This window comes from Arachis ipaensis, chromosome B5 (assembly GCF_059453495.1).
Source record: "Arachis ipaensis isolate K30076 ecotype BB chromosome B5, ASM5945349v1, whole genome shotgun sequence".
In the NCBI taxonomy this organism is placed as follows: domain Eukaryota; kingdom Viridiplantae; phylum Streptophyta; class Magnoliopsida; order Fabales; family Fabaceae; genus Arachis; species Arachis ipaensis.
The window spans coordinates 34,712,764-34,784,852 of record NC_142440.1 but is presented as its reverse complement, the minus strand read 5'-3'; the positions used below and the strand labels follow the sequence as shown (position 1 = coordinate 34,784,852).

The window sequence follows — 72,089 nt, the reverse complement described above, 5'->3', positions numbered from 1 at the left end:
CTCCTTTCAGGATATGGGCGCAGAAGTTACGAAGAGTTTATTTATTTGTTGTTGAGATGCTCTGTATTATTTTAGTTATGGTTTATTGTACCCTCACCATTATCTTGATATATTCTGTAAGAGGGATAGGAATTGTATTGGATAATGATTGTAATATTATTTATGTATATATATATATATATACATGTATGTACGCTTTATGAGTTGTTGTAAGTGTATTGTATGTATGGATGTACGTTGTATAGCAAAAGTATTTGTGGGAGCGGTTTTGCGGTTTAAAGTTTTAAACAGACTCATATTTTAGTATTAAATAGTATAAAAGTCGTCGTAATGTCTGAACTATCAGAGTGGCGCAGCCGGAAGCGTGAACTTTGGTAGTTAGGGTGTTACAGTTGGCAGTTGAACCGACGATGTGATAACACAGTCAAATAGGACAGACATTCATCATGTGCATATTCTATATGTTTGCTTGCTTTGCTGACTTGCATTGTTTGCCTAATTGTATAACATGCTTAATTGTTTCTTGAATTACTTGATATACATGATTATACTTGTGTTTTACTTGTATTGCTATTACTTGTGTTTTCTATTGGGATTGAGGAGGATCGGAAAGCGGTGGCGATGGAAACGCATGGCGGTTAGGCTGGTGAAGGCTGTGGGACAGCAGTGTATCTGTTAGTTTAGAAATCACTTAAGATAGAATACCCTATTTCATTATGGTTTTAAGTGATGGTTTTGAAATTACTTATGTTTTAAGCTTGAATATTATGATTGATATGAAGTTCTAGGATTGCCTCTGGCATCCCGGAATCTTATATCTTACATTACTGGGCACTGTTATCATACTGAGAACCTCCAGTTCTCATTCCATACTTTGTTGTTATTTTTCAGATGAAGGTCGCAACCCACCTCAGTGAGTTGTGGGATGGTGACAGAGTGGAGGATCTTGAGTTTCTTTTGGATATTTTGTTTAGTACTCTCACATTTTGTATTTATATTTGCCTTAGAGGCTTACCTTGAGAGAGATATGTTGTATTCTGTTTTAACCTTCAAAACTCTGTATGTCTATATATAACTAGTCGGCCTAAACTCTGCGGGCTGAGGCTAGTGTTTTATGACTATTATACTCTTATATCTACGTATGCCTTATTATCTTATATCTATATCTTGTGCCTTTATGATTTTAGCTTTGTGTGAACATTTTGTGCATTTGTAACTCTATTTTTGAGCTTATTTCTTCATCGGACTTCTAGAATTACTATTTCTTTCTATATATATATATATATATATATATATATATATATATATATATAAGCCTTAGAATTGTCGTAACCTTTAGTTATCCTTTACTTTACGGCATGAGGTAAGGCTTAGGGTAATTAGGGTGTTACAAAAGTCACCTCCTCAAATAGCCTCTGTAGCCTTAGACCCAATGCAGGGAGCTAGTTCAGCCACTGCAGCATGGTTGGCAAGCTTCATGAAGTTTGTCCCTATAACAGGATTTAAACACCCAAGAAAGAAGTGACATTTAAGCTTAGTCTCCGTAGAATTAAGGCGTCAACTTGAAAGCTAAGGATATTTTGTGAAACAACTATGATAATGCTAAGTTTCTTTTTTTTTGTTAGTGCTGATTTCTAGACTTCATCCAACTATGTTATGGTACTTGGGTATTGGGAAGCAATTTAGACAATGCTAAGCTTTTTTGTCATTTCTGCATTATGCAATACTTTAGATGAACCTGTGTTATTTTGGATTAATTAATGATGATGTTTATGTTAGTTGTTCGTATTGTTGTTTATCCATATGGGAATTGTGTATTAAATTAAATTTACGTCAATAACACCAATAAAACAAGCTATCATAGTGCAAAATCAATCCATACTAGAAAAACCAAGTTATTCCAATTACAATGTTTGTAACATGGATTACATTAACATCATGGTTCTGCATTGCAACCATCTTCTATTCAAACCTTCACCAACAACATTAATATAGACACAACGACTACCAAAACCTTAAACCCGGCACTTGGATCATCACTTTCACATTTCTGACATCTGCTTTCATTTTCCAACCCTTCATGAAAAGTTCATCTTCATTTCATCCTTCTCATTTTCTTCATCAGCTTTTATAGGCACCTCATCATGTACAGAATTTGCCCAAATAAATAACTCGCACTATTTCTTTCTATTAGTCTATAAATATGCATCCAACTTACTAAACATCTGAAATCAAATCAATAAAACTTAAAGATACAGGAGTTAGGGCACTCGAATTATAATTTGGACATCCAAAAACGAGCTTATTAGGATGCATCTCTATCCCTGACCACTTAAGAACTGGCCGACTTCCACAGTCGCACCACTCCGAAACCCACCCATGCATGCTTCACACAGTATTCCTTGTCCAATTTTCCGTCACAGATGAGCACTTCAAGCTTCTTGAAATGTGACTATCCCTTCCTATCATATGTGCAATAGCAAGAGGAGGAAGAAGAAGAACATGAAAAGCAGAGGAATGATGAGCGGATAATTTATACGCATTTTGGCATTTTTTAGGTAGTTTTTAGTATATTTTAGTTAGTTTTTACTATATTTTTATTAGTTTTTATTTAAAAATCATATTTCTGGACTTTACCATGAGTTTGTGTATTTTTCTGTGATTTTAGGTGTTTTCTGGCTGAAATTGAGGGACCTGAGTAAAAATCTGATTCAGAGGCTGAAAAAGGACTGCAGATGCTGTTGAATTCTGTCCTCCCTGCACTCGAAATGGATTTTCTGGAGCTAAAGAAACACAATTGGTGCGCTCTCAATTGCGTTGGAAAGTAGACATTCTGGGCTTTCCAGCAATATATAATAGTCCATACTTTGCCCGAGTTTTGATAACGCAAACTGGCGTTTGAACGCCCACTTTCTACCCTATTCTGGCGTTAAACGTCAGAACTGGCATAAAAGCTAGAGTTAAACGCCCAAACTGGCACCAAAGCTGGCGTTTAACTCCAAGAAGAGTCTCTACACGTGAAAGCTTCAATGCTCAGCCCAAGCACACACCAAATGGGCCCCGGAAGTGGATTTCTGCACCATCTGCACTTAGTTACTTATTTTCTGTAACCCTAGCTACTAGTTTAGTATAAAAACTACTTTTACTGATTTATTTTATATCCTTGATCAGTTTTATGCTATCTTAGATCATATTGTACACGTTTGGAGGCTGGCCTCACGGCCATGCCTAGACCTTCATCACTTATGTATTTTCAACGGTGGAGTTTCTACACCCCATAGATTAAGGTGTGGAGCTCTGCTGTTTCTCATGAATTAATACAAAGTACTATTGTTTTTCTATTCAACTCAAACCTATTTCTTCTCTAAGATATTCATTCGCACACAAGAACATGATGAATGTGATTATTATGTGACACTCATCACCATTCTCACCTATGAACGCGTGCCTGACAACCACTTCCGTTCTACATGAAAACAAGCTTGAATGCATATCTCTTGGCCTCTTGGTTCACGATGCATGGTTGCCTCTCCTAACAACAGAGCCCTCCATTCTGTGAGATCAGAGTCTTCGTGGTATAAGCTAGAATCAATTGGCAGCATTCTTGAGATCCGAAAAGTCTAAACCTTGTCTGTGGTATTCCGAGTAGGATCTGGGATGGGATGACTGTGATGAGCTTCAAACTCGCAAGTGTTAGGCGTAGTGACAGACGCAAAAGGATCAATGGATCCTATTCCAACATGAGTGAGAACCGACAGATGATTAGCCGTGCGGTGACAGTGCATTTGGACCATTTTCACTGAGAGGACGGACGGTAGCCATTGACAACAGTGATCCCCCAACATACAGCTTGCCATGGAAAGGAGTATGAATGATTGAATGAAGACAGTAGGAAAGCAGAGATTCAGAAGCAACAAGCATCTCCATACGCTTATCTGAAATCCCACCAATGAATTACATAAGTATTTCTATCTTATTTTATATTTTATTTATATTTTAATTATCAAAACCTCATAACCATTTGAATCTGCCTGACTGAGATTTACAAGATGACTATAGCTTTCTTCAAGCCAACAATCTCCGTGGGATCGACCCTTACTCACGTAAGGTATTACTTGGACGACCCAGTGCACTTGCTGGTCAGTTACACGGAATTGTGAAGAAGTCTTGAGATCGCGTTCTCCCACCCCAAATTTTTGGCGCTATAGCCAGGGAATGAATAATTACGATTTCGCGTACCAAGTTTTTGGCGCCGTTGCCGGAGATTGTTCGAGTTTGGACAACTGACGATTCTTCTTGTTGCTCAGATTAGGTAATTTTATTTTAATTTTAAACTTTTTGTTTTTATTTTTTTATTTTTGAAAAACAATATAAATAAATTATTCTATATCTTCAGAATTTTTAAGAACGAATTCTAGAGTTTTATGATGATCTTTTGAAGTCTGGCTGGCTGTGAAGCCATGTCTAATCTTTTAGACTGAGGTTTCAACTTATCATCACAAGAGATTGTTGATTTCTATCAATCTTGCTGTTGAATGTAATGATCTGCTAAAGCTTGGCTGGCCATTGGCCATGTCTAGTGTTTTGGACCGAAGCTTTCACTGAAAGCTTGGCTGGCTAGTAAGCCATGTCTAATTCCTGGACCAGAGTTTTAGACTAACATTGCATGATTCCTGGAATTCTTATTAAGAATTTTGAATTCCTTGTTTTCTTTTCCCAAATAATCTTCGAAAAATCCAAAAAAATTAATAAAATCATAAAAACCAAAAAATTTTTGTGTTTCATCTTTGAGTAGAGTGTCAAATTTTAAGTTTGGTGTCAATTGCATATTTTTTATTTTCATTAAAATTTTCGAAAACTCATGCATGTGTTCTTCATAATCTTCAAGTTGTTCTTGATGATTTTCCTTATTTGATCTTTGCATTTTCTTATTTTGTGTCTTTTCTTGTTTTTCATATGCATGTCTAAACATTGAAAATTTCTAAGTTTGGTGTCTTGCATGTGTTTCTTTTCTTAAAAATTTTCAAAAACATGTTCTTGATGTTCATCTTGACATTCAAAGTGTTCTTGCATATTTTTCTTGTTTTGATTCATAATTTTTATGTTTTGAGTCATTTTGTTATTTTTCTCTTTCTTCATTGAAAATTCAAAAATAAAAAAATATATTTCCCTTATTCTTCTCATAAATTTCGAATATTTGAGTTGACTTAGTCAAAAATTTAAAAAAAAAAACTTAGTTGTTTCTTATGAGTCAAGTCAAATTTTCAATTTAAAAATCTTATCGTTTCAAAACCTTTTCAAAAATCAAATCTTTTTCATTTTTCTTTCATTTTTTTTGAATATTTAAAAATTGATTTTTAAAATCTTTTTCTTATTTTTATCTTATATTTTCCAAAATCTTTACTAACAACTAATGTGATTGATTCAAAATTTTAAGTTATTACTTGCCTATTAAGAAAGGTTCAATGTTTAATTTTAGAATCATATCTTTTTGTTTCTTGTTAGTCAAGTAATCAACTTTAATTTCAAAAATCAAATCTTTTTAAATTTCTTTTTCAAATCTTTTTCAAAATAAATTTCAATCATATCTTTTTCAAAACTTAATTTCAAAATCTTTTCTAACTTTTTATCTTTTCAAAATTGATTTTCAAATCTTTTTCAATTAACTAATTGACTTTTTGTTTGATTTTAAAAGTTTTCCATTTCAATCATATCTTTTTCAAAACCACCTAACTACCTTTCTCTCTCCAATTTTCGAAAATCACTAACCACTTTTTCAAAAATCTTTTTAACTAAGTAATCTATTTAGTTTTCAAATTTTATTTTATTTCTCTTTTTAATTTTCGAATTCTAACTACATTTAAAACAAAAACAAAAATGTTTTCCTTTTATTTTAATTTAAATTCGAATTCTCTCCCCCTCTCACATCTCTTTCTATTTATTTATTTAATCACTAACACTCTTCTCTTCTTCTTATAATTCGAACTCTCTCTCCCTCTCTGTGTTCAAATTCTTCATCTTCTCTCCTCTTCATTCTACTCTTCTATTCTTCTACTCACATAAAGGAATCTCTATACTGTGACATAGAGGATTCCATATTTTCTTTGTTCTCTTTTCTTTCATATGAGTAGGAACAAGGATAAAGGAATTCTTGTTGAAGCTAATCCTGAACCTGAAAGGACTCTTAAGAGGAAACTAAGAGAAGCTAAAGCACAATACTTTGAAGAGGACCTAACTGAAATTTTCGAAACAGAGAAAACAGCTATGGCCAAACCCAACAATAACAATGCAAGGAAGGTGCTTGGTGATTTCACTACACCAACTTCCAATTTCTATGGAAGAAGCATCTCAATTTCCGCCATTAGAGCAAACAACTTTGAGCTTAAGCCTCAATTAGTTTCTCTAATGCAATAGAATTGCAAGTTTCATGGACTTCCATTGGAAGATCCTCATCAGTTCTTAGCTAAATTCTTGCAAATCTTTGACACTGTCAAGACCAATGGAGTTGATCCCGAGGTCTACAGGCTTATGCTTTTTCCTTTTGCTATAAGAGACAGAGCTAGAACATGGTTGGATTCACAACCTAAGGAAAGCCTGAACTCTTGGGAAAAGCTGGTCAGTGCTTTCTTGGCCAAATTCTTTCCACCTCAAAAGATGAGCAAGCTTAGAGTGGAAATCCAAACCTTCAGACAGAAGGAAGGTGAGTCCCTCTATGAATCTTGGGAAAGATATAAGTAATTGATCAAAAGGTGTCCTACTGACGTGCTTCCAGAATGGAGCATCATATGTATATTCTATGATGGTCTCTCTGAGTTGTCAAAAATGTCATTGGACCATTCTGCAGGAGGATCTCTTCATCTGAAAACCCCTGCAGAAGCTCAGGAACTCATTGAAATGGTTGCAAATAACCAGTTCATGTACACCTCTGAGAGGAGTCCTGTGAACAATGGGACTCCTCAGAAGAAGGGGGTTCTTGAAATTGATACTCTGAATGCCATATTGGCTCAGAATAAAATATTGACTCAGCAAGTCAATATGATTTCTCAGAGTCTGAATAGATTGTAAGCTGCATCCAACAGTACTAAAGAATCATCTTCTGAAGAAGAAGCTTATGATCCTGAGAACCCTGCAATGGCAGAGGTGAATTACATGGGAGAACCCTATGGAAACACCTATAATCCTTCATGGAGAAATCATCCAAATTTTTCATGGAAGGACCAACAGAAGCCTCAACAAGGCTTCAATAATAATGGTAGGAGAAATAAGTTTAGCAATAGCAAGCCTTCTCCATCATCTTCTCAACAACAAACAGAGGATTCTGAACAGAGCCATTCTGGCCTGAAAACCATAGTCTCTGATCTATCCAAGACCACACTAAGTTTCATGAATGAAACAAGGTCCTCCATTAGAAATTTGGAGGCACAGGTGGGTTAGCTGAGTAAGAAGATTACTGAAACTCCTCCCAGTACTCTCCCAAGCAATACAGAAGAAAATCCCAAGAGAGAGTGCAAGGCCATAACCATGACCAACATGGCCGAACCTGGAGAGAGTGAGGAGGACGTGAGTCCCAGTGAGAAAAGCCTCATGGGATGTCCTCTGGACAGAAAGGAGTTTCCCTTTGAGGAACCAAAGGAATCTGAGGCTCATACAGAGACCATAGAGGTTCCATTGAACTTCCTTCTGCCATTCATGAGCTTTGATGAATATTCTTCCTCTGAAGAGGATGAAGACATCACTGAAGAGCAAGTTGCTAAATATCTAGGAGCAATCATGAAGCTGAATGCCAAGTTATTTGGTACTGAGACTTGGGAGGATGAACCCCCCTTGTTCACCAATGAACTGAATGCATTAATGAGGCAGACATTACCTCAGAAGAAACCGGATCCCGAAAAATTCTTCATACCTTGTACCATAGGCACCATGACCTTTGAGAAGGCTCTATGTGACCTGGGGTCAGGGATAAACCTCATGCCACTCTCTGTAATGGAGAAACTGGGAATCTCTGAGGTACAAGCTGCAAGAATCTCACTAGAGATGGCAGACAAATCAATGAAACAGGCTTATGGACTAGTAGAGGACGTGCTAGTGAAGGTTGAAGGCCTTTTCACCCCTGCTGATTTCATAATCCTAGACACTGGGAAGGATGAGGATGAATCCATCATCCTTGGCAGACCCTTCCTAGCCACAACAAAAGCTGTGATTGATGTTGACAGAGGAGAGTTGGTCCTTAAGTTGAATGAGGACTACCTTGTATTCAAGACTCAAGGTTCTCCTTCTGTAACCATGGAGAGGAAGCATGAAAAGCTTCTCTCAATACAGAGTCAAGCAAAACCCCCACATTCAAACTCTAAGTTTGGTGTTGGGAGGCCACAACCAAACTCTAAGTTTGGTGTTGAGAGGCCACGACCAAACTCTAAGTTTGGTGTTGAGAGGCCACAACCCTGCTCTGATTATCTATGAGGCTCCATGAGAACTCACTGTCAAGCTATTGACATTAAAGAAGGGTTTATTGGGAGGCAACCCAATGTTATTTAATTATATCTATTTATTTTCCATTGTTATTTTATGTTTTCTTTAGGTTGATGATCATGTGAAGTCACAAAAACAACTGAAAAATAAAAAACAGAATGAAAAATAGCATTAAAAATAGCTCACCCTGGAGGAAGAGCTTACTCGCGTTTAAACGCCAGTAAGAGTAGCAGAATAGGCGTTAAACACCCAGTCTGGCACCATTCTGGGCGTTTAACGCCAGAAATGGGCACCAGACTGGCGTTTAACGCCAGAAATAGGCACCAGACTGGCGTTTAACGCCAGAACAGGGCACAAAGTTGGCGTTAAACGCCAAGAAAGGGAGAAAAGCTAGCGTTAAACGCCAGAAACAAGCAGCAACCTGGCGTTTAACGCCAGAATTGCACTCTAAGGGCGTTTTGCACGCCTAAATGGAGTAGGGATACTAAGTCCTTGACCCCTCAGGATCTGTGGACCCTACAGGATCCCCACCAACCTCAACTCACTCTCTCTTCTTCACACATTTTCATAACACTCTTCCCCAAATACCCTTCACCAATCACCTCATTAACTTTTCCCCAAAACACCACCTACCTTCAAATTCAAAACTCTTTTTCCCTCCCAAACCCAACCCCAAATACACGAACCTAACCCTCCCCCACTTCTATATATACCCCTCATCACTACTTCAATTTCACACATCACAAACACCTTATACCTCATTGGCCGAATTCACCCTCTCCCTCCATTTCCTCCATTTTCTTCTTCTTCTACTACTTCTTTCTTTCTTCTTTTGTTCGAGGATGAGCAAACCTTCTAAGTTTGGTGTGGTAAAAATGTTGCTTTTGTTTTTCCATAACCATTTATGGCACCTAAGGCCGGAGAAACCTCTAGAAAGAGGAAAGGAAAGGCAACTGCTTCCACCTCCAAGTCATGGGAGATGGAGAGATTCATCTCAAAGGTCTATCAAGACCACTTCTATGAAGTTGTGGCCAAGTCATCTGTATCCTATGCAATTTAGCTGGAATTGTCATAGAGGAGGACACCCTCATTGAAGAGGACAAGCCCATCACTAAGAAAAGGATGAAGCAAACAAGAGAGCCCACTCATGGACCTCAACAAGGGCATGAGGAAATTCCTCATTATGAAATCCCTGAGATGCCTCAAGGGATGCACTTCCCTCCACAAAATTATTGGGAGCAAATTAACACCTCCCTAGGAGAATTAAGTTCCAACATGGGACAACTAAGGGAAGAGCAACAAAGGCAAGGAAGAGACATTGAGGAGCTAAAGCACTCCATAAGATCTTCAAGAGGAAGAACAAGCCGCCATCACTAAGGTGGACCCGTTCTTTAATTTCCTTGCTCTTATTTTTCTGTTTTTTTGAAAATTATACTTTATGTTCTATCTATGTTTGTGTCTTTACTACATGATCATTAGTGTCTTAGTGTCTATGCCTTAAAGCTATGAATGTCCTATGAATCTATCACCTTTCTTAAATGAAAAATGTTTTTTAATTGCAAAAGAAAAAGAAGTACATGGATTTCGAATTTTAAAATAGTTTAATTATTTTGATGTGGTGGCAATACTTTTTGTTTTCTGAATGAATGCTTGAACAGTGCATATTTTTGATATTGTTGTTTATGAATGTTAAAATTGTTGGCTCTTGAAAGAATAATGAAAAAGGAGAAATATTATTGATAATCTGAAAAATCATAAAATTGATTCTTGAAGCAAGAAAAAGCAGTGAATACAAAGCTTGCGAAAAAAAATGGCGAAAAATAAAAGAAAAAGAAAGAAAAAAAGCAAGCAAAAAAAGCCAATAGCCCTTTAAACCAAAAGGCAAGGGTAAAATAAAAAGGATCCAAGGCTTTGAGCATTAATGGATAGGAGGGCCTAAAGGAATAAAATCCTATCCTAAGTGGCTAAACCAAGCTGTCCTTAACCATGTGCTTGTGGCGTGAAGGTGTCAAGTGAAAAGCTTGAGACTGAGCGGTTAAAGTCGTGGTCCAAAGAAAAAAGAGTGTGCTTAAGAGCTCTAGACACCTCTAATTAGGGACTCTAGCAAAGCTGAGTCACAATCTGAAAAGGTTCACCCAGTTTTGTGTCTGTGGCATTTATGTATCCGGTGGTAATACTAGAAAACAAAATACTTAGGGTCACGGCCAAGACTCATAAAGTAACTGTGATCAAGAATCAACATACTGAACTAGGAGAATCAATAACACTATCTGAATTCTAAGTTCCTATAGATTCCAATCATTTTGAACTTCAAAGGATAAAGTGAGATGCTAAAACTGTTCAGAAGCAAAAAGCTAATAGCCCCGCTCATCTAATTAAAACTAATCTTTATAGATGTTTTCCGAATTTATTGTATATTCTCTTTTTTTATCCTATTTTTGTTTTTAGTTGCTTGGGGACAAGCAACAATTTAAGTTTGGTGTTGTGATGAGCGGATAATTTATACGCTTTTTGGCATTATTTTTAGGTAGTTTTTAGTATGTTTTAGTTAGTTTTTACTATGTTTTTATTAGTTTTTATTTAAAAATCACATTTCTGGACTTTACTATGAGTTTGTGTGTTTTTCTGTGATTTCAGGTATTTTCTGGCTAAAATTGAGGGACCTGAGCAAAAATCTGATTCAGAGGCTGAAAAAGGACTGCAGATGCTGTTGGATTCTGACCTTCCTGCACTCGAAATGGATTTTCTGGAGCTAAAGAAACACAATTGGTGCGCTCTCAATTGCGTTGGAAATTAGACATCCTGGGCTTTCCAGCAATATATAATAGTCCATACTTTGCTCGAGTTTTGATAATGTAAACGGGCGTTTGAACGCCCACTTTCTACCCTATTCTGGCGTTAAACGCCAGAACTGGCATAAAAGCTGGAGTTAAACGCCCAAATTGGTACCAAAGCTGAAGTTTAACTCCAAGAAGAGTCTCTACACATGAAAGCTTCAATGCTCAGCCCAAGCACACACCAAGTGGGCCCCGAAAGTGGATTTCTGCACCATCTGCACTTAGTTACTTATTTTCTGTAACCCTAGCTACTAGTTTAGTATAAAAATTACTTTTAGTGATTTATTTTATATCCTTGATCAATTTTATGCTATCATAGATCATATTGTACACGTTTGGAGGCTGGCCTCACAGCCATGCTTGGACCTTCATCACTTATGTATTTTCAACGGTAGAGTTTCTACACCCCATAGATTAAGGTGTGGAGCTCTGCTGTTCCTCATGAATTAATGCAAAGTAATATTGTTTTTCTATTCAACTCAAGCCTATTTCTTCTCTAAGATATTCATTCGCACACAAGAACATGATGAATGTGATTATTATGTGACACTCATCACCATTCTCACCTATGAACGCGTGCCTGACAACCACTTCCGTTCTACATGAAAACAAGCTTGAATGCATATCTCTTGGCCTCCTGGTTCACGACGCATGGTTGCCTCTCCTGACAACAGAGCCCTCCATTCCATGAGATCAGAGTCTTCGTGGTATAAGCTAGAATCAATTGGCAGCATTCTTGAGATCCAAAAAGTCTAAACCTTGTCTGTGGTATTCTGAGTAGGATCTGGGATGGGATGACTGTGACGAGTTTCAAACTCGCAAGTGTTTGACGTAGTGACAGACGCAAAAGGATCAATGGATCCTATTCCAACATGAGTGAGAACCGACATATGATTAGCCGTGCGGTGAAGACAGTAGGAAAGCAGATATTCAGAGGCAACAAGCATCTCCATACGCTTATCTGAAATCCCACCAATGAATTACATAAGTATTTCTATCTTATTTTATATTTTATTTATATTTTAATTATCAAAACCTCATAACCATTTGAATCTTCCTGACTGAGATTTACAAGATGACCATAGCTTGCTTCAAGCCGACAATCTCTGTGGGATCGATCCTTACTCACGTAAGGTATTACTTGGACGACCCAGTGCACTTGCTGGTCAGTTACACGAAATTGTGGAGAAGTCTTGAGATCACGTTCTCCCACACCAAGCTTTTGGCGCTATAGCCAGGGAATGTATAATCACGATTTCACGTACCAAGGAACAAAATCAAAATGGAAGGAAGAAGAATTTCTTGTAGGGTTTATAATTAGGGACAAAGATTGAATTGAGGAATTTTGGAGAGTGTGCCACATTAGCTAGCCATTATAACATCTTAGCTGGAAATGGCAGTGCCAGATCAGTAATTCACTTGCTGACTCATGCCAAAAATGACCCTGAAGGACTTGTATGCAACCCAGAGCTCAATCTTAGAGATTCATTTAGTGTAATTAGAAACTGAGAAGTAAAATTGGTGTACGGACTCAATCTTGATGACCACTTTGAAAATTTAGTCGATGAGAGTATTGGAGATTAGGGATAAGATATGAATAAAAGAATAATTTAGGAATTTTTGATAATTTTTTAAGATTTGAGTAGTTTTATCTATTAAAATCTATCTTTTATGATTACGAATTAATTTTTATTCTTCTATGATCAAATTTCTGAGCATTATAATCATAGTTATCAGAATCAGACCAGATCGATATGGCTAGTTCGATTAGTGACCGAACTTACAGTTGAACCTGTCAACAGTGGTCAAATTCGTTGAAAACTGGCCATTGAAAATCATTGAATTCAGGAAAGTATGCCATATTAGCTAGCCGTTATAACATCCTAAGTGACAGTGGCAGTGCCAGATCAGCGATCCGCTTGCTGACTCACGCCAGAAATGGCCTGAAGGACTTGTATGCAGCCCGGAGATCAATATGAGGAGTTCATTTAGTACAATTAGAAACTGAGAGGTAAAATTGGTGTACGGACCTAATCTGGATGACAGCTTTAAAAATTTAGTCGATGAAGAATATTGGAGATTGGGGATAAGATATGAATAAAAGAGTAATTTAAGAATTTTTGGTAATTTTTTAAGATTTGAGTAGTTTTATCTAATAAAAGCTATCTTTTATGATTACAAATTAACTTTTATTCTTCTATGATAAAATTTGTGAGCATTATAATCATAGTTATCAGAATCGAACCGGACCAATCTGGTTGAATTGGACCGGACTTGTAGTTGAACTGGTCAATAGTGGTCAAATCCGTTAAAAATTAGCCGGTTTGCGTTTCGCACCGCTCTTGATTCGCTTGGGTCCACCATGCACCCGTGCACTGCTGAACCACTAGAGGAGCTTCCGCAAGTCTACTACTACAACATTTTAAACAAGGGCATTGTGAATGCAATGCCTCCCCATTGCCACTCTGCCATCATGCTTTTTAATATTATTTGTGACAAAAGATTATTATATAATAAATTAAAGGGTTAAGTACGATTTTGGTCCCTAACGTAGAGGCTGAAAATTTATTTCGTCCCCGACCTTTTTTTCGCTACAAAATGGTCCCAAAGGTTTCAGTTTATTTTAAAATCATCCTTGGAACGAAAATACTCTTCCCCCCTTCTTTCCCCAAATCCACCGGAAGCAGAACCACCACCACCACCGCCCTTACTCCCACCAAATCCCAATAATCAGATTCAAGATTATTCAAATGCAGAAATTTACAACATTAAATTTAACAACAAAATTAACACATAACAACAATAAAATCAGAAAAATAACAAATCAAAATCAGAATCAAAAGCAGAATCAGAAGTTGAAGCAAAGCAGAAACAAAGCAGAAGTAAAAGTAGATGCAAAAGCAGAAGAAGAAGCAGATCCAGATGTAGATGCAGATGTAGAAGAAGAAGCAGATCCAGATGGAGATGCAGAAGCAGAATCGGAAGCAGAAGCCGAAGCCGAAGTAGAAGCAGAAACGGTGAAACGGCGAGCGGAGCAGTGACAGATGACAGGCGGCGGGGCGGCGTTGCGGTGGTGCAGTGATGCGGCAGTGTGGTGGTGCGGCGGCCCTCCCCGGTTCTTCCCTCCCCCATTCTCTTTCTCCCATCTCATGGCCTTTCTTTCTTTTTTTTTATTTATTTTATTTTTATAATTTTTTAATGAGAAATAATTTGGTAATAAAAAAATAAAATTAGTAAAAATGATGATTTTAAAATAAACTGAAACTTTTGGGACTATTTTGTAGCAAAAAAAGGGCGGGGACGAAATAAATTTTCAGCCTCTACGTTGAGGACCAAAATTGTACTTAACCCTATAATAAACTATGAACCAATTTTTATTTTTACTTGTATTCTTTTAAATGTAGATTGACATGAATACCAAATTTGATATCAAACAAGAAATAACACATAATATAGGAACATATTGATATTTTTTTTGGTGACTGAAATAAACTAAATAAAGAAAAACAAAACAAACAAAACAAGGAACTGCGTAAACAGAGGGACAGTCCCTTTTAAGACTACTCTTAAACTCCTCCTAAGGTGAAATAAGCTCCACATGTGAAAGTTGTAACTTCATCGCCATATTTGCCATAGTATCTGCCACCGTGTTTGCATCTCTCATAATCAAACGAAAGTCAACACGCCAATTCCAATGCATGATATCTCTTATTTTGAGCACCAATGGATCAATAAACCCAAAACCATATTGAGTAACAAGATTAAATGCTTCCACACAATCTGTCTCACAAATAACATCTCGTTGACCCACATCCCAAGTTAAGAGATATCCTCTCCAAATGGCAAATAATTCTCCTTGAAGAATACTATTACTTTCAATCATTCCCAAACACCCCATTTGCCAACTCTCATTACAATCTCTAATAACACAAGAAAAACCAACACTATCACCTGAACCAAAATAACTAGTATCACAATTAATCTTAAAAGTACCAATAGATGAGGGATTCCAAAAACTATTTAAAGTAGAGGGAATGGACATATGTTGTAATTCAAAAAATATTGATATACTGATTGTGTTAATTTTTGTGTTTTTTTTGTTATTTAAATTAAAAAAATATTTTATATTAGTGACTAATTTATTATTTCTTTTTGCATCATAAATTGTATTTAAGAATTGATATTTAGTAAAGTTATGCATTTTAACTTTTAATTTTAGTTTTATTTTTATAATTTTATATTTTTATTTAATTATGACTAAATTAATGAAATAAATCATCAATTTACCAATTGAACTAATAATCTAATAACTCAATGACCGAATTAATTATTTTTGATAACTATGGTTATAATTTTTTATTAAAAAATATTATTTGTATACTAAAATTAACTATTAAAATCAATTATTAATATATTTATATATAAATATATGTGTAGTTTAATTTATTTTTAGTAGGTATACTTCAATTATTTTGGTACTTTACTCAATTTTGGTAGTTTACATAATAACATTGCGTTGCGTTTCTAAGTTCTAACTACCCGCGTTTGACGCTGCATTCTTCTTTCAATAATGAGTCACAAGAGAGACAAACCCTCTTACACTTCTTCCCGCCACGCCCCCTACCCGAAGCGCCGCCGCCCACCGCCGGAGCCCGTGCTTCAGGAGCCGGAGGACCGACCATCATCGAGGCCTGCGCCCCCGTCCGCGGTGGTCATTATGGGCCTTCCCAACGACTGCTCCGTCCTTGACCTCAAGTCCCGCTTCGAGATCTACGGCCCCATTGCTCGCATTCGCATCGACGGCGACGCCGTCGGATACGTCACCTACCGGACCAAGGACTCCGCCGACGCCGCTATCGCCGCCGGCGCCGACCCATCCTTTGGAATTACTCTTCACTCCAAAAAGGTCCCCTTTTCTTCGCTTTTTGTTTTCTATCTTCGAAATTTAGGGTTTAGTGTTTTCGGATCTTACAATTTTGAAGTTTCCATGTTGTGAAGGAGTTGTTTCCAGCTTAATTGAGAAAGTATAACATGATTGTGTCCGGAATCGTTATATGTTTTGAGAAATTTCCAGATTAATTGTACGAGAGTTGGTGAAAGTTTGAAACCTTGAAGTTCCAATGTGAAGTTGAGCTCTTCTTAAGTGTGCAAGAGTGGTTTTATCCGTTAAAATTGAACAAAATTGAAGTGAACTAGTTTGAAATTTTGAATCTTGAAGCTGAAAACTGAAAACTAAAACTGAAATCTCTATGTTGTACCATTATGGTTTCTTTGTTAAAAATTGGATAGTTTTCACCTAAGTGCTTGGAATTTTGATGAAGCAATCTTGAAAGGTTGGAACTTTGATGAAAGTTGCGCAAGAGTGACTAGTTCTTTCCGTTGAGATAGTAGTAGAATTTCAGCTTAATTGTTTGGGATTTGACTCACTTTAAAACTGAACAGTTTCATTTAATTTGTTTAATGTGTAATTTGGGGAATGGTTTAATTGCATTGTTAAAAATGTTGGAGAAATTAGTGCATGCTCGCTTTGTGTTCCATGATCAAGCACAACCACTCATTCTTGATTTTATACATATAACTTCTGAACATTATAATAGCAAATGAATTACTATGAATTTGAAAACAGGTTCAGGTGTTGTGGGCAACTGACCCTCTAGCCATGTGGAGGGAAGGAATTGGTAATAACAACAAGGACAAAGGATCAATGTCGAAGCTTGTGCGTGCTGAGGTACCTTTGAGAAGACATGGAAGGGGTAATAGACTTGCTTCAGCTATAGGCAATACCAGAACCAGTGTTGATAACGCAGGTAGCTTGGTTCTTGAAGTACCTTTCAAGGGAAGAGAAATTGTTGCTTATGATGATATCCTCTGATCAGTGAAAATCATCATAATCAAAAGGGTTTTCTTAGTTTCTGTAATATCGGTCTCAGTTTTAGGGTTAGGTATTTATAATGTTTCTGTTTAGGAAGAAGTTGCTCAATTATGAGCTACTAAGGTGTAACTTTGTGCAAGCTATTTATGGAATTCTAGTTTTCGACAATCATGGATTTAATGGGGGTAAATATTGATTACTATGTAGCATCTTTTTCAGTTATTTAGAATGCAGATGTGTAAATTCATGATTCTTTTCATATGAACCTTGTTTTGAGTTTCATGATGTTACACTGCTGCTTATTCTAATTTAATTGTTGGAGTGCTTTTATAGTGAAGCAGGGGAATATTTGTAACTTTTCTTGTAAGCAATGGACCCAATTCAATGATTCAATTTGTGCATGGAATTAAAGTTTCTCCTCTGCTAGGATCATTCAGCATTCGGCTTTACTCGGGGGAACTTTACAACATGGTTTAATTATTACATTAGGCAATAAATTGTATATTGTTAGTGTAGTCCATTGTAAAATTATGCTTAATGCACACCTTCTCCATTTGACTTATGTATTTGTTTCTTTGGCAAAGAGATATTGTCATTTTTAAATTCGATATATTACATTTTTTTTTTGTTTTTTTTTAAAACTATTCTCTATCCTTATTATTTTGTTTTTTTTTTCTTTTATGGTGATAGAAGAAATCTTTAATTATAAAAGATAATTTAGAAATAACAGAATGACATTATCCATTATGGCTACGGATTTGTTACTCCCACTTCTATACTGGAGTAACATTAATCAACAAAAAAAATATTTACAAATTGAATCTCGTTTTTTTATTTTTGAAAAAAATTAATAAATTAAAAATTTGTCTCTATATTTTTTATGCCTTTTTTCTTTTCTTTTAATCACAATTCTAGAGATAAGACAGTTGTTTCTGTTAAGATTTTTTTCCCTAATGTTCCTATTCTTGTTCCATCCTCGTAGGCCGTAGCTACTATTGCCACAGCTGCTGCCTGTACTCAACACCGTCACCACTTCATCTACTTTCGTTGCATCATACTTTTGGATCCCTCTATATTGTTGTACTTCATATCTGACCTGCGAATTACGCAGGTTTCATTTTATTTTATTTTATTTTATTAATTTTTTGATAGAAATTTTTATAAATTTGGATGAAGTTTAATTTTATTTTGTGTTTGATATATGTTAAAAAAAACTTTGTTTCAATAATCAAGGAACCAAACTATATAAATCATAATTATGTCAATATAATGTTGGAAGATAACATCTCTCTTTTATTTAAAAAAATGAAGAATATTTGTGTTTATTATGAATTTCAGGCACTAGTATAACAACAAAGTGACCACCATTTTTATCAAGCGCCAAAGCATAAAAGATAAACTCTAGAAATACAATATGCTTGAAAGATGCAACATTATTCTGTTCGTCGGTCCCTTCTAGATCCTCTCTACTTACTAACAAAAATTGACACTGTCCAAATCAAATATACTTTATCTTATTGATTGATAATTCTAAATGTAAACCAGTTGAAGCCATATATAGAAACAATAGAGTACGCAAGTGATAGTAGATTAGTAGCTTATAACAAACTGCGCTACCTTGCCTAAAAGGCTAAAATATATGAGAATTGCTTAACTAACTGGATTGATTTTTGCTCTGGTTTTGAAACTCTAATCTCAAAAGTTGGTGCTCAGAGTGGTTTAGTTAGGATATCAACCACTCAAGGGAGTGGAGTTGAGTGCACTAATTTTTTTTTCTATATCATAGAATGAAGATCAAGCACAAAGCGCTTAGTTTATTGTAGAGAAAAGAATTTGCAACTAAAAACACTAAGCTTAAAATGTTTAATACTTGTTTGGGCGCCATTAAATCGATATAAAAAGATATTTTTTAATATTTTTTTTATTTTTTAGTGTGTTTGGTAAATTTCTAATAATAAAAGTAAAAGCACTACAAAAATAAAAAATAAAAAATAAAAATCTTTTTTGAGAAGTTACAATTTACATTTTTTTAAAAGATTTTTTTTCTTAAAAAAAAAAGATGTTTTTCACGTAATAAATGAACAAAAAATATTTTTATCTTATTTTACCTAAATATAATTGATAGATAAAAAGATCTTTTTATATGAGATATCCAAACATAAAATCACATTTACTTTTGTAAAAAATCTTTTAAAAAAATATCATTTAAAAAAAAAATCTTTTTTAAGAATAACACACAAACGAACCCTACTTTACTATAGAAGAATTAATGAGCCAGTTGATTTTCAACTGCTACCCCATTATAATTTTCTTCCAACACAATTGTATCAGGTTTTTAACTTTGTGTACTTTAAAAGTTTTTAAGTCCCCAATGCTTAATTAAGCAACTACCTTTTTTAATTTAGTTATGTCTCTTTGTCCACTTGATTTTGGTCTTAATCAATTTAGGGTGTATATGCTGTTTGTTAACAATATCCAACAAAACATTAACATTCTGTGACAATTGGCGTATTTTGAAGTCTCCATGGATATTTTGAAGAATAATAAAAGTCATGGTAAAGTATCTTTTATTTTTTACTTCATAGTTTTGCTATTCTAGTCCTTGGGACATCAAAAGCTTACTTGGCATTATGCTGTAGATATTGGGAATTAAAATGGCTGGATCTGGTACTTATCACCAGAAATGGCATGCAGTCAACGCAATTTTAGCAGACAACATATAGAATGGTCGAAACATTAAAATGTGCCATTCTATGAACTTGGAGGACATGGTAATTCGAAAGGAAAAATGATTGATTTGTAATGTTAGTTTAGAGTATTATGATTTTTGCATATATTGTTGTAAAGAACCATGTCTATATATACATATAATAAGGTTGTACAATGAGAATCTAAACCCTACCCCGATGTTTCAGTTAAAAACTTGAAAATGAACCTATATTTTGTTTTGATTTGTTTATCTTTTTGTGTCCTAAGATTTTGTAAAGGGTAAATAGTCACTTTGGCACCCAAAAGATTCAGTTTTTTATAAAATGGACCTCAATATTTGTTTTTAAAAAAATGACTCCTGAAAAATATATCTATTTGACAAAGTAATCCAAACGTTTAGTCAATAGTTAATTTATTTAATCAACTATTAACTTATTATAAAATTACTAATCTACCCTCTATTCTCTCTCTCCACTTATCAGTCTATTATTACCATATCACCATTGCAACAGTTTCCATAAACAACCACACTGATACCAATCTAGGGGTGTCCGCGGATCGGATCGGATCGGATATGGCCGAAAATTCGATCCGATCCGCACAATTTTCATCGGATCGAATCGGATATGATATCCGCACTTTTTAGTGCCGGATCCGATCCGATCCGATCTGCACATTTGCGGATCGGATCGGATCGGATATCGGATATATCCGCATAATTAAACCTTCTCTTTTTAATCATATTTCTATGTAAAAGAATTCGATAAAAATATTTCTTTCATACTTTTAAATTTATTTATTCCTAAAATATTTTTAATCAAACTATTTCTAAATAACAAAAATAAAATAATACAATATATGAATAATAATTACTAACTAAAACATACAAACAAGTAAATATAATACCAAACATATATATTTATTTATTTATTAATTATTATAGTGCGGATCTGCGGATCCGCGGATCGGATACGCGGATGTAGAGCAGATATCCGCGATCCGATCCGATCAATTTGCGGATCGGATCGTATCCGCAATTTTCGGATCGGATGCGGATATTTACCGCGGATCTACGGATACGATCTGATCCATGGACACCCCTATACCAATCTTCCCAAAACGGAAAAGCTCGCTTCCAACCCCATTTCCTTTGTTTCTCCCATTGCGGCTGCCATGACCTCTCTCTCTCTCTCTCTCTCTCTCTCTCTCTCTCTCTCTCTCTCTCTCTCTCTCTCTCTCTCTCTCTCTCCTACGGCCAACCACAACTACTAGAAGAGGACCTCCAATTCATCTGTCGTTGCCATGGTCGGTCCTACAAGAGGACCTCCACTTCATTGGCAAGCTTGCCTCATGACTTATCATCGCCTCTCTCTAATCATCAGTCGCTATCGTCGTGCTTCATTGTCACCTTGTGTTTCATCATCTCCCACTTTCGTTTCGAGAAAGTTACAGAGCGAACTTGATTGAAACCAATTTTCCAAAACCCACACCTTTTGCCATTTTCTATTCCACTCACAAGTTTTTCTTTTTTATCAGGTGTTTCTTCTTCTGTTTTCTTGTTTTTCGTATTCATCTTCTTCATCTTCGAATTGTTCATCCTTCTTTATTGAAATTCTGGGTCAAGATCTATTATTAATTTTTTCGTAGCCTGCGATTATGGATATCTAATTTTACAACACCTCACACTACTCTTTGTTGTCGGGGTTTATTGTGTTTTGCCCCTATTTTATTATTAGATTTGATTTGATCAACCATTGTTTGATTATTATGAAATTAATTTTTGAGACTTTGTTTTGTTCCTTTGTTCAGTACTATTTGGGAGTTTTCTAGTTGATTTAGGTGTGGTTATTATGTTAATGTTTTACTCATTTGGTTAATGCAATGGAGAATTGGAGATTGGTTATGGTGGTGGTGGAAGCTGAGGTAGGGGTAGGGGGAGGGTGTGCGGTAATGTGGGTGAAGGATGAAGGAATGGTGGTAGGTAATGGTGAGAGAGAGTATGGGTAAATTTGTAATTTTATAAGAGAAGACAAAGATAAATTAGTACCTTCATAAAAAATTTAACAGCTGATTAGGTAAATTAACCATTGACCAAATATTTGAGTCACTTTGTCAAATGAAATATTTAGGGAGTTAAAAACAAATGTTGAGGTCCGTTTTTTCAAAAATTGAATTTTTTAGGTGCCAAAATGACTATTTACTCTTTTATAAAATATAAGATTCTACTGTGACTAAATGTTGGGTCTCCTTTTAAATTTTGTAAAGATAGTTTATTTAGTGGATCAAATCGAAAGTAATTTGATTTGTTTGGTCTTCTAGTTCACAATGCTCAAGTTGTGACATTTTGTTCCAAAATAGCAATGATCTCATGTTTCTAATATAGCAAAATTAGTTTAAGATAAATATGGTTAATGTAAAAATATGAAAAGCAAGAAAGTATATTTGTTTTAGTTAAAAGATGAGAGAATAGCTCTATTTGGATTATTCAAGCCATGGAGTGCCATAAAATCATTTGAAAAACTTTAAACAAAGGAACCAACATAAATAACACTCTATTTATCTATTTTCCCCAAAATAACCTCAATTCTTGAGTTCAATTCCTTCGAGAATCATCAAAACTCATTTTGGGAACATTCTTGTTCTAGCTGAATACAAATTTCAAAAAAAAAAAAATTATACACATAGTGATGGTTCTAATACATCAGCTTAATAACATATATACAATCTTTGGCCTTCACATTGACATTTTATAAGCTACATTCTTGCAATGCCCTCCCCACCAATACCATATTGTAGCATGTAGTCTTTTTTCATTTTCTTTAGAACTTCATCATTAGTGCTGTGAAAAAATAGAACACAGAAAAAGAGGTTCATTACTATATTTTCAATACTAGAATCCTGATTGAGTGTATATATAAAACTAAGCCGACCATAATGCCCCATGATCAATTGATAGCAGATATAGTTGGATAGGTTACATGATGAAATGAGCTTTATGGAGGATATTTATAGAAAATTAAAGTTTAAAACCAGTCTCAGTCATTAAAGCAATCTAGCAAAAAATTCAAAAATCACCATCTACTATGAAGACTCTAAATTGGAGGTGCTATTTTCTTATGACTTGTTCTTTGCTTCTTCTATAGATTTTCTCCAAGACCACAAAACCTGCATCAGGCCACCATTCCAAACATGCAAGAGAAATACATGTGGTTGCATCGTGAATTTAGTCAATATAAACTTGATAAACAGAAAAAAAAAGTCGTATAGACCCAGAAGATGCCATTTCAAATCCTTTTCCTATCACACACAAACATTAATGGATTGTAATTAACAAGTATACCAAAGAAATGGGGATAAAATATTGGAATTGCAATTGCATGACTCACAAAATTCAAAATATACCTTGAATATAAGCAATTCCAACAAAGTAGTCAATTTAAATAACAAAGTAGTGGATTAGGAATACAGAGGTTGAACAATGCCTGTTTCACAAACTCAGAACTGTAGCCTATTTTCTTTCTTACTAATAGTGATTACTGAATACAACTTTACTACATTATTAGAATGATAGGAAGTATATTTATTGTGTATAACTAATAGAAAATACTACAAAAAGAATCCAAAATTAATTAAGATAGTTTTTTGCTAGAAGAGATTAAGATTTTCAATTCTCATGGGACATGTTCAATCAATTAATTCTTTATGCAAACACATGATAAAATAATAATTAATCAATTATTAGGCTTAACTATAGACAACAAGATTTAACTTCCAACTGATAAAGAAAGACTAATTTTGCATAATATATCTCTCTGGTTCATGTCTCACATAATGTATTAAAATTGCTTCAATGACTTACAATAGTTTCTTTTTGAAAAAGCAAAAAAGCAAAGCAGAGAGATAAAATAAAATGAAAATTATGGTGCTGATGAGACAGTAGAAAAATATTCAAAATTCACAAAAGTTTTCAAAAAAAAAATAATAAAGTAAAATAAAGTAAATTTTTTTGAACTTGAGTAATTGGTAGGGACAAGGACAAAGACAAAGTACAACAACATAGAGGAACTCAAAAGAGTGGTGCGATGACAGTAGAACAAGCGGTGACAATGCAGAGTACATGCAACAATTGTGAGGGAAGTAGCTACAGGAATGAGATGAGAACATGAGCATTAGTGGAAAACCTCTAGAATTTTGATTAAAGAAGAGAAAAGGTGTAAAAAAAAATAGAGTGATAAAATTTTAATTATTAATTTTTTAAAAACAAAAAAAATTCAATTTATAAATATTTTTTTTTGTTAATGTTGCTCCTATATAAAAGTGGGAGTAACTAATCTATGGCCATCAGTTATTATATCTCCTTCTAAGTATGAGATATAAATGCAATTTTATTTACCGACATCGTTGTCCATTGGATCTTCAATTTTTGGGGGTATGTTTTCTCTTTCTGTATTGGTATTATTTTAAATTTTTAATTTAACAAATTAAAAATAGTTAAATAATTTCTACCTAATCATTTCTCAAATAAAGAGTTAAGTACTCTTTATAAATGTCTAATAACTATTTAATGAAATAAATTATAGGGTTAACTACTAAAATCGTCCCTAAGGTTTGGGGTGAAAATCAAAATCTTCCCCGACCTTTTTTTGTTATTAAAATCATCCCTAATATTACAAAACATTATAAAATCGTCATTTTATCCATAAACAACATTTTTTAGGCAATTTTACCCTTAAATAAAAATAAAAAATATTTAAAAAAATAAACCACCCCACCTACCCCCACCCCTCCCCACCCCTTACCCCCACCCTTCCACCTAAAATAGAAAAAAAAAAGATGCAGAACAAAAGAAAAGAGAAACAGAGAGAAAGAAGAAAGAAAAGGAAAGAAAGAAGAAGGGAATAAGGCAGAGCAACAGCCGGTGTTGAGTCATCGGCGCCAATCACTACTGTGCGGAGCTTCTGGCGAAGGGAGGGAGGGGAAGCTTTCTGTCGTCAAGGTGGAGGTTCTGGCGAGGACTAGCGAATGCTTTCCTTCATGATCGCTGTTCAGTGAGAGAGATCGAGGGTTTTGTTCATGTTCTTTGCTTGAAGAAGGTTTCTCGGGATAGAGAGGACTTGGGGTTCATGTGGCATGTGGATCTGGAACCTCTGGGAAGACTTGTTCTTCAAATCTGGAATCTCTGGGATTCATGTTCTCTCTTTTTTCTCTGTTCTCTCTTTTCTCTTTTCTGCGTTCTCTGTTGAGTTTGAAAGATTGAATTTTTGAATTTTTTGTCTTGAATTTAAATGTAATGTTGTTGATGGATTTTTGAATTGGAATACATTGTTGTTGTTGATTTTGTTTTAGCTTTGTTTGATTTTTTTGGAATTAAAAAAAAAATAGTTAGTGCCGTTGTTGTGATGGAGTTTTGAATCTGGATGTATTGTTATTGTTGATTTTGTTTGATTTTTTTGAAATTAAAAAAAAATAGTTGGTATTATTATTGTTGAAGATTTGTGTGGACACTGCAGAAAAAGATGAAGAAAGAAGATATAAAGAAGGATTGTTATGAGAAGAAGATGAAAGGTTGTTGTTGTGAATGAGAAAGGAAGAGAAAAAGGATCTGCATTTAGATGAAATTGTTTATGAAATTGGATCTGCGTTAAGAGAAGATGAACCATTACAACAAAAGATCAAGATACCAAAAGATGGGGGAATTCTTAATATCCATGGAGATGCTGATAGGAAGGCAGCTTTCTTCGAAGTGAAGGATGACAATACAGGATTTAATCTAACTGGATTTCAGTTTGTTAATGCTTTAGAAAGGGTGCCCCTTTCTTTTTATCCTATGCAAATCATTACGTGGCTTATATAGAGATGGGACATTTCCCTGGATTTGGCCTGGGGAAGATGAAGATGAATTTTTTTTTTAATTCTTGTTTAAGGGTAAAATTGTCCAAAAAGTATTGTTTATGGACAAAAGGACGATTTTATAACGTTTTGTAATGTTGGGGATGATTTTAATAACAAAAAAAGGTCGGGGACGATTTTGATTTTCGCCCCAAACCTTAGGGACGATTTCAGTACTTAACCCTAAATTATATCATCATAATTAATATATACTAACTCTTAATTTATATCTTAAATTTTGAACATTTAACTAATTAACTATAATAATTTTTTTAAAATTACAAGAGTTACTAAAAATATCCTATTTTACATTTTTTATTTTTTCTATACCATCCATTTCTTAATTAATTCAAAAAAAAAAAAAAGCAAAGAGTCAAATGCTAAGAGGAACAAAAAAACAAAAAACAAAAGACAACAGTGATTATTCTTCCATTGAAATTAAATTGATGCAAACTTTTTCTTTTGGAAAAATTTTATTTTTCTATTGAAGAAAAATCGCAATGGTATGTAACATTATGTTATACCTTCGAATAGTATTCCAACTTTTAAGTAGGTTTACTATAACCAAATTAGGTGACCCCCTTTTAGTTTTTAAATTCCTTATAGTAAAATTCTATAATTTGCATATGATACAAAATATTTCATCAGCACGTAACTATTAGGTATATATGCTCTTTCATTTTGCTTTAGGTTAGAATATTTATCATTTGAAATTCTCTTAAGAAAGTGGGTAAACTAAACGCACGACTATTACAGTTTTGCTTCAATAAAAAAATATTTTTTGAAAGCAAAATTATGCAGCATTTGAGTTTAGTTTTGCTTCAATAAAAAAATATTTTTTGAAAGCAAAATTATGCAGCATTTGAGTTTTCTTTTGTGTGTGTGTTAGAACTTATCATTAAATAAGTGATTTGAAAAAAATATAATTATAAAATATGAGTTCTCTAATAATTCTATCATTTACAAAAAAAATTATTGCTTAATTGGTTAAGTTATTAAAACTCAAGTCAAATTAAGAATTAGTATTAATCATAATTGTAACAACCCTGATTTTCGAGTACGCGAGATCTTTTCTGAAGGCATAGATTTCTCCGAAAGACCAGTAAAGGGAACACCTCTATTATATCATCAAGCATTTCAATCCTCATTATCATTATGTCATCCTTAAGCTAGAACCTTTTCCGAGGCAAGCTCGATAACGTGGTCACGAAGAACCTAGTTTTTGAACCGTATCGGTTGGCAGTTTTGATTCTGATTTTCGTAAATAGTCTCTATTTGACAAACCGGACTCGATTCATGAGAGGAGAGAGATAATAGTATAATATTATCATTATATTAGTATTAGAAAATTCTTGAATGATATTATAAGGTTACCTGGTCTGTTTTTGTTAAAAAGAGAAAATCAGTTTAACCGGGTTTACGGTTTACTGGTGCAGCTTAGCATCAGCACTCTCTGATGAATTTAGCAATGCTAAGACCTCATTATACATGTTCTACTCTCATAATAAATATGTTACTAGTGTCATTTATGCTAGTAGCTCAGAAAATAATTTTTAGAGATGTTTTTACGAGTGTTCCGATACACCTAGTTTTAGTAGTTGTACACCAGAGATATTTTAATATTATTTTAATCCACCTCCAAGCCAACCAATCACAACTCACCTTACACCCCAAGACCTCCAAGGCTGTCTCATTTCATCATTTTGGCCGAAAATAGCAAGAGAGAAAAGAGAGAAACTTTCATGAACACTTAATCTTCAAAGCTTGATTTCTTCTGAACCAAAACTCAAATCAAAACTCTGATTTCACCAAAATGATCCTCTCTTCTTCCTCTACATAACCAAGTAACTTATCAAGGATAGAAATAAGGTGATATGGTTGTCTCCCTCCCATTTCAATTCGGTTTTCAAGGAAAACCATGCAAAACATGTGTTTTCTTGATGTTCTTCCTTAGGAATCATGCTTAACTTGACTTGAGGGCCAAGAAACGTGAATTTCCAGCAAGTCTAAGGTGAGATATCTCTTCCTAACGTGCTGAGGGAGATTTGGTCAGTTGAGAGTTTGTGGATTTAAAGTTGTTCTTGATGTGTTTTAGGAGGAAAAAGTGCTTAAGGACCACCTGAAAGTTTAACCGAATTAGGAGCAGCAAAACCAGGTAGGGTGTCACGAAATTAATCTTGATTATTTGTGTTTGATTTGTGTGAATGTTGTATAAATTGGCTGTGCTAAAAATTGGTTGCATATATGATTGATTCTTGGTGAAAATTTGGTGAAATTTTGATGAAATTTGATGAAATTCAAGCTTTAAAGTTCATGTTCTTGGGCAGCTGGAAAAACGAAACCCTAGAGCTTAAATTGAGGTTCAATTTGTGTTAAAATCATGTAGAAAAGATGGGGTTTTAGTGGCTGAAAATTTATTTTGAATTATGGTAAAAATCGGTTGCTGAAAAGACTGAAAAACGGGTAAAAACAAAGAAAGAATCTGAAGAATTTACGAAGAACACGAAGAACACTTTGAGTGTGGTGAAGAACAATGAAGAACACCTTTTTGATCCATAAAAGGGCAAGGAAGTAAATATTTTGGTGTTTGGGGGGTTATTTTGTAATTTCCAAAAGTTAGGGTGGTAAAAGTAGAAATATTAAAAGTTACGGGTGGTAAAAAGTAAATTTTAAAGGTTAAAGGTTAAAGTAAAGTTAATTTTCGAAATTTTAATAATAAAATAATAAATAATAATAAAATATTAAATAATAATATTTAATTAAAAATAATATTTTAATAAAAATAATAAAATAATATGGAAAAGGCAGTTTTCTGTAAAAGCTTTAGAAAGACAACTTTAAGCACAGAATCTCATAATTACCTTCATAAAACACTTAGGGAGTGGTAAGAACATATTAGTGAGGCAAAGATAAAAGAAAGATAAAAATTTGAAGAAAAGATAAAAACTAAAGAAAAGTCTGTAAGGTTTTAATGACAGAAAAACAGACAGAGACTAGTGAACGAACTAGGGCAACATAGCTAGTCCTGGAATTGCGAATAGGGTTAGGTATTATATGAAAAGTTAAACTGTTTCAGTATAGACTTAATGAACCTATACTTGGGACAGATTAACTATTCATACCGAAATTTACATAAGCTTTAAATACATACGTTAAACAGAGAAATCAGAGCAGAGTAAAGAAACACAGAGAACAGAGTAACCAGAGCAGAATAAAGGAATACAGAGAAAAGAGTAACCAGAGCAAAGTAAAAAGGCAAAGAGAAAAGAGTAATGTGATAAAGAGAAATGGTTTGAGTTACGATGTTGTAAAAGTAAAAGCTGTAAAGTTTGTATAGCATGATTGAACAGAGAAAGAAAGAGGTACTGCATAAGAATGTGAAAGTGATGATGATAATGAGAATGATTATGTGATGATCTGCTGCATGAAGGCAGTCAGATAGATGGTGGTACGACCACTGAGAGTGCTTTCCTGGGATACTTAGCTATAATGCTATTCTGTAAGTCAGAGGACTCTTACAGAGGTATCGAGAACACACGACTAGCATATACTCCTGTAAGTCAAAGGACTCTTACAGTGAGAGTGTCTGTGTATGCTCCTGTAAGTCAAAGGACTCTTACAGTGAGAGTGTGTGTATGCTCTTGTAAGTCAAAGGACTCTTACAGAGAGTGTGTTGGGCAGATATAAGTTAACTAGCTCCGCCATGCAAGTCAAAGGACTCTTGCAGTGGGTTGCTAGTGCCGCCTTGCAAGTCAAAGGACTCTTGCAGTGGTTTGCCTCACAAGTCAAAGGACTCTTGCGAGGGACATTGCCAACAGGAAAGCCTTACCTGGTCAGAGGACTCCGGGTAACGTCGGGAGCGGGTATGTAACCGACAAATGAGCTCATTACCTGCACTAGGGCTAGACATGCATCATATTTGGTTGTGCATTTCCTCTGTTATGATTGTTGTTTGAATGTATGCCTTCTTTGTTTTCATTCTATTCTCTGTGTCTGTGTTTTATTTTCTTGTATTCTTTTGTTTGTGTTTTGCTTTCTGTTTTCTTTATTTTCTCTATTTATCTGTATCTTCTGTTCACTACTTCTCGATGTTTTGTTATTTGTCTGCTAAACAATACGAAATTAATGAACTTAACTAATAACCCCGACCCTACTAAGAACTCCCCAGTTCTTACCCCTTCTCTCTCCCTTTTCCCTTCAGATGGAAGTAAGAGTACCTTACCATAGTTCGCTGATGACCGTTCGCAAGAAGAGGATTCTGCTCTAGATAGTCTTCTTAGTCTAGGGTGAATATCGTTCTCTGATTATATGTATATACTGTGAGACCAGCCAACGTCTGCACCCCGTTCGTATGCGTACTTTAACCTAAATCCTGTGTACGAGATTCCTATTGTGTGGCTACTTCATGAGGTACCAGAGAGACGTCCTGTGGAAAAGTCTGATCGTGCAGAGGAGTAGCAGATGATGTTCTATCTTTTGATGACGTTCCACTTGACTTGAGTTTTGAAGACCTAGAACGTACTTTCCCTCGCTTTAGTAGTTTAGAGGGACTAGGTGAGTATAGAGTCTAGGCTAGCCTAGGTGCCAGCTTAGGGACCTCTTGAACAGGTCAGGACCTGGGATGTTGTATGTATATATATGTATATAGATATTATTTAGCTATATCTAGGGGTGTTCTAACTAACAGTCTATATGCTAATAAAGGCTGAATCACCGAATGTTGTCAACTACTTGTGACGTATTTTTGTGTGGTTGTTTATAACTGTTTTATCTGTTATTACTTGTGAATTGATTATAAATGATTCTGTCTATTAATCCAAACATTTTCAGGAAAAAAAAATACACCACGCAAATTAACTATGCGTTTAACAACGAATCAGGCTCATATGATAAATAATAGATAATAATTAGGAAGACAAATTGGTAGCGCTCAGTTTTCGGTATGATCTAGACATATTGAAAATTGGGTCGTTACAATAATGATACAATTTATTTTGTTTAATAGTTATTAAACATGTTATAAGGAGTAATTTACCTTTTATTTATACGAGGGTTGAGTAGAATTCACTATAAAAATATTATAGATTGCAAATTTTGAGAAAAGATAAGGAGAGAGAAGTTAACTTACATTTGCAGAAATTTTTTAGAGTAAATTTTCACTTCTTGTTTTTATCCGATTTTAGGAAAGAATCATCCATTCTTTCACTATTAAAAAAATGATAACCTAATCTTTAATCATCATTTTTGTTGGACAAAAAGACTTCTCTATTAATTTTATCATGATCTATTAATTTTGTCACAATCTATTAACTGCATAATCTTATGTAGTATATTAAATGCCACAAGTCATGTAACTATTTGAATAAGACAAATCATCTCCTATCCAAATCAAATAGATCCCTGTTCATTATTAATGAGACAATCAAATTTCGATCAAATTCAAACTTAGACAACTAAGTCCAAAAAGGTGGTAAGATAATTATTAGAGCATTGAAGCTAGCTATAGAAGAGGTAATGAGAATGAAAAAGAGAATATGACAAGGTGCAACCTATAGAAGAGGTAACGGAAAATGAAGAAAAGAAATTTGGCAAGATCGATCGGTGACTACATGCTAAACTCTTGAGAAGCAATCTAGACCTTTTTTTTTTGGACAAATCTAGACAAACTTTACAAATTGAATGCATGCAGGCGTAGAATTTGGTTTTTTTTTTTTGTCGTGATACAAGCATAGACTTAAGCTTGGATATTGTTTTTTTATTTGGCTAGATGGATGTTTTCTTAAGGAGAAAAAGATAAATATGTCCCTAATAACTTTTTAATTTGAAGACACATAAGTTTCTTACTAATTGAAAATACAAAAACATCTATATTTTTCTAAAATACGAGACATTTAATTCCCACCATCTAAAATATATAAGGACAAATTTGTCCCCTGGAGCGTATTTTAGAAATTGAGGGACGTTTTTTGTATTTTTAATTAGTTGATGACTTATTTGTCTTTGAGATAAAAAATCAAGGACCTATTTGTCATTTACTCTCCTTAAGGTATTTTGGTGTCCAACTTCTATTAGCAGTTTCCCAATTTTGATAAATGAGATAACAATCAAAATGGTTTTAAGTTGATAATCAAAATGATCCACTAATTTTTAAACTAATCAAAATAGTCTCTTAATTTAATCCATAAATCAAAATGTTCATTCCGATAATCATCAAATTAACGATGTTAACAAAAATCATATGTAACACCTTAACTTCCAGCCTAGCATCAGATTAGAAGACGTCATTTTATAGATTGGACAGAAGAGAATTAAAAAGAATGTTATTGGAGAGTTATAAAATTTAAAAAACTCAACAAATAAAAGCCCATCTTCGTGTCATTTTGTTATCCTCCCTTCCAAAATAGAAAGAATCATTTTTTCTTTTCTTATATTTCTGACACTAAAAAATAGTACTTCTCTGGCAACTTTCGTTAAACACCAAAGTGATGTCAATAAATTGTGTATAACTCTTTGACTCACTTGAATGTGTTGGTGTGGTTGTTAGAAGTTTTAGAATACTCTTTTTTGAAAAATTGCTTTTTTACTTTTTAATGATTTTGTTGATCATTAGAAGGAATGGTTCAAAATTTTGTTTATAAAAAGTTATTCTTGGGTTTGGTAGTTTCATACATTAGTCAATAATTAGGGTTTTTATTTTTTGTTTATTAATGGAGGAGGGCCAGTAGTTCTTTAGTAGAAATTGAATAATTTTAGACAAGATATTGTATTATAATACTTTGATCTAGTGATTTAGTAATGTCAATTTAATCATTTTTGTTGTTAAAACGTAGATAATTATCTTCTATCAAAGCTTCCATCCACCAAAATTATCCACTCCAAATCTGCCATTGCTTATGATGAGGATGAATCTTTTAATGACTACGATAGTGAAGATAACTTGAACAAACCACCAGTACTCTTTGATGAAGAAGTTATCAGTAACAATGAATTAAATGGAAAATTTTATAAACTAAAGAAAAGAAAGTTAAGGAATAAAAATGCACCTGCTAGTAGCTTAGGACAGAGCAAAATAATTAAAACTGATGATTCAAATTATGATGAGTTCATGTCAGAAGAAGATGATTCTATCACTGACGAAGGTAATGGTTTTTTTAGTTGAATAGTTATGGTATGTTTGTACTTCAAATTAAATATTGGAGTATTTAAAATTAAATTATTATTGTTAGTATTGTTGCTGGAGCACTTAAATTATGGTAAAAACTCACATACAATTGCCTTCATATGAAGTTGATAGTCGAGAACTATTAGTTATATTGTTGTTGTTTTAATTGGAGTACTTGATGTTGAATTATTATTGTTGTTGTTTGAGTATTTAGTGTTAAACTATTATTATTATTGTTATTATTATTATTATTATTATTATTATTATTATTATTGGTATTGTTGTTGTTGTTGTCGTTGTTGTTAGGGTAAAGTATAATTTTTTTTCAAAAATACTTCTAACGTTTAATTTGTTTCAATGTTATCCTTAACGTTTTCGATAAGTTTCAATTTTACCCATATCGTTAATTTTTTGATAGTCAATATTTCTTTCCAATTTTACCTCTTCCTTGTAACCAGCACCGTCATCATCATCAATGTCATTATACATACATCTTTCTACCATCCACCATTGTCCTCCACCCTCACCACTAACTTTCCACCACCCGTCACTTACTACACCAATAGCACTGCATCATCCCATGCATCATCCCACCCTATCCCCCTCACCTCACACTACACCTACTATATCACTAACCACCAAAGTCACACAACTGCCACTACCATTAAACCATACCACTCCATCATCAACATCATCAATAATAGCCACCACCCCTTTTTATTATTGAACTGTCATTCTCTCTCTCTCTCTCTCTCTCTCTCTCTCATTCTCCTTTATCGAGCCTTTTCCCCTTTCTCTCTCACCATCACATTTCACAACCTTGTGCCGCCACCATCACAAATCCAACCCTAACTCCACTCAAAATCATAATTAACAATAACAAAAATAACAAGCAACAAAGAACAATGAGAAATCAATAGAAGAAAAAATTGAAATAAAAAAGGTAAGATCTGGAAGGGGAGGAAAGAGAGTAAAGGTGGTGTGGCAGCACAACAGTGTTAATGAAGGGTCATGGTAAGGTGAAGAGGTGTGGTTTTGCTAATGTTGTTAATGTTGATTATGATAATGATGGGATTGTGCATTGGGAGAGGCAATGAAGTGGTGGTGCAAAGGTAGAGGGTCAGGTAATAGTATTAAGAGTGATGGTCGCGTAATAAGGTGGCACGGTGGTGTAACACTAGAGCGAGTTGAGCAGTAAGGTGGATCGGTGGTGGTAGGTTTGAGCTCTAGATTAGAAGGGTGCAGAGAGAGGGTGGAGTATGATGATAAAAAAAATATGGGAAGAAAGTGATACATGAAAGAAGGTAAAATTGGAACTTATCAAAAATGTTAAGGATAACACTAAAACAAATTAAACATTAGAGGTATATTTGAAAATTTTTAAAACTTTAAGGATAAAAGGTATATTTTACCTTTATTATTGTTGTTATTATTATTGAAGTACTTGATGTTAAATTTTTTTTTTCACTTTTAATAGGTGAAATTAAAAAGGATATTGAACTTTTTTTTTAAAATCTACGGAGCGTATATATGTGATGAAAATAAGTCTTAAGTGTTTAGACACTTGCGAACTCAAGATGACGATACACTTGCAAAAAATATTGCTTACCCACTTTCAATGAAAAGATAGTTTAGACAAATCAAATTAGAAAACAAATATAGTTTTTCCCTCTAAGAATGCATTAAAAAAGATAGTAAGAATGTACACTATTCAAGAGGAGAGACTGATTTTGTAGAAGAAGAATGATAAAATGAAGGTAAAGACAATTTGCTAGTCTGACTATTGTAATTGGTTTGTGTATGCATCAATTAACTAAGATGCAATAATCTTAAGATATGAAAACATTCAATGACAATCAAAGTGTGAGAGGATGCTTGCAAATAAAAATACAAATACAAATTGACTACACAAAAACTTGTGAAAAAATTGCAAAAAAATCCAACACGTAGGTATCCACCAAAAAAAAAACTAGTTTATTATTATTTAGGCGCTTGTTTCATTTAGTATCGGGGGATTATTTTGATTATCAACTTAAAACTGAGACACCATTTGAAACTTGAAGACTTTGTACATGACTAGCTGATAATAGTTGTATTTAGGACCGTTTATGAAATTACATCCAATATGTGAACAAAGAAGCTCAAAAGAGGAACTTAGTCGGCAACCCAAGAGAATAAAACCTAGAAAAGCCACACCTTCCAACCAAAGACAACAACAATCCGAAAGCCCAAGAGCCAGGTATCATGTATTGAAATTAATAAAAATTTTGTTGTCTTAGTTTGTATTTTATAAGAGTTTAATTGTTTTATTTAATAATGAATAAGAGCCTAGATGTTCTAACAAATTTTGATTTGGATAGTAGACAATCCATGTTATTTGAATGATTAAACGATTAATTCTGCTAGGTAAACAATAGGAGGTGCAAAACAACATAAACAATGGGCTACACCCTAGACTCACTAAACATGAAAAAGAAAATATTCCACCCTAATTACCCACCACAACTCTATTTTCACTTTTTACATTTACAATTTCTCCTTCCACCTTCCAAAACCTTTACCGTAAAAAAAATCATCTAATAAAAAGAAACATCCATCGAACTTAAAAGAAACATCCACAAAACAAAAGTCACATTCGGAGAGGTGAAAGAGGAGGAGAAGGAGGAGGAGGAGGAGGAGGAGGAGGAGAAGGAGGGAGACGAGGACGAGGACGCAGAGGCAGCCGCAATGCCACCTAGGGATCACGAGGCGGCAACAGTAGCAGTGCCTGTGGAATGCGAGACAGCAGCAATGGCGCATGGGGAACAAGCGCGATGGCATCACTCGCGTAGTAGCAGCCGCAGTGGTGACCTGGAGGACAGGACGAACAGACGCGTACTAGCGGCGATAGTGCACTGTGAAGGTGGGTTGTGTCAATGTTCGCAGCTGAGGATTGACGCGATGAGAGAGAATGGAAACGCCATGTGAGAGGTGTGTTTAGAAGAGGTTACGTTGCTTAATCCTAATTATTCAAATTCAAAATCTGATTTGTAAAATTAATTTATTAAGCGATTATTTATGTTATTTAGCACAGTTGTAAGAACCGGACCGGACCGGCTGGTTCGACCGGAAAACCGGTGAACCGGACCTATAACCGGTCCGGTTGAGTGATGTAACCGAATAAAGAAGAGAACCGTTTTGGGCCAGGTTGAACCGGCCGGTTTTAATAAAAACCGAAAAACCGGCGGTTTCTGGTTAACTGACCGGTTCGGAAATTTTTTTTTAATTCCTTTTCCAAAACGACGTCGTTTTGGTTTATTTTTTTTTTTTAAAAAAAGAAAAGCCCTACGCCCCAGCCCCAAACCCCACCACCAATTTCCACTTTCCACATTTCTGATTTCCCCCCAACCCTAACGGCGCCTAACCCTCTCCGCCTCACCTCACTCTTTTACGATGTCACCCAGCCGCCAGCCGCCTGCCGTCATCCTCTTCGTCTCACCGCCGGCCTGATCTCTGAAGGAACTAAGGAAGCAGGAACAGCCGAACAGAACAGAGCCGCGGGTGTCCATCATCGCCGTCGTCGTTGCCCCACCGTCGCCGTCGCCGTCGCCCTTGCTGCGCCGTCGAACTCGCCCTTGCTGCGCCGTCGAACTCGCCCTTGCTTCGCTCTTCTGTTCTGTAGTCTTGCTGTTACAGTGTTATGAATATGCTTGTTGAAATTTCTGGGATAAATATGCTTGTTGAAAGCTTGAATCTATGAAATATGAATTATGTTGTTTTGTTGATTTGTTCTGTGTTTTACATGCTTGTTAAAAACTTGAAAATTTGTTGTTTTGTTGATTTGTTCTGGAAATATGAAATATGAATTATATGCTTGAATCTATGAAATATGAATATGCTTGTCTTGTTGAATAGGAAATTTAACTATTTAAGATTGCTTGTTGACTAATGCTTGTCTAGGTCTCTAGGATGAATATGCTTGTGCTGTGAATTTAACTATTTAAGCCTTTAAGGTTGCTGTCTTGCTGAATAGGGAATACCGGAATAGGAACTAGGAAATTTAGGATTGCTATTGTTTTATAATTTTGCGGTTTTGCTACTCCATATTCTTTTAGAATGGCTTCTGCGAATACACCATCAGAAACACCATCTTCGCAAGAACAAGGATCAACTCCTGATGCATCAATCGGAACCCAAAAAAACAATAATAGAGCAAAAACCGATCATGCATGGGGTCATTGTAAACAAGTTGTGGAGTCTGGAAAAACAATTCTGCTATGCATATATTGTGAGAAGCTTATTAGGGGTGGAGGAATTCATTGGTTTAAGCTTCATTTGGCTGGAAAAGGAGGAGATGTTGAGCTTGTCGAAAGGTGCCAGCTGCAGCGAGACACCAATTCCATGAAAGTATTGAAGAGCTTCGAAGCAAGAAAAGAAAAACTCAAGAACAATATGCCAAAAGTTATAATGCTTGTGATGATGTTGAAAGAGAATTTGACGAGATCGAACGTAATGAGATGCAACAACAACAAAAATCCAGGGTTCCAACACCTAACTCTAGAAAAGGAAAACAAGTCAAAGGTTTACAATTCTATTTTCCATCGGCAACAACACCCGGAGCTCAACCAACTATCAAAAGCATTCTTCAAAGCAAAGAAATTGTGGAGAAGTGTGATATTGCTATTGCGAAATGGATGGTGGATGCCTCTGTTCCATTTAATGCGGTTGATTCAGCTTACTATCAGCCAATGATTGATGCTATTGCAAGCATGGGTGCAGGGTATAAAGGGCCAAGTTATCCAAGAGTCCGTGGGTATTTGTTGAGTAAATTAGTTGAGGATATGAGGAAAATGGTTGATAGTTATCGTGAGATTTGGAAGCAAACTGGATGCACTATTATGGCCGATGGATGGACTGATCGTTGTAGGCATACTTTGATTAAATTTTTAGTTTATTGTCCTAAAGGAACTGTTTTTCTAAAGTCGATTGATGCTTCTAATATCTCAAAAACTGCTGAAAATTTGTTTAAGTTGTTTAGGGATGTTGTATTGTTTGTTGGTCCTGAAAATGTTGTGCATATTGTAACGGACAATGCTGCAAACTATGTTGCTGCGGGAAGTGATGAGCAGATAATTTATACGCTTTTTGGCATTATTTTTAGTATATTTTTAGTAGAATCTAGTTACTTTTAGGGATGTTTTTATTAGTTTTTATGTTAAATTCACATTTCTGGACTTTACTATAAGTTTGTGTGTTTTTCTGTGATTTCAGATATTTTCTGGCTGAATTTGAGGGACTTGAGCAAAAATCAGATTCAGAGGTTGAAGAAGGACTGCTGATGCTGTTGGATTCTGACCTCCCTGCACTCAAAGTGGATTTTCTGGAACTACAGAACTCAAAATGGCGCGCTTCCAATTGCGTTGGAAAGTAAACATCCAGGGATTTCCAGCAATATATAATAGTTCATACTTTGGCCGAGTTTAGATGACACAAAAGGGCATTGAACGCCAGTTCTACGCTGCAGTCTGGAGTTAAACGCCAGAAACACGTTATGAACCAGAGTTGAACGCCAGAAACACGTTACAACCTGGCGTTCAACTCCAGAAAGAGCCTCTGCACGTGTAACATTCAAGCTCAGCCCAAGCACACACCAAGTGGGCCCCGGAAGTGGATTTATGCATCAATTACTTACTTCTGTAAACCCTAGTAACTAGTTTAGTATAAATAAGACTTTTTACTATTGTATTTGACATCTTGGGACGTCTAGTTCTTAGATCATGGAGGCTGGCCATTCGGCCATGCCTGAACCTTTCACTTATGTATTTTTAATGGTAGAGTTTCTACACTCCATAGATTAAGGTGTGGAGCTCTGCTGTTCCTCATGAATTAATGCAAAGTACTACTGTTTTTCTATTCAATTCAACTTATTCCGCTTCTAAGATATTCATTCGCACTTCAACATGAATGTGATGAACGTGACAATCATCATCATTCCCCCACGAACGCGTGCCTGACAACCACTTCCATTCCACCTTAGATTGGATGATTATCTCTTGGATCTCTTAATCAGAATCTTCGTGGTATAAGCTAGATTGATGGCGGCATTCATGAGAATCCGGAAAGTCTAAACCTTGTCTGTGGTATTCCGAGTAGGATTCTGGGATTGAATGACTGTGACGAACTTCAAACTCGCGAGTGCTGGGCGTAGTGACAGACGCAAAAGGAGGGTGAATCCTATTCCAGTATGATCGAGAACCTCAGATGATTAGCCGTGCCGTGACAGAGCATTTGGACCATTTTCACAAGAGGATGGGATGCAGCCATTGACCACGGTGATGCCTCCAGATGATTAGCCATGCAGTGACAGCGCATCAGACCATTTTCACAGGGAGGATGAAAAGTAGCCATTGACAATGGTGATGTCCTTACATAAAGCCAACCATGGAAAGGAGTAAGATTGATTGGATGATGACAGCAGGAAAGCAGAAGTTTAGAGGAACGAACGCATCTCCATATACTTACCTGAAATTCTCACCAATGATATACATAAGTATTTCTATCTTTATTTTCTGTCTATTTATTATTTATTTATGAAAACTCTATAATCAATTATTATCTGCCTGACTGAGATTTACAAGATGACCATAGCTTGCTTCATACCAACAATCTCCGTGGGATCGACCCTTACTCACGTAAGGTTTTATTACTTGGACGACCCAGTGCACTTACTGGTTAGTTGTATCAAAGTTGTGAATGAAAAACGATTTATTAAGACGTGCGTACAGAGTTTTTGGCGCCGTTGCCTGAGATCACAATTTCGTGCACCAAGTTTTTGGCGCCGTTGCCGGGGATTGTTCGAGTTTGGACAACTGACGGTTCATCTTGTTGCTCAGATTAGGTAATTTTCTTTTTGTTTTATTTTCAAAAAATTTTTCAAAAATCTTTCAAAAAAATTTATCATCTGTTTTCAAAAATTATTCTAAAATTTTTAAGAATGAATTCTAGTGTTTCATGAAGCATGTTGAAGCCTGACTGGCTGTAAAGCCATGTCTAAATTTATTTGGACTGGGGCTTCCAACCCAACATTATCAAGAGCAAGCTAGTTGTTGCTAATCCACCTGCTGCTGTTCCTGATCCAAAAGATTTACATGCTAAAGCTTGACTGGCTATTAAGCCATGTCTAACCCTCAGATTGGAGCTTTAGACTAAGAGTGCAAGATACCTGGAATTCATATTAAAAATTTTGGAATCCTTATTTTTTCTTTTTTCACATTAATTTTCGAAAAATCTCAAAAAAAAAATTTATAAAATCATAAAAATAAAAAATATTTTGTATTTCTTGTTTGAGTCTTGAGTCAATTTCAAGTTTGGTGTCAATTGCATACTCATCTTGCATTTTTTTTCGAAAATTGCATTCATGCATTGCATTCATCATGATCTTCAAGTTGTTCTTGGCCAGTCTTCTTGTTTGATCTTCATATTTTCTTGTTTTGTGCCTTTTCTTGTTTTTCATATGCATTCTTGAATTCATAGTGTCTGAACATGAAAGATTTCTAAGTTTGGTGTCTTGCATGTTTTCTTTGCATATAAAAATTTTCAAAAATATGTTCTTGATGTTCATCATGATCTTCAAAGTGTTCTTGGTGTTCATCTTGACATTCATAGCATTCTTGCATGCATTCATTGTTTCGATCCAAAATTTTCATGCATTGAGTCTTTTTCATGTTTTTCTCTCTCATCATTAAAAATTCAAAAATCAAAAAAATATCTTTCCCTTTTTCACTCATAAATTTCAAAAATTTGAGTTGACTTTTTCAAAACTTTAAAAAAAAAAAACTTAGTTGTTTCTTATGAGTCAAATCAAATTTTCAATTTAAAAATCTTATCTTTTTCAAAATCTTTTTCAAAAATCAAATCTTTTTCAATTTTCTTAGTTATTTTCGAAAATTTTAAAAATATTTTTCAAAAATCTTTTTCTTATCTTTATCACATAATTTTCGAAAATAACATCATCAATTAATGTTTTGATTCAAAAATTTCAAGCTTGTTACTTGCTTGTTAAGAAAGATTCAAACTTTAAGTTCTAGAATCATATCTTGTGATTTCTTGTGAATCAAGTCATTAATTGTGATTTTAAAAATCAAATCCTTTTCAAAAATAATTTCAATCATATCTTTTCAAAAATATATTTTTATCTTATCTTTTTCAAAATCATATCTTTTTCAAAAATTTGATTTTAAAATATCTTTTCTAACTTCCTATCTTCTTATCTTTTCAAAATTGATTTTCAAATTTGTTTCAACTAACTAACTAACTTTTTGTTTGTTTCTTATCTTTTTCAAAACTACCTAACGAACCCTCTCTCTCTAATTTTCGAAAATATCTCCCTCTTTTTCAAAAATTCTTTTTAATTAACTAATTGATTCAAAATTCAATTTTAATTTATTTCTTCTTTTAATTTTCGAAAATCACTAACCATTTTTCAAAAATAATTTTCGAAAATTCTCTTTCTCTCTCATCTCCTTCTATTTATTTATTCATCTACTAACACTTCTCTTCATCTCACATCTCTGCTCTCCTCACCCTCGTGTTTCTTTCCGTACATTACATTCTTTTCTCCTTCTTTTCTTCTACTCACACAGGGACCTCTATACTGTGGTAAAAAGGATCCCTATTATTATTTTTCTGTTTCTTCTTTTTCATATGAGCAGGAGCAAGGACAAGAATATATTTGTTGAAGCAGATCCAGAATCTGAAAGGACTCTAAAGAGGAAACTAAGAGAAGCTAAATTACAACAATCCAGCAAGCACCTTTCAGAAATTTTCGAACAAGAAGAGGAGATGGCAGCCGAAAATAATAATGCAAGGAGGATGCTTGGTGACTTTACTGCACCTAATTCCAATTTACATGGAAGAAGCATCTCCATCCCTACCATTGGAGCAAACAATTTTGAGATGAAACCTCAATTAGTTTCTCTGATGCAGCAGAACTACAAGTTTTATGGACTTACATCTGAAGATCCTTTTCAGTTCTTAACTGAATTCTTGCAGATCTGTGATACTGTTAAGACTAATGGAGTAGATCCTGAAGTCTACAGGCTCATGCTTTTCCCCTTTGCTGTAAGAGACAGAGCTAGAGTGTGGTTGGACTCTCAACCCAAAGAAGCCTGAACTCTTGGGATAAGCTGGTCACAGCTTTCTTAGCCAAGTTCTTTCCTCCTCAAAAGCTTAGTAAGCTTAGAGTGGATGTTCAAACCTTCAGACAGAAAGAAGGTGAATCCCTCTATGAAGCTTGGGAGAGATACAAGCAACTGACCAAAAAGTGTCTTTCTGACATGCTTTCAGAATGGACCATCCTGGATATATTCTATGATGGTCTGTCTGAATTAGCTAAGATGTCATTGGATACTTCTGCAGGTGGATCCATTCACCTAAAGAAAATACCTGCAGAAGCTCAAGAACTCATTGACATGGTTGCTAACAACCAGTTCATGTACACTTCTGAGAGGAATCCTGTGAGTAATGGGACGCCTCAGAAGAAGGGAGTTCTTGAAATTGATACTCTGAATGCCATATTGGCTCAGAATAAAATATTGACTCAGCAAGTCAATATGATTTCTCAGAGTCTGAATGGAATGCAAGCTGCATCCAACAGTACTCAAGAGGCGCCTTCTGAAGAAGAGGCCTATGATCCTGAAAATTCTGCAATAGCAGAGGTAAATTACATGGGTGAACCATATGGAAACACCTATAATCCCTCATGGAGAAATCACCCAAATCTCTCATGGAAGGATAAAAAACCTCAACAAGGCTTTAATAATGGTGGAAGAAACAGGTTTAACAATAGTAAACCTTTTCCATCATCCACTCAGCAACAGACAAAGAACTCTGAACAAAATACCTCTAATTTAGCAAACTTAGTCTCTGATCTATCTAAGGCCACTGTAAGTTTCATGAATAAAACAAGGTCCTCCATTAGAAATTTGGAGGCACAAGTGGGCCAGCTGAGTAAAAGGATCACTGAAATCCCTCCTAGTACTCTCCCAAGCAATACAGAAGAAAATCCAAAAGGAGAGTGCAAGGCCATTGATATAACCATCATGGCCGAATCCAAAGAGGAAGGGGAGGACGTGAATCCCAAGGAGGAAGACCTCCTGGGACGTCCAGTGATCAATAAGGAGTTTTCTTTTGAGGAACCAAATGAATCTGAGGCTCATCTAGAGACCATAGAGATTCCATTAAACCTCCTTATGCCATTCATGAGCTCTGATGAGTATTCCTCTTCTGAAGAGAATGAGGATGTTACTAAGGAGCAAGTTACCAAGTACCTTGGTGCAATCATGAAGCTGAATGCCAAATTATTTGGTATTGAGACTTGGGAAGATGAACCTCCCTTGTTCACCAATGAACTAAGTGATATGGATCAACTGACATTGCCTCAGAAGAAACAGGATCCTGGAAAGTTCCTAATACCTTGTACCATAGGCACCATGATCTTTGAAAAGGCTCTGTGTGACCTTGGTTCAGGGATAAACCTCATGCCCCTCTCTGTAATAGAGAAACTGGAAATCTTTGGGGTGCAAGCTGCTAAAATCTCATTAGAGATGGCAGACAATTCAAGAAAACAGGCTTATGGACAAGTAGAGGACGTGTTAGTAAAGGTTGAAGGCCTTTACATCCCTGCTGATTTCATAGTCCTAGATACTGGGAAGGATGAGGATGAATCCATCATCCTTGGAAGACCCTTCCTAGCCAAAGCAAGAGCTGTGATTGATGTTGACAGAGGCGAACTAGTCCTTCAATTGAATGAGGACTCCCTTGTGTTTAAAACTCAAGGTCATCCTTCTGTAAACATGGAAAAGAGGCAGAGTAAGCTTCTCTCAAAACAGAGTCAACCAGAGCCCCCACAATCAAACTCTAAGTTTGGTGTTGGGAGGCCACAACCAAACTCTAAGTTTGGTGTTGAACTCCCATATCCAAACTCTAAGTTTGGTGTTGGGGAGTCTCAACAATGCTCTGAACATCTCTGAGGCTCCATGAGAGCCCACTGTCAAGCTATTGACATTAAAGAAGCGCTTGTTGGGAGGCAACCCAATTCTTATTTATCTAATTTTATTTTTATTGTTATTTCATGTTTTATTAGGTTCATGATCATGTGGAGTCACAAAATAAATATAAAAATTGAAAATGGAATCAAAAACAGCAGAAGAAAAATCACACCCTGGAGGAGGATCTTACTGGCGTTTAAACGCCAGTAAGGAGCATCTGGCTGGCGTTCAACGCCAGAACAGAGCATGGATCTGGCGTTGAATGCCAGAAACAAGCAGCATCCTAGCGTCCAGATGCCAGAAATGCGCAGTGAAGAAGAGCTGGCGCTGAACGCCAGAAACAAGCATCTGGCTGGCGTTCAACGCCAGAAATATGCTGCATCTGGGCGTTGAACGCCCAGAACAAGCATCAATTCAGTGTTTAAATGCCAGAATTGCATGCAAAGGCATTTTACATGCCTAATGGGTGCAGGGATACAAATCCTTGACACCTCAGGATCTGTGGACCCCACAGGATCAACTCAGCATCTGTGGACCCCACAGGATCCCCACCTACCTCCACTCACTCTCTTCCCTCTTCTCAATGTTCATCCTCTCTTCCCAATAAACACTCTTCCCCAAAACTCTTCACCAATCACCTCAATCTCTCTTCCCTATCACCACTTCACCACTCACATCATCCACTCTTCCCCATAAACCTACCTCATAAACTCCACCTAACTTCAAAATTCAAAATCAATTTCCCACCCAAAACCCACCCTTATGGCCGAACCTTACCCCCCTCCCTTCCCTATATATAGCCCTCCATTCTTCCTCATTTTCACACCACACAACCCTCTCTTCTCTTTTTGGCCGAATACACCTTTCCCTCCTCTCCTCCATATTTTCTTCTTCTTCTTCATCTATTCTTTCTTCTCTTGTTCGAGGGTGAGCAAAATTCTAAGTTTGGTGTGGTAAAAGCATAAGCTTTTTGTTTTTCCATTACCATTGATGGCACCCAAGACCGGAGAATCCTCTAGAAAAGGAAAAGGGAAGACAAAAGCTTCCACCTCCGAGTCATGGGAGATGGAAAGATTCATCTCTAAAGCTCATCAAGACCACTTCTATGATGTTGTGGCCAAGAAGAAGGTGATCCCCGAGGTCCCTTTCAAACTCAAGAGAAATGAGTATCCGGAGATCCGACATGAGATCCATAGAAGAGGTTGGGAAGTTCTAACAAACCCCATCCAACAAGTCGGAACTCTAATGGTTCAAGAGTTCTATGCTAATGCATGGATCACAAGGAACCATGATCAAAGTAAGATCCCGAACCCAAAGAATTATCTCACCATGGTTCGGGGGAATTACTTAGATTTTAGTCCGAAAAATGTAAGGTTGGCATTCAACTTGCCAATGATGGAAGAGAACGCACGCCCCTACATAAGGAGAGTCAACTTTGATCAAAGGTTGGACCAAGTCCTCATGAACATATGTGTGGAAGAAGCTCAATGGAAGATTGACTCAAAAGGCAAACCGGTTCAACTGAGAAGACTGGACCTTAAGCCTGTAGCTAGAGGATGGTTGGAGTTCATTCAACGCTCAATCATTCCCACTAGCAACCGGTCTGAAGTTACTATTGACCGGGCCATCATGATCCATAGCATCATGATTGGAGAAGAGGTGGAGGTTCATGAGATTATACCTCAAGAACTCTACAAGGTGGCTAACAAGTCCTCCACTATGGCAAGGTTAGCTTTTCCTCACCTCATTTTCCATCTATGCAATTCGGATGGGATTGACATAGAAGGAGACATTCCCATTGAGGAAGAGAAGCCCATCACTAAGAAAAGGATGGAGCAAACAAGAGAGCCCATTCATAGAGCTCAAGAGACGCATGAAGCTCATCACCATGAGATCCCAGAGATGCCTCAAATGCATTTTCCTCCACAAAACTATTGGGAGCAAATCAACACCTCCCTAGGAGAATTAAGTTCCAACATGGGACAATTAAGGGTGGAACATCAAGAGTACTCCATCATCCTTCATGAAATTAGAAAAGATCAAAAAGCAATGAGAGAGGAGCAACAAAGGCATGGAAGAGACATAGAAGAGCTCAAGGACATCATTGGTTCCTCAAGAAGGAAACGCCACCATCACTAAGGTGGATTCATTTCTTGTTCTTACATTCTTTGTTTTTCGTTTTCTTTATGTTAAGTCTTATCCATGTTTGTGTCTTATTACATGATCATTAGTCTTTAGTAACTTTGTCTTAAAGTTATGAATGTCCTATGAATCCATCACCTCTCTTAAATGAAAACTGTTTTAATTCAAAAGAACAAGAAGTACATGAGTTTCGAATTTATCCTTGAACTTAGTTTAATTATATTGATGTGGTGACAATGCTTCTTGTTTTCTGAATGAATGCCTGAACAGTGCATATGTCTTTTGAAGTTGTTGTTTTAGAATGTTAAATATGTTGGCTCTTGAAAGAATGATAACAAGGAGACATGTTATTTGATAATCTGAAAAATCATAAAAATGATTCTTGAAGCAAGAAAAAGCAGCAAAGAACAAAGCTTGCAGAAAAAAAAAGCGAAAAAAAATAAAAAGAAAAAGCAAGCAAAAAAAGCCAAAAGCTCTTAAAACCAAGAGGCAAGAGCAAAAAGCCAGTAACCCTTAAAACCAAAAGGCAAGGGTAATAAAAAGGATCCCAAGGCTTTGAGCATCAGTGGATAGGAGGGCCTAAAGGAATAAAATCCTGGCCTAAGCGGCTAAACCAAGCTGTCCCTAACCATGTGCTTGTGGCGTGAAGGTGTCAAGTGAAAACTTGAGACTGAGCGGTTAAAGTCAAGGTCTAAAGCAAAAAAAGAGTGTGCTTAAGAACCCTGGACACCTCTAATTGGGGACTTTAGCAAAGCTGAGTCACAATCTGAAAAGGTTCAGCCAATTATGTGTCTATGGCATTTATGTATCCGGTGGTAATACTGGAAAATAAAGTGCTTAGGGCCACGGCCAAGACTCATAAAGTAGCTGTGTTCAAGAATCAACATACTGAACTAGGAGAATCAATAACACTATCTAAACTCTGAGTTCCTATAGATGCCAATCATTCTGAACTTCAATGGATAAAGTGAGATGCCAAAACTATTCAAGAGGCAAAAAGCTACAAGTCCCGCTCATCTGATTGGAGCTATATTTCATTGATAGTTTGGACTTTATAGTATATTCTCTTCTTTTTATCCTATTTGATTTTCAGTTGCTTGGGGACAAGCAACAATTTAAGTTTGGTGTTGTGATGAGCGGATAATTTATATGCTTTTTGGCATTATTTTTAGTATGTTTTTAGTAGAATCTAATTACTTTTAGGGATGTTTTTATTAGTTTTTATGTTAAATTCACATTTCTGGACTTTACTATGAGTTTGTGTATTTTTCTGTGATTTCAGGTATTTTCTGGCTGAAATTGAGGGACTTGAGCAAAAATCAGATTTAGAGGTTGAAGAAGGACTGCTGATGCTGTTGGATTCTGACCTCCCTGCACTCAAAGTGGATTTTCTGGAGCTACAAAACTCAAAATGGCGCGCTTCCAATTGCGTTGGAAAGTAGACATCCAGGGCTTTCCAGCAATATATAATAGTTCATACTTTGGCCGAGTTTAGACGATACAAAAGGGCATTGAACGCCAGTTCTACGCTGCAGTCTAGAGTTAAACGCCAAAAACACGTTATGAACCAGAGTTGAACGCCAGAAATACGTTACAACCTGGCGTTCAACTCCAGAAAGAGCCTCTGCACGTGTAACATTCAAGCTCAGCCCAAGCACACACCAAGTGGGCCCCGGAAGTGGATTTATGCATCAATTACTTACTTCTGTAAACCCTAGTAACTAGTTTAGTATAAATAGGACTTTTTACTATTGTATTTGACATCTTGGGACGTCTAGTTCTTAGATCATGGAGGCTGGCCATTCGGCCATGCCTGAACCTTTCACTTATGTATTTTTAATGGTAGAGTTTCTACACTCCATAGATTAAGGTGTGGAGCTCTGCTGTTCCTCATGAATTAATGCAAAGTACTACTATTTTTCTATTCAATTCAACTTATTCCGCTTCTAAGATATTCATTCGCACTTCAACATGAATGTGATGAACGTGACAATCATCATCATTCCCCCACGAACGCGTGCCTGACAACCACTTCCGTTCCACCTTAGATTGGATGATTATCTCTTGGATCTCTTAATCAGAATCTTCGTGGTATAAGCTAGATTGATGGCGGCATTCATGAGAATCCGGAAAGTCTAAACCTTGTCTGTGGTATTTCGAGTAGGATTCTGGGATTGAATGACTGTGACGAACTTCAAACTCGCGAGTGCTGGGCGTAGTGACAGACGCAAAAGGAGGGTGAATCCTATTCCAGTATGATCGAGAACATAAGATGATTAGCCGTGCCGTGATAGAGAATTTGGACCATTTTCACAGAGAGGATGAAAAGTAGCCATTGACAATGGTGATGTCCTTACATAAAGCCAGCCATGGAAAGGAGTAAGATTGATTGGATGAAGACAGCAGGAAAGTAGAAGTTCAGAGGAACGAACGCATCTCCATACACTTACCTGAAATTCTCACCAATGATATACATAAGTATTTCTATCTTTATTTTCTGTCTATTTATTATTTATTTTCGAAAACTCCATAATCAATTATTATCCGCCTGACTGAGATTTACAAGATGACCATAGCTTGCTTCATACCAACAATCTCCGTGGGATCTTACTCACGTAAGGTTTTATTACTTGGATGACCCAGTGCACTTGCTGGTTAGTTGTATCGAAGTTGTGAATGAAAAATGATTTATTAAGACGTGCGTACAGAGTTCTTGGCGCCGTTGCCTGAGATCACAATTTTGTGCACCAGGAAGGTTGTTGGAGGCTGAGTTTCCTAAATTGTATTGGTCCCCTTGTGCAGCTCATTGTGTTAATCTGATGTTTCAAGATATTGGGAAATTGCAAGAATTAGTCAAACTGTGTCACAAGCTTCACTGATCACTAAGTATATCTATAATCATTGCTATCCACTGTTCTTGATGAGAAAGTTTACAGGTGGGCGGGAAATACTTCGTCCAGCTCCAACTCGGTTTGCTACTAATTTCATTGCTTTGCAAAGTATTTTAGCTCAAAAGGATCCTTTGAGAGCTATGGTGACTTCTAAAGAATTTACAAGCTCGGCTTACTCCAAAGAAGCCAAAGCTAAGAAATTCGTGGATTAAGTCTTGGATTCTAAATTTTGGAGTCAATGCACTGATATTGTTAAGCTTACTTTGTCACTTGTTCATGTTTTACGTATTGTGGATAGTGAAGACAGACCTGCCATGGGTTTTCTTTATCAAGCTATTTATAAGGCTAGAGAAGAAATGGTGAAGAGGTTTCAGAAAAGAAAGAAGGTTGTTGATCCTTATTTGAAGATTTTGGATACCCGTTGGGATGCACAACTTAAGAAAAATCTTCATGCCGCTGGTTATTAGTTAAATCCAGCTTTTCGATTTAATGCTGGAGAATTTGAAAAGCACAAAGAAACGATTTCTGGCTTGTTGGATGTCATTGAGAAATATGCTTATGATGATCCTGTATTGAATTCTAAGCTGACAAGTGAGAAGAGGATCTTTAAGAATGCTGAGAAAGATTTTGGAAGACCCTCTGCAATACGTGAATGAACCACTGTTATGCCAGGTGAAATTTCTTCATAAATTTGGTCTTTTACTATTGTGATGTATTTATTATGTGATATTATGATTGTGATAAATTATTTATCTCTTTTTTTATGTTAAGATCAATGGTGGGAATCTTATGGTTGTGGAGCACCAAATTTGCAAAAGTTGGCTATTCGTGTTTTAAGCCAAACTTGTAGCTTTTCATGTTGTGAGCGTAACTGGAGTATTTTTGAACACATTCACTCAAAGAAGAGGAATCGGTTAGAGCATCAAAAACTTAATGATCTTGTTTATGTTCATTACAACTTAAGGTTACAAAAAAGGTACTTTTTTTTATTGTTTTAAGTTGAAAGCATTATTTTAAAATCTTAATCATCACATGAGTAACAAAATATATTAATAACATAGGAACCAAATGAGAAACCAAGTTTATGATCCAATTTGTCTTGATGCATTTGAGGATCATTCGGAATGGATACTGGAAGATTCACCACCATTTTTAACTCCTGAAGAAATTGATGCTTTACGAAATGATCTTGCAAATATGTCTCTTCAATCACCTTTAGATGATTTAGGTATGCTTTTATTTATTTATGAATTTTGATCAACTATGATTTTTGTATGCCTTATAACATATTTTATATTATTTTTTATCTTGATTTGTGAAACATTATCTATAATGCTAGATCAATTGGATTTGGAAGATGATCGAGATGAAGATGGAGCTAATAATTCTGTGAAAAATGCAAATCAAAATGAAACCAATCAGGATGTAGCTCCACATTTGTCAGATGAAGAGCAACTTGCCGACTTCGAAATCACTCCTTGGATTTAGTTTATGAATTGTTATCCATATTGTGTTTAATTAAGATACTAATGTACTAGTACTAACTACTTTCATGTTTATCTTTGAATTAGTTATATTTAGACTTTGAAACTTGGTTATTTTTAAAATGTTGGTGAAGAACTAACGATATGTATTTTGAATTTATTAATTTTATGACTATTTTTAGTATTTTATATTTTTTATTTATGTGAAATCGGTTTTATCGGTTCAACCAGCAGTTTATCGGTTGAACCAATAAACCAGTGAACCAGTAACCTGATCGGTTCGATTACCGGTCCAGTTCTTACAACTATGTTATTTAGTGTGTTGTTCCTCTATATTTTCTCTTAAATGATATATAACATTTAATACCTACATAGAATTACTTTATTGATATAAAAGAGCTTATGATTTTTTAATATAATAAACATAAATCAAGAAGAGTTCTAACATAATAAAAGTATTTTCTAGTCCTTTAAAGATTAAGATAATTTTTAAATTTTTTTATCAATTGTACAACTATTTTGTAATTATACTTCTTTACAAAAAGTTTTTCATTAAGTCTATGTTTTATTTTATGTATTTATTTGTGTTAATTGAAAATGGACAAAGAGATTATATAAACAGAAAAGAGTGGAACAACCATGGAAGTCATCGAAGCAACGTAGTCATCATCAATATTTCTTCTACTATGTTGTCAAGTTCTTCCCTTTCTAAAAAGTTCCAAACTTTCTTACAACATAAAACCAAATATAAGTGGTAACAATGACCCACATATCCATTCAAATGAGGAATCTGTTTCAATTTTAAAACAAATAATACTACACATCTAAGTCCAACTAAGTTAATCTAACATAACAAAAATTAGTTATGACTAATATTAGTCTAAGTTTTATACTTTAACTTAGTTGGATTTTATTCATAAAAAGATTTAGATGTATAACATTATGTAACAGTCCAGACCACCCGCTAGCACGATATTGTCCGCTTTGACACACAAGGCCTCACGGTTTTACCTTTGACAATAGGGATGATAGTCAAAGCCCCCCACACTCACTCGTCAAAACGCTTCATGCTAGGGAGAGGTATCCACACCCTTATAAGGCATGCTTCATTCCCCTCCCCAACCGATGTGGGACCTTAATCCACCCCCACATCGGTTGGAGAGGAGAACGAAACATGTTTTATAAGGGTGTGGATACCTCTCTCTAGCATGACGCATTTTGACGAGTGAGTGTGAGGGACTTCGACTATCATCCTTATCGTCAAAGACAAAATCATGAGGCCTTGTGTGACAAAGCAGACAATATCGTACTAGCGGGTGATTTAGGCTATTACACATTATTCTTTTAAAACATGGTTCAATGGCCATCGAAGTTTCTTGCTATTAACTATTTAAATTTCTTCAAAAGAAGAAAGAAGAGACAACTTGTAAACAATGTCATCTAACTAAGATATAAATTAACAGTGCAAATTACGACGCAAAAATAAAAATAGTGCAGCCATTGAAACACAGTCCTTTTCAAGCTGAATTTGGATATTCTAAATTTTGAATTTTTAGATTAAAAAATAAAATATAATTTATCATCTTTCAATAGTTTCTCTCTCTTGTAGTCTTGTTTACTTTTGGCCCTACCTATAAAATAAATAATAAAAAATAACATTTAATCCTCTAAAATAAAGTTTAAAATTTAAAATATCCAATCAAACTTGCCCCAAATACATAAACCCCTGTTAAACCTTTGCATTTTTTGGGTCATGGTCTATGTCCAACAACAAAGAGACACCCGAACCCGCTAAGCCCCACCCGGCCCTAAAACCACACCTTATCACTGCATAACTGCGAGTATTTCTGCACCGTGTTCTTTTGATGACTACCCTCATACTTGAAACTCGCACTAAAAAGCTCCATACCTGATGTTATTTTCGATAGGACATTGAGGTCTTAACTGTTAGTGAGATTGCCATGAGATTCAAGTCGCCTCCCCAACTAGGCCACAAGACAACGACCTCCGCACTGCTCACAAGTCCACTCCGGTCTCCGTCGCGAACAACGTCCTAAAAGAAGACTCAATTGCAATGTGTGGATATTGCTGAAGCCCTATACAGTATTCCATTCCGCCAATATGAAAAAGCCCATTTTAGCCCAATATACTTCTCACGTGATTAGCACGGATACTCAATGCTTTAATCCTTTAACTAATCCAACCAATGCCTATTGTAACACAACTTGAGGGACAAGCTTTGCAAATTCCCACCTTGCCTGAACACATCAATGAGAGCCATCAAATTGGAATATAGACTATACCACTATAGTCACCTAGTCCTTTAAGAGCCAACTTCAATTTTTCACACAATAGACAAATTCATAAATCAATGTGTAATTTTATTTTATTTTATATTATTTCAAACTTGTTTTAGGTTAAAAGCGCAGTTCCGTTAATTAAGATTATCAAACATTTTATGGTAAATTTCTTCTCTAGTTTTGATAATCCCTAAATTGATCGTTATCCCAAGGTCATTGTGGATAAGTCCATGGGTAAGGGACAAGTGCTCTTTTTAAATACAAAATTTTAAATTTTATTTTATTGTTTACGGTGGAAAAGGTAGTAAAGTAGCAGCAGTTAAAAGGAGAAAGAAACTAAGAAAGTGGGCAAACACAATAGATAGATGGAAGAAGAAGAACGAGTGTGGAGTTGGGGTGCTGGGACGGAGGGGCAGTTGGGTAATTGCAGCCTTGAAGACGAGGTCAGTCCTCAGCTCATTCGCCAACCCCCTCTTTCTGTCTCCAACGTCTCCTCCCTTGCGTGCGGCGCCGCCCACGTCATCGCCATCACCTCCAGTTACGACTCTACCCTCCTTCTCTTGTTTTAATTTCAACAACTTATTTTCTTAATTAACAATGAAGTGTAGGTGGGAAGGTACTTTCATGGGGCAGGGGCAGTTCTGGACAACTAGGCCATGGGGAGTTTGTTAACAACTCCTTGTATCCTAAGCCTGTAACATCACTGGACCCTTACTTCATAACCAATGTCTCTGCTGGTTGGAGTCACTCCGCTTTTGTTTCAGGTTTCTACTCTTCTTATCTCTGTCTTGACTGACTCTTGAGTGTTTGAAAGTAACTAACCATTGTTGTCTTTTCTCAAGATACCGGATGCTTGTTCACTTGCGGCGATGCTTCATTCGGTCAGCTTGGCCATGGCGATTACACATCACGTTGCTCTCCTGCCAAGGTATCATCCTTTGATAATCGCCGTGTTGCCAAGGTAGCATGTGGCATGCGCCATTCCCTCGTTTTGTTGGAAGGTACGCCCGGACACATATACAAGTTACAAATTCGATCTTGAGTTATGTTCTGCTGCCTCTTTTAAGCATCAATCGCAATTATGGTGCAGATTGTTCATCAAATCAAGTTTATGGATTTGGGTCTGGGAAGCGCGGTCAATTGGGTGTCTCCAAAGATAGGGTCAAATCTATTAATCTTCCTCAAGTTGTTAGTGGATTTGAAGATGTTGAGACAGTCGACATTGCTGCAAATGGAGATCATAGTGCTGCAATATCTGGTAAATCCCTAACTTTCTGAATGAGAAAGTCTAAGGGGCCAACACTTTTATTAAAATTGGCCAGCATTTATCCGACAAAAGAAAAGTGAGTTATTCCACACCATTAGATGTAATCTCACACCATTAAAAACACTAATAATGACTAATTGATGGTTACAAATCACAAAACCTGCTGGCCCCTAGCACTCCTCCTTTTTGAATTGCTACAACCATAACCATAATTGTCACCCGGAATCATGGTGGTGGTTGGATGACAAGAAGCAGTGGGGCCTGCGTTTACATCGAAAGACGAAGAACAATGTCACCTCATTCTAACAACAAAAGTTTGACAAAATTTCTAGTCGATAAACTAGGTCATCTGATGAAATCAATATAGAAAGATAGTTAACCAAGATGGGTCATTGGCCATCGCATCAGTTTTAGTTTCGTTCATCAATATAGAAAGATATTTTCTAAACTGTGTTAGTTTCGTTCCTTTGTATCTTTTTGTTGCATCAGTTGATGGAAATCTTTACATATGGGGAAGAGGATTCAAGGGCTATGAAGATGCTAATTCTCCTCGACGATTGAACTCTACCTTGAGTTTTACCAAAGTTGCTCTAGGATGGAACCATGCTTTAACTTTGACTGGTATTTCTTGTTACTATCTATTCCAATTCCATGATTTCCTTACTTCTCTTGCTTCCTATTGAAGAAGAGTGCATATTTTGTCAAATTTGTGTATAGCTGCAGGTGAAGTCTATATGATTGGTGGCAACCATCTTGGAGTGCTTAGTAATCATTGGAGTACGAGCTCAGCAAAACAGTTACATGGTAATGCATTTGAGTACCTTGTTCTTGAAGAAACTATAATTACTCTCTTGGTGCACACATACGACATATCTAATCTAATCCTTAAGAATGCAAGTAGTATTGCCATGGTTAGTTCCATGCATGTGTTTGAATCATCTATCTTCGCCAACATCATTGCTAGTTCTAGCCTTAAACATTTTTCCAATAATCAATATTGAATGAGTGAAAAGATGGTAAAGATAAACCTAGTTCACCTTTAGCGAAATAATGTATCTGCAGAACACTCATGGATCTGGAACCCAAAAAAGGCAAGCAACCATTGAAAAGCTTGTAACTTAGTGGGGAAAAAAAATAAAAGGAAAAGAAACAACAGGCATGGCACTGCCTGAATTCATGGGTAAAATTTGATGGTATAAGTAAAAGGTGGAGTTTTATTATGCAAAATGTTGTTTAAGGACATTGCCCTTATCTTTGTTATGCTTTGTCATTCTGTGGTAGATTTAAGAGAAGCCAATATGGAGAAAGTCCCTGGCCTTGATGATACAAAGGTTGTTGATATTGCCGCTGGTGCCGAGCACTCCATTCTTGTCACAGGTAAGATGTTCTTCTCTTGTTCTTAGGCAAGAAAAAGATTGCACTTAAAATTGTGTCGTCTCCTCATCTAAAAGTAGGTTTGGTTTTAGAGTGGAGACCACGATAAAATATGGAAGCAATGCAATAAGTATTGACAATTGGACATAGAATACAATATCAAGAGGTTGATTTTTTTTATACTTTCATTATATTAACATACTGATTTCGTTCTTGTTTTTACTCTTATTCTTTAATTCAGAGAATGGAGAAATAAAGACATGGGGTTGGGGTGAGCATGGTCAACTTGGCCTGGGGGATCCTTGTGACAGGGCCCGTCCTGTTACAGTAAATCTTGGTTATGATATGGATGGAGTTTCCTCTATCAGAGTCTACTGTGGAAGTGGCTTTACCTTTGCTTTAACCAAGCCCTAGATTCTTCTCAGACTTTCATGAGGCTTTCAACTTAACTTGGTTATCCTAAACATTTTCCTTGTAACTCTAGACTTGTGATCTTAATCTAACTGTCAATTTTCTCAAAAATGAAAGGAATACCACTGCAACTATAATTTACAGTTACTAACTATAATTATATAATTCATTGATGATAATGCTAGGACTTTGGATAATCAAATTAGCTCTGCAAAGTTGTTGGCCAGTGTTTTCATCACGTTAACTATTTATCTTGAGTAAACATATGTAAACAGGAGATCAAACCCGGCCTCAAAAACATGAATACTTAAGATTCTTTGAACGTGAAACCATGCTTATTTGGATCATTTTCATCTACCACGTATAATCAAAGAGCATGAGAATCACATTATACACAGGGTGTGAAACCACTTAAAGATTACATGAATATGTGGAAAAAGAATTGAATGGGATTAATTTCGACATCAGTCAATATATCCATACGTGTTTGTGTTGCATGTTACACTAAGATGCACTAGTTAAAAGAATCAATGAACTACTCACTACTCTGTACATGAGTGGAAAAAGGAAAATATACTGTCCTAAATGTTTGAAACCACCCCAAACATTTGGTTTTTCCTGTGAAGAAATGAGGAGCAAAAAAGATTTCGGGTACTAGCCTAATGCCTGTGATACTCTTTTCTGATCTACAGATTCTATCTCAGCACAATCGCACACACTATCATACACTAATCAGGAACCACGAGGAGATTGTTCTCATAACCTTTGTCGGTAACAACAATAGGCCGCAGTGGATCAACTTTCCATTCACCATCAACAATGAATTTGATCTGTTACAGAGAATCAAATATTTGAATGCTTGCTATATCTTATCTGGATTGTAAAACAAGTAGTTGAAACACGACTAACCTCGTATTTTCCAGGATATAGCTGCAAGTTCAAAGAAAACATGCCAGTATTTGATTTCTCCATTTTTCTCTGCAATGTAATACTGTTAATTATTGGTGTGTTTTATGCCAAGTGTAAGGATCTAAAATGCCTGAGTCTATACACCAGAACAAAATAAAAATAAAAAAAATCTTTTGCAAAAGTAATCATTGCATCATTAAAATCAGAGACAACTCAAACTTGTAGAATACATCCTCAAAAGGGAAGAACGATGTAGTTTCTTAAGACAGCCTGCAACTGACACATAAACACTAGACAATCAAAACGCAAAATCAGGTGAAAGTAATGATCTAAGAACTCACTAAATTATGTCCACACACTCGCAGCTGTCCTTAATTTCTATTTCTTCTTTCAATAGTATTTTTTTTTTAAAGTAAAACAACCAGGAATCCATTTTCGAGGGGTTCAAGGTTGTGCACAACCCCTCATCCGCATCCACATGCTAGGCATAACATTTTCAAATACACATGGTACTACTTCTCAGGGTCAGATTCATGATGAAACCCATCTTGAGAAAATATTCATTATCTATTAACCAAAATCATGAAAGAGGTCTGACCTGGGTGGACCAACCATCAAAGGATCCTACTAAATATACTTGTGAAGCTGGATTATGCCAAACTACACAAATCATCTTCAGAATTTGCAAGGCTCTGTGAGCATTATTAATCCTCTTCTGCTTCTCTTCAACAATTTTGTGTGCATCCCTGGGAAAACATGGGATTGTCAAGGTTTAGGTAACACACAATATATATAAGACAATGGCTGAGTGGAGTTGAGGATACATTATTGCCAATGACATCTTTCCTTCTAATACTGACAACTTAGCACGTATGGAGCGCAGCCTGTCCTGAGCATTCATTATCTCAGTTTCTTGGAATTCCCAAGCATCGGAATACTTTGCTAGATCATCTGATGAGTTCTTCTGATCCTATAAAAGAATATACAGCACCCAACTCAGTATTAGTTTAGTATCCTGAAGAGAAACTTACATACTAATGCTTTAACTACCCAAAAACTGCTAAAGAAAGAGCAATGATTATTATTATTTTTTTTTGAGGTGGTTTACAATTGACAGCAATGTGTTGGATTCTTCAACAAAAGATAGACCCACTACCGAAAGAAAAATAATAATAATAATAATTTTCATAACAAGTTAACTGGTAACACAGAAAATTTAAGTACATTCACACTGTTTGGTTTGGCTTATAAACAGACTGTGTGTATCCTTTTGTCATTCATTTCCAGCCCAAATTATAAATCGCAGTAATTCTATTTTCCTATCTTTCCTCGTACAAAATATTCAGCTTCTAAGTCTAACTAGTCAACATGCATTAAAAATGGGTACATGAATTTGCTAACCGAAAAGCTACTCCCCTCTACCCAAAAAGCCAAAAAAACAAAAAAAGAAAAAGAAAAAAGGGATCTATAAATTAAGATTGACTACATGGAAAAGAATGGGAGAGGTAAATGAGATTCAAAAGCAGCAGGTATGTAAATCTCATGCTATTTATTTCGTTCTTATGTTGCGGTAATAATAATATACAGCCATGTCCATTAGCTCATTACTCACCATCTGCATTGTAACATAATCAGCTTTAGATCTCAACGAATGAAGTGCAGAGGATAGCTCTGATTCCAGATTCCGGATACGGGATTTGATATCCTTGTGATTTGCATCCCCATCAAGAGAACTGAACCCTGCTTCTCTATTTGCAGGTTCAGCAGAAGACTCCCTAATTTCACTAGGAACAATTTCAGCAGCTGTATATGATCATACAGATATCAGTTGATCCTGTCCAGATTAAGAAACAACCTGAAAATAAAATACATTACCTTCAAAATCTACATTTGAAGAACCATTCCTCTGGATAATCCAACTTCTCCATGTGTCAGGCTCAAGGGAGTTTCTTAAATTTTCACTGCCTAATTGAGATCTGTGCTGATCATGTTTGATCAAACCACCATGAAGAGTACTTACTGTATTTTTATCTTCACTGTTTCTGGAAGGATCACTTTCATCTTTCTCTGTTAACCCAAGTCCAAAGGAATTACTTCTCTGTCTCTCCAGCCGATTCAATATACCCTCAATGCCTGACTCCTCAACTTCGATATCCCTGTTAAACAGAAGTTCGCATTCAAAAATAGTTCTCGTACACTTACCATTAGAACAAAAGCCATAACTGATGACACGGCAACTTATTTCTTTAGAATTTCTTAGAGGATGGCACCCGTTCAGGGCACTGAGTCAGCATGTTAAACTCCTCAAATCCTAATGGTAAGACTAGCCAAATAAAGCCAAACGTTCAACTCCAATATCATCTGCGGCATTGAACCCATGATTTTGTTTTGATATAATTTGATGGATCAAATGCTTACTCCCACGTCAAAATTATAGCCAATAGATATGGCGTGACTAGTTCCCAAAATTTTTTCAAAGTCACCATCTATCTAGAAGAGCTGCCACCTATTCTTGGGCAACAACAACCGCAATGTTAAAAGTATCTAATTCTACCATTTGCAGTCCACATGGGACTGCTCCCTGGCAGCTCTTACCGTCTCAAATCTAAGAAACTAAACTGAGGCACTAGCTCATAACTGCGGGAACAATGAAAGCATAGATAAAATGTTCCAAATTTGAAAACTTTAGAACTCTTCTTAGGTCCGTTAAACCATTCAGGCAAAAACTTCCAAGGGAAAAGAAACCCAAAACAAACACAAGAAAACAAAAAAAATACGGCAAACTAGTGATAATGATAATAATGAGGGTAGGTCCAACATTATAGCAAGATTCTCAATCCAAAAAAAAAAAAAGGAGACATCTTAAAGGAGATTCTCACATTGATTTGGCTTGCTGGCAAGAGTTATCGTCATCAGAAGAGGAAGAAAACCCAGAAGCCCTTGATGCTTGACCATGAATCTCAGCAACAGAAGCACCATCAAAATCGTAACTTTCACGTGACCCACGATCCAAATCCCAGCCATAAACAAGATAGCATTCTTTGGTAACAATGGCATCAACCAAATCAACCCTCCCAGAAGCCACCAGCTCCTCCCTCGTCGGAAATGCTGATGGTTTCTTGGAGCTCCGCATGAACTCAAGAATCTCCGCTTCCAGCGGAGAGAACACTTCCTCTTCGGCCCCACCCAAGTCCTCCTTGCAGCAAAGACCCTTCCTCCCTTTTTTCTTCCTCAGTGATTTCTCCTCCTCCACGTGGAGCTGCACCTGGAGCCTCTTGGCGGTGGTGTACCGGAAGGAGAAGATGAAGGGAGGAGTTAACTGAAAGAGGGTGTGGCGGTGGCGGTGGGGAAAGAAATGGAAAGAAAGGGAAGAAAAAGAGGGTGCGGTGGTGAGGGAGTGCATGATTCAGGCATTTCGTCGAACAGCTAGAGTGTGTTCAAGAAATGAGAGAAGACAAACAAAAACGCGCGAGAGAAAGGGGGGAAGTTCTCGTTTTGTCAGAGTGGGAGAAGCAATTGTTGAATTCTGTTCTGAGCTGCCGATTTCTTGGTGAGAAAATTGAGGCTCTGCTATGCGAGCTTAGAACAAGAGAAAAGTGAAATTTGCATTGGTGGGAAATCTGCTTATTTCAAAGGCTGAAGATGCAGCCATATGTAGCATAACAAACTCTGCTACAAGATCCAAACTAACTAACTAACCAATGCAATATTCTCTCCAGCTACCTCCTAATTACTCTCTCCCTCTCTAACAAACTCATTCACGAGCTGCTGGCCTCAAACGATGGGTTGAAGACGGTAGAAAAAGGACGGATCAACACAACGTATACTTTGCATAATTTAATACTAAAAAGTATCTTTTTTCAATTTTAGAGAACAAATTAAATTGGTATTAAAATTTGAAGATTAAATTGAGTATTACGCTCTAAATTATTTTAAGTAATCAAAACGTCGACGCACCTCGTCACTAAAAAAATAGAGTAATTATTCAAATTAATCTCTAATGATTTTAAAAGTAGGTATTTTAATTCTTAAGAAAAATTAATATGTAGATCAATTCTCAAAGTTTTATTCCAGCAGATAAATCAGTCTTCAGTTTATTTTTTGTATTACCTAAATCAGTCCTAAAGATTTTAAAAATGAAAATTTTAGTTCCAAAATAAATTAATATACAGATTAATTTTTAACATTGTTTTCATCAGACATAACAGTCCTCTATTTAAAAAAAAATAAAATAATAATAATAATAATAATAATAATATTATTATTATTATTATTATTATTATTATTATTATTATTATTGTTATGTCTGACGGAAAAAAATATTGGGGATTGATCTGTATATTAATTTTCTTTGAGAACTAAAATGTCCGTTTTTAAAATCCTTAGGTAGGTAATTACTCTGTCGAAAAATACACTGGGGATTGATTTGTCTACCAGAATAAAATCTTAGAAATTGATCTGTGTATTAATTATTTTCAAAGATTAAAATGTCCACTCTTAAAATCTTTGAAACTGATTTAAGTAATTACTCAAAAAAAATATTTAGAAAATACGATATATTAGTTGAATAAGATATATTTGTAATTAAGTTATTGGACCAACTCAATTGAGATTGTTACTAAAATAATTTAGTCATATAATATTACTAAAATTATTTCAGGTTATAAAAAGTAATAAAAATATTAAGAGCATTTCAATCTAGTAAAATTGCGATTAAAGAGTAATTTTATTGTCCAATATTATTATATAGGAGTAAATATACTCTTTTTTCAGATACGTGTGTATATTATTATGTCAATAAAAAATAAATAATTTTTAAATTTATTGCATGTCTTATCATTTAAAGAGACAAATTTCATTAGTTAATTTTATAAAATATTTTATAATTATATTTTAATTAAAAATTAAATTTGAAAGACTTGGTTAAAACATTTTTTCTAATGTTAAAGGGACAAAGAAAAAAATTCTAAAAGATAAATTGGCAAGAAGAAATTGATTCTGTTAAAATGAAAAAAAGTGTCGCTGTACAAATAATACTAAATGATTTATGAAGATGATGATCTTAAAGTTCACAACATATTACAAATTTTTAGATCTTATTTTTTGTGGTAATTTTTTTTATGAGACAAAAATTATCATCTCATTTGTTAAGTCTCAATATTGTAAAATAGATATAAAAAAATTTTATTGTGTGAATTCAAAAGGTTAGAAAAGAGTGTTAACATGCATTGATGCATAGATTTTTTGAATTTTATTGTTTTACACCATGATAATTTTCTAATCCATTTCAAGTGATTCTGTAAAATTTGTCAAGTTTAGGTTTTCAACAAGTTTATCAAAGCAGTTAGATTAGTGGACCTAGATTATGTTGATAGTAAATTCACCTAGTGCAATAAATACTATGAAAAAATTTTGATAAGAAAGATATTAGATTCGTTTCGATTAGTTCATTTAGAAGACAAAGGTTCATATTATTGTCTCCTTTTGTTTATGGTTACTTTTGAAGGAAGGAAATTTAAGAGAATATTTCAATCTCAGGAAAACTAGTGTAATAGTGTGTATATTTCTCTCTAAAACTAATATATATATTTTTTGATAAAGAGGCAGAAGAGGATGAGAAAAAAAATAATGTATATATTTTTCATTAAAACTATAAAATTTATGAAGATTCTTATTATAATAGAATTATATTCTAGATGATAATTCATCATTTCTAGAATAAATAAAAAATGAACAAAATATAAACGGTAGAAAAATCGGAAGAGAAGAAGTATATGTGTATGATCATTTATCTTGGATATATATATCATTAGAAGAATTTGTGCTATGGGTCAAGTGGTTGCTTCAATATGCCATTGCAAGCTAGAAGACGAAAGAGATTAAGAATTCTCAACTTGGATAAGTTTATGTGAAACAATCAAGATGGTAAGGGTTTGGTAAAGATGTTGGCCAATTTTTCGGAGGATGGAACCAGAAGTGACTTCAACACTTCTGCTTGGAATTTTTGGTGGACAAGATGATAATCAACTTCCAAATGTTTGAGACGTTCATGAAAGATGGGATTCACAGCAATATGCAAGGTGCATTGAGTATCACAAAATAAAATTGGAGGACACTCACAATAAATGTGCAAAAATTTTAGCAAGTTCAAAATTCACAATAGCTCGCGTGGAAGAAGAAGACATATCCAGTTAAAAAATATGTAGTATCTGAACAACCTGCCTAATCAGAATTACTAAAAGTAGATAAGTGCAAAGTAGAAGTCCTGGGAAAGAAAAAGCCAAGATCAAGATTGTTTTTTAAATACCAAAAAGCAGCTTTGTAATGCATCTCAGTATGTGTAACCATAAATTTGCTAAGTTATTGTGTCGCAAAAATAATGCCAGGCCGAGTTGTGGTAAGATAAATTAACTGACCAACAAGATACATATAAATAAAGAAATCCGAAAAAATGGACTATCATCCTGGTAAAGACACAAAGTACTATCTACTGGAATAATAGTCATCTTACAACCCAAGAGACTAGCATCATCCAAAAGATCCAAGTGATACTTATGCTGTAATAAAGAGATGTCTTTGGCAGAACGAGCAACTTCAATACCTAAAACATATTTTAAGGTACCAAGATCTTTGATCCAGAAATGAGAATTCAGAGTTCTTTTAATAATGCCATTTCAGAAAGATAATTCCCAGTATGAATAATATCATTGACATAATTAGTAATATAGATACCTCATTGGTCTGCTAATACCCACAAGATAAAAAAAGAAAAGATAGTTTCTCATACCCTATCTTGCTAGATTGACGCATGTCATAAAGAGACTTTAATAAGTAGCATCACTAATTTGGTCTGCTTTGAGTAAGGCCAAGAGAAAGGACTATATACACTTCTTTGATATCACCATGAAGAAAAGTATTATTGACATCAAACTGATGAATTGGCTAGTTCTTGATCAAAGCTAGGGTCACGATAATGCAAATGGTTACTAAATTAACTATTGGAGAAAAAGTCCCTAAGAAAGTAACCCCTTCAATCTGAGTAAAATCCTTCATAATTAAACAAGTCTTATATTGCTCAATCGACCCATCTAACCAGTGTTTGATTTTATAAACCCAATGACATCCAATTAGTTTTATAGTGGTAGGACATATAACCAAAGACCAAGTCTTGTTCTACTCCAAGGTAGCAAATTCAGCTATTATAGCATCATGTCAGTAAAGATGTATATTGACTTCCCAAAATGATTGAGGCTGAAGTTCATCATATAAGGATGATATGTACCTACAGTGAGATGAAGAAAATAAAAAGAGAAAGAGCATAAGAGAGGAGATACCAATAGATTGAGGTGACAGGGATAGCAGCTATAAGAGAAGAGGTGCATAAGTAGTCTCGAAGGTGGCTGGGGACAGGTAGTGTGGCTGCTCTGTCAGAGGAGAGGGATGTCCGTCAGCAAAATGAGATAGATGGAGGTAATGTGGTGATTGGGTTCAGTGGTGATGACAGAAGAGTGAAAGATTGTTGAATAACGGCTGACATAGCGGTGACACTGGTGTGTGAGAAGGTGATGAAGAGGAAAAGGGTGTGATGGAGGATGTTAAATCTGCTAGAAAAGAGAATGATGGAGCCAATGAGAAGAAAAATGCCTAAGTGTGTGTGGTGGGAGGGTTTATAAGGTGTGGTGGATCTTTGGAAAAAATATTTTTGAGAATTGGATTAGATGTTGGTTCACTAGAAAAAAATGAAGGCCCAATTGAAAGTGATGGTTGAGTCTGGGCTTGTGATGATTGATTATAGGTTTTTGTTACTAAAAAGATTTTGAGTGGGTAACAACATAAATGGTGTAGTGGGTTGATGGTGCTTGACAAAAAAAAAATTTTGAAAAATGATACTTTTGGACACTAATTTTTTTTTGTCATGTAAGATATAAACAACATACCCTTTAAAACATTGTTGATAACAAAAAAAATAGCTTTGTGTGTACGAGGGTCAAACTTAGAGTTAAAGCATACATAAACAACCAAAGACTTTCAAATCATCATAAGTTAGTGGTTTTTTGAACAAATTTCAAATGAGGTTTTGAAATTAATAATAGAAGATGGATCTCTATTGATCAAATATACAACATGATTAATGGCATATGACCAAAAACTAAGAAAGACATTTGATTGAAAAATGAGTGCAAGTGCAACATTTAAAATATGTTAAAATTTTTGTTCTATCCTTCCTTTTTGTTGAGGAGTTTTAATGCAACCTATGAAGTACTGATACTTTCTTGAATTGCCGTGTCCGTGTATCGGACACATTTCGGACATGACACTCATCAACACTCGTTTGACACGCGTGTCTTCTGTGTCCAACCATGTTTTAATAAAAAATAAAAAATTCTTCTCTGGACACGTTTGGACACACCTAAATACCATCACGTATCAGCATGTCCAGCCTTATTGTTAACATATATATTCTTGAAATGAGTTTAGAAATAGTATATATTATTAATTATTAAAATAAAAAATATTTTAAATATTTTATATAATTAAAAAACTTTTAAAAATAACAAAAAAATTAATTTATATCTTAATATTAATAAAATATCAAAATATCATTACAATTTATCCAAAAATACTTTATATTTTATATATATGCCGAGTACCCATGTCTTATAAGAATTTTAAATTTGTGTGTCCACGTGTCCCGTGTCCTGTGTCCGTATTAGTGTCTGTGCGTCATAGAATGCAACTACCAGGTGAAAGAAATCCAGGTCCGTTATTAGAATGGATAAATTTGATTTTAGAATTAAATTGAATTTTCACTAAGTCAATAAAATTTTTAACATGTAGTGGGACCTCACTCTTTATTTTTAATAAAACAACCCAAGTAAATTTGCTAAAGTCATCGATTAATAGTTAAAAAATATTTATAATTATGAATTAAATTTTTTATGGGGGACTGAAGAACTGAAGATTGATGGTTTAGAGGTTATAGCAAACTCTCGTTGTAAGTATAGTTACTAAACCAAGCAATCAACCTTTCTTACAAATGTTTTGGTTGTCACAAGTAACAAACTCCTAAATAAATTGTTAACCGAAGTATTCAAACCTCGGGTCGTCTTCTCAAGGAATTGCAGGGAAGTATGTTCTTATTATTGGTTATGGAGATTTCAAATTTGGAGTTTTAAAAATGAGGAACAAATATGACAAATAATTTAAATGGCAATTAAAAATAAATAAATACTGTAAAGCAAACTTTTGGCAAGGGATGAGAAATTGGAAGTCCAGACTTAGTTATTCTTATCAACAACAATGAAAGTTGAATCTTAATTCCACCTTGTTAACCTTTACTAAGATAAAGGAAGGTTAAGGGATTAATTGGTTTGATCTTCGAATCCTATTTATTTCCTAAGAAAAGATTGGGATTATGGAAGTTCAATGCAATTAACAAAGATAACAATTATCAATTATGCTGTTGAATTGGATAACTTCTGAGTTACTGATTTCTTAACCAAGACCAAAAGGAGAAAAATAAATCTACTTGGAATAAAAATGTCTTCAGAGTAAAAATAACAATAGCATGAATAAGAGTAATCAATATTAAACTGAAATACCTCAAATAACATTAATAAAAGAGTAATCTGTAACATGAAAGGATTCATAAAGTAACTTGCAAAAGTAAATAAAAGGAATATTGAACCTGATCAAAAGAGATAATTCTGAAAGTGAATAAAAATCCTAAATCTAAATCCTAATCCTAAAGAGAGAGAGAATCTCTCTCTAAACTAAATCTAATTCATGGAAAGTGGAAATTGGCGAGCTCTCCCTGAATGGATGCATTCCCTCACTTCATAACCTCTGGTCTATGCCTTCTGGACTTGGATTTGGGCCAAAAAGGGCTTCAAAATTCGCTGGGAGCATTTTCTGCAATTTCTGGTGCGTGGCCTCTGTCACGCGTCCGCGTGGGTCACGTGGTCGCGTCGTTCGGAGCTTTTCCTTGCCACGCGATCGCGTCAGTCATGCGACCGCGTCATATTCGTTCTGCTTAAGGCGCGCGGTCGCGTCAGTCATGCAGCCGCGTCGCTGCTTCTTTGCGCCTGGCATGCGTCCGCGTCGCCCATGCGATCGCGTGGATGCCAATTTCTTCAGAAGCTCCGTTTTGTGCTTTTCTTCCATTTTTGTATGTTTCCTTTCCATCCTTTAAGTCATTCTTACCTTAGAAGAATAGAAATAAAGGTAATTAAAATAATTAATTTTAAAGCATAGGAAACATGTTTTTCACATACATCACATAATAAGGAAGGAGAAGTAAAACCATGAAATTAATATGAATAAGTGGGTGAAGGATTGAATAAATCACTCAAATTAAGAACAAAATATATCATAAAATATGGGTTTATCAGGGACCTCAAATATTAAAATGTAATAACTCAAAAATATCATTAGCTCTAGTAAAGCTTTGAAAAAAAAGATTTTTTTTTGCTTTGAAAGATGACATACATCACAAAGATCTTTATGATGTAAAGAAAGATGTCCAAAAAATATCATAAACAAAAATGTCATAAATTGAATTGTATGATGGGAGTAGTTTGTATGAAATTTATTAAGGGGAAAGGTGATGGATTATTGATGTCAAAATCCTTCTTAAGTATATACAACCTTTATTTTATTCTATCCAAATCAATCGATTCCAATCTGTTGGATTCTTGTAAGGTACATGAAGATTTAGAAAAAAAGATCTCATAATTCAACATGGATGTGATTTTTGAAATAGAAATCAAGTTAAAATGAAATGGAGGTAAATAAAGAATATTAGAGAGAATCAAAGTATATGAGAATTTAACAACACCCTTATAATATGCAACAACTTGAGAACCATTAGGCATATGAACAATGATCAGATTAATTTTTGAATAAGAGGTAAACAGAGAAAAATCAAAAGAAATATAATCAGTAGCACCAGAATCAATTACCCAAGTATCAGAAAAAAATTATACGGGGAAGAAATATTATGTAAAACAGAAAATATAAAGAAAGAGCAAAGTATATGGATACTTAAATTTGGGCTAGGGAGAAGCCCAATTTGAGAAGAGGTGTTAGCCTTAGTATCATCTTTAATTGTTAGCCAATGGACCTTAACCTATTGCAAGAATTTCATGAGAGTCCTATGTTAAGAGAGAGTGAGTACAAGGTTGGCCTCAAGTAAGACCATATCCACTGTGAAACCCTTTTCTCTTTCAACAAGGGAACGAAAAGAAAGAATAGGGGCACTACAACAGTGCTGCTACGTGAGGAGGATGCACGATCATGGTATCTCAGACATCCAGGATGATAGGGTGGTCGGGCAGGTATTCGTCCTTCTCGTAGCATACATCCACCGCGTGACCCGCCCGACCACAATAGGTGCAGACCTTTATGGGCATGCCGCCACATCCAACATCAGTGAAAACGACGAGCATCAGTGGTAGCATTGATGATTTTTGGCTTGTCAAGGATCTCAATTGTCAACTGAAGTTGCTACTCATGCTGTATGACGAGAGCAAACACCTTCGTGACCGACGTCAAGGGGTCCAGAGGAAAGATTTGAGAGTGAATGATGACAAATCTTTCATTCAGACGTTTCAAACAGTGAATGATAAAATCTTGAGAACGATGGAGCTTTGCAGGACAGCGGCAGATAGTAGGAGGTCGAGTGGATTCTAATTATTTCTACAAAGTTTTTAGTGACACATAAAATTTTGTAATAGAAAAGACTCCTTATTTCAAGCCAAAAATTTCTTCCTTCAACCCAGCTATACGCAACAAATCAAACTGAGAAAAGTGACCATGAAGATCTTACCAATAGAATGTAGAAATATTGAGATAAATCACACTCTGAGCTATAAATGGAGAAAGAAAGTGAAATGGCCAAGATAGAACAAGGTTATTGTAGTGCTCCCAAGTTAAGAAATATGGGTCGTTTCGTGAAGGAGACAGCATGATTCCATTGAGAAAGCCATACTTATTCTTGGAGATAATTGCCATTAAAAAAAAAAAGCGTGACCATGAATGATAGTTACTGCGGTATGGACTGAACTAATAAGAACAAAAGTGGAATTCTCACTTGGGTGAATGTAAAATAGACTAGATGTGTCTTGTGAAGGGTTGAGAGGAATGTCCTCCATGGGAGAAGAAATTGAAGAAGGAGGGATTGGTTGTTTGGATTTGAGGTCTTCACCATTGTGGGGTATCAGCAGAGCTCATAAATTTCTAATACCATAACAAACTTCTTGAGGGAGAGGAAAAACTGATGAGAAGAAAAATAATGTGTATAATTCTCTCCAAAACTATAAAATTTCCGAAGACTTTTATCATAACAGAATTATATTCTAGATGATGACTCATCCTTTCTAGAACAAATGAAAAGTGAACAAAATGTTAATGATAGAAATATCAGAAGAGAAAAAGTGTAGGTGTATGATCATTTATCTTGGCCATGTACATCATTTATCTGGCGAAGGTCAGCCAGCAGGGATTCCAACTCGGTGGTCTTGACGAGCATATCGTCAACATACACTTCTATTGTCTTGGCGATTTGACTCTGGAAGATTTTGGTCATCAGTCGTTGGTATGTGGCCCCGGCATTTTTCAGGTCGAAGGGCATGACTGTATAGCGGTAGATGTCGTGGGGTGTGATGAATGCTATTTTTTTCTCATCTAATGGGTGCATCGGTATCTAGTTGTACCCGGAATATGTGTTCATGAAGCTCAGAAACTTATACCCAGATAATGAGTCGACCAGGTTATTGACGTTGGGTAATGGGAAGGATCCTTAGGACAGGCCTTGTCTAAGTTCGAGTAGTCAACGCACATTCTCCATTTGCTATTGGGCTTTCAGACCATCACCACGTTCGACAACCAAGTCGAATATATGAGTTCTCAAATGAAACCGGCTTGAAGGAGGTTGGCTGTCTACCTTTTTTCTTTAGCCGCTCTGTTTGCCGACATCTTTCGTCGCTTCTGCACTACTGGCTTTGCCTTCGCTTTCATGGCAAGCTAGTGGGACATGAAACCGGGGTCCAGGCTTGGCATGTCCGTTGGGGCCCACGGAAAGATATCCCCGTTTTCTCTTAAGAGGGATGCTAGGGGAGCTTTTAGCTCGTACAACAGGCTTCGATTGACGAAAGTGTACTTGGAACCCATCTCCCCAATTTGTACCTTTTCAAGGTCTCTTTCTGGTTTGGGTTTGGGACATTTTCTTCTATCCTTACGTCTAGATCCACCATGAATATTCCCGTGGCATCATGAGATTTTTTTCAAAGGCTCAAGCGGTGTGATTGTAGGCTACTGTCGCCTCCAAATCACCGTGTATGGTTTTGATTGCCTCGTCATCTATGCAAAACTTCATGGTTAGGTATCTTGTGAATACCTCCGCGTAGAAGTCGTTGAGCGTCAGAGTCTTTGATAATGACAAAGTTGGACATGATAGTTTGCCTCTTAACGCCGTTTTCGATACTGATCGGGAGCCTGAATGCCCCATCTGGCTTGATGAAGAAGTCTCCCAGGCCGACCACCCCGTTTTGGTGTGTGTGGAGGTCGGAGTCATGGAGTCTGAGGGCGTTGAAGGCATTCCTAAATAGGATATAGAATCGGTGCCGTGTCTACCAGTATACTCTTTACGAGCCTGGACCCTATCCTGGACGTGATGACCATGGGCGAGTTATCAGTAACGTCTTGAATCCGACAATCTTGTGATCAGAATGTAAAATCGGGAAAGGTCGGCGGCATGTGATATTCAGAGGCGGTCATCGCGAAGATCTTGAGATCCTTATTTTGCGAGGACTTTGACTTTTCGCTTGATCTTCCAACGACCACATTGACCACGATAGTGGGATCCACCTCAGTTTCTTCCCTCGAAGGTGGTCTGGCTGCTTAGGAGTTGCGGCCCTCACCATTTAAGGGGATTTTTACCTCGCGATTCACATATTATTTTTGTGAATTCGGAGAGTTTCTCGTCCTGTATGGCTTTCTCCAAGGTATTCTTTAGGTCGAAACAATCCTGAGTTCTGTGTCTGGACCACCGGTGGTAATCGCAGTACAGGGACTTGTTTGCTCCAGTCCACTCCTGGAGCTGTCGTGCCTTCGGGATCACAGCACGATCGGCTATCTGCTGGTAAATTTTAGTAACGGGACAGTCAGAGGAGTATAGTTGGTGAACTTCCCAATCCGTAGGGGTCGGAGTTTTCCTGGCTGTTCTTTGGCCCCTTCCTTCGGGGGAGGGATGGTGACCACGTAACGAGGGGTAACAGTGGCCGAGGCATTCCGCATATTGGCCGTCACAACTTGGCTGACTTCTTTGTCATTTATATACTCTTTAACTATGTTCTGGATCTCATGCATAGTCCATACAGGCTTAGTGGTTAGGTACTTTCGGAAGTCCTTATTTGTTAGCCCATTGGTTAGGCAATGGTTAGCAAAAGATTCTGTTAGAACATTGATCTCTATGTATTTGTCGTTGAAATGGTCCAAATACTTCCTCGTGGACTCGTTTTCACGTTGGGTTACACCCAAGAGGTTTATAGGATGTTTAGACTTCGTGATCCTAATCGTGAACAGGGCTATAAATCTTCAAGATATATCCGCGAAGCCCTCGATGGATTCCTGAGGTAGGGAGTTGAACCATTTGATCGCTAGTCCGGCGAGCGTTACTAGGAAAGCACGACAACGTACCACATCGGGTGCCCTTTCAAGATTCGAGCCTTGAATGCCGTTAAATGTTCTTACAAGTCTTCCATCCCATCATATTGCATATCCATCGGCTTTTCAAAGCGTCTCAGGAGGCGGATCCAGAGGATTTTCTCGAAAAAGGGGTTACACTCATGACGACGAGGTCCTCGTGCTGCCTCCTCTTCCTCATCGGAGATCATTCACGGCCCCTGCCTCGTCTCCCGAGACGTTCCTGGCTCGAAGAATGTGAGTCATCGCCATGTGTCTAGGCCGGATCAGCCCTTTCTCATCGCCTCCCAGTTTCCTATTCCGAGGGACCTGAGGGGTGTCGCGCTCAAGGCCTGGTCCTTAAATGTCCTTCTGAAGATGGCTGGAAACGATCCCTATTCGCTACCTCCCTCTCTAAGTTCTACAACCAGTGGCATAACTCTTCGATGATCCGAGAGTTATCTGACCTTGTTTCCCTGAACGGTTGCAAAGCTGCTTCGGGTTTCGAGTTTTGGTGATTTCGAGGCTGGTGACTGGGTGTCACCGTCTTGTGGACAACACTCAACATCCGAACCCTAGCTAGAGCAACTTCCTCCTATGGTGTCGCGTTCACACACGGGCCCGGACGCCATAGGAGTCTTCTCGTCATGCGGTCTCCATAGAC

At 35.8% G+C, this 72,089-nt stretch overlaps 4 protein-coding genes and 1 non-coding gene across 7 annotated transcripts; 3 read left to right on the top strand and 2 right to left on the bottom strand.

Annotated features, from left to right (window-relative positions):
- Positions 1-15,813: 15,813 nt before the first annotated feature.
- LOC107643415 (homeobox leucine zipper protein) lies at positions 15,814-17,571 on the top strand. Its single transcript, XM_016347061.3, has 2 exons — positions 15,814-16,212; positions 16,933-17,571. The coding sequence occupies exons 1-2, from the start codon at positions 15,877-15,879 to the stop codon at positions 17,176-17,178; spliced, it is 582 nt and encodes a 193-aa protein (XP_016202547.1). The 5' UTR covers positions 15,814-15,876; the 3' UTR covers positions 17,179-17,571.
- Positions 17,572-36,231: 18,660 nt separating this feature from the next.
- Positions 36,232-60,648, bottom strand: LOC107643416 (5'-AMP-activated protein kinase-like protein). Of its 3 annotated transcripts, XR_015883391.1 has the most exons (8): positions 59,623-60,588; positions 58,619-58,899; positions 58,356-58,546; positions 57,568-57,713; positions 57,342-57,489; positions 56,744-56,812; positions 56,350-56,664; positions 36,232-36,262 (listed from the first exon to the last, which is right to left on the bottom strand). XR_015883391.1 is itself a non-coding variant. In XM_016347062.3 (7 exons), the coding sequence occupies exons 1-7, from the start codon at positions 60,144-60,146 to the stop codon at positions 56,563-56,565; spliced, it is 1,461 nt and encodes a 486-aa protein (XP_016202548.1). In that variant the 5' UTR covers positions 60,147-60,648; the 3' UTR covers positions 56,264-56,562. The 3 variants fall into 3 exon arrangements, 2 of the variants coding, with proteins under 2 accessions (XP_016202548.1, XP_088343662.1); XM_016347062.3 differs by lacking the exon at positions 36,232-36,262 and having other exon boundaries at positions 56,264-56,664; positions 59,623-60,648; XM_088487536.1 differs by lacking the exon at positions 36,232-36,262 and having other exon boundaries at positions 56,264-56,664; positions 57,604-57,713; positions 59,623-60,565.
- LOC110271890 (uncharacterized) lies at positions 37,034-50,486 on the top strand. The gene is made up of 7 exons (XM_088486960.1): positions 37,034-37,290; positions 37,407-38,035; positions 49,044-49,141; positions 49,256-49,457; positions 49,770-49,974; positions 50,060-50,226; positions 50,338-50,486. The coding sequence occupies exons 1-7, from the start codon at positions 37,034-37,036 to the stop codon at positions 50,484-50,486; spliced, it is 1,707 nt and encodes a 568-aa protein (XP_088343086.1).
- Positions 42,151-42,258, bottom strand: LOC148563823 (small nucleolar RNA R71). Its single transcript, XR_015885161.1, has one exon. It is a non-coding gene; the product is annotated as a small nucleolar RNA R71 (small nucleolar RNA).
- On the top strand, positions 52,695-55,945 carry LOC107643414 (Regulator of chromosome condensation (RCC1) family protein). The gene is made up of 8 exons (XM_016347059.3): positions 52,695-53,319; positions 53,391-53,546; positions 53,625-53,783; positions 53,873-54,040; positions 54,539-54,670; positions 54,767-54,853; positions 55,331-55,426; positions 55,665-55,945. Exons 1-8 carry the CDS (start codon positions 53,148-53,150, stop codon positions 55,835-55,837), a joined length of 1,143 nt encoding a protein of 380 aa, XP_016202545.1. The 5' UTR covers positions 52,695-53,147; the 3' UTR covers positions 55,838-55,945.
- Positions 60,649-72,089: the final 11,441 nt, after the last annotated feature.

Coding starts and splice junctions, on each gene's coding strand:
- LOC107643415 (XM_016347061.3), top strand. CDS start 15,877: ATGAGTCACAAGAGAGACAAACCCTCTTACACTTCTTCCCGCCACGCC. Junction 16,213..16,932: donor TTACTCTTCACTCCAAAAAG/GTCCCCTTTTCT, acceptor ATTTGAAAACAG/GTTCAGGTGTTGTGGGCAAC.
- LOC110271890 (XM_088486960.1), top strand. CDS start 37,034: ATGGCTTCTGCGAATACACCATCAGAAACACCATCTTCGCAAGAACAA. Junction 37,291..37,406: donor GATGTTGAGCTTGTCGAAAG/GTGCCAGCTGCA, acceptor TGATGTTGAAAG/AGAATTTGACGAGATCGAAC. Junction 38,036..49,043: donor AAACTATGTTGCTGCGGGAA/GTGATGAGCAGA, acceptor GAAAGTTTACAG/GTGGGCGGGAAATACTTCGT.
- LOC107643414 (XM_016347059.3), top strand. CDS start 53,148: ATGGAAGAAGAAGAACGAGTGTGGAGTTGGGGTGCTGGGACGGAGGGG. Junction 54,671..54,766: donor CCATGCTTTAACTTTGACTG/GTATTTCTTGTT, acceptor ATTTGTGTATAG/CTGCAGGTGAAGTCTATATG. Junction 54,854..55,330: donor CTCAGCAAAACAGTTACATG/GTAATGCATTTG, acceptor ATTCTGTGGTAG/ATTTAAGAGAAGCCAATATG.
- LOC107643416 (XM_016347062.3), bottom strand. CDS start 60,146: ATGCACTCCCTCACCACCGCACCCTCTTTTTCTTCCCTTTCTTTCCAT. Junction 58,900..59,622: donor TGCCAGCAAGCCAAATCAAT/GTGAGAATCTCC, acceptor TCTGTTTAACAG/GGATATCGAAGTTGAGGAGT. Junction 56,665..56,743: donor TATATCCTGGAAAATACGAG/GTTAGTCGTGTT, acceptor TCTCTGTAACAG/ATCAAATTCATTGTTGATGG.